At 36.7% G+C, this 72,089-nt stretch overlaps 2 protein-coding genes across 4 annotated transcripts in view; both read left to right on the top strand.

Annotated features, from left to right (window-relative positions):
• The first annotated feature begins 9,810 nt into the window (after nt 1-9,810).
• Nucleotides 9,811-33,757, top strand: LOC114281432 (sucrose transport protein SUC9). The gene is made up of 4 exons (XM_028223882.2): nt 9,811-11,113; nt 25,970-26,033; nt 26,156-26,199; nt 33,365-33,757. Exons 1-4 carry the CDS (start codon nt 9,863-9,865, stop codon nt 33,560-33,562), a joined length of 1,557 nt encoding a protein of 518 aa, XP_028079683.1. The 5' UTR covers nt 9,811-9,862; the 3' UTR covers nt 33,563-33,757.
• A 37,992-nt stretch (nt 33,758-71,749) lies between these two features.
• The window catches only part of LOC114281433 (sucrose transport protein SUC9), a 10,178-nt gene continuing 9,838 nt past the window's right edge, over nt 71,750-72,089 (top strand). For all 3 annotated transcript variants that reach the window (XR_003635900.2, XM_028223883.2, XM_028223885.2), the window contains exon 1: nt 71,750-72,089. This exon is cut by the window's right edge. Coding sequence is in view for 2 of the 3 variants with exons in the window: in XM_028223883.2 (XP_028079684.1) it covers nt 71,824-72,089 (266 nt within the window). In the remaining variant the exon portion in view is untranslated.

The raw sequence follows: 72,089 nt of genomic DNA on the forward strand, positions 1-72,089 counted from the left end.
CTCAATATCTTTTAACTGATTCATAATCAAAATTTTAATGGAGTAAATTTGATAATCATAAAAATATCTCCCTTTGTTGCCTTCAATTCAATATAATATCAATCAATTATATATGGACAATAATAATCTCATCATCGCAATTAATATTATAAAATATTTAAAATGTATCACTTTTAGACTAAATGTATAGATTGTATTTTAACATCTCCAATTTTTAATTATACATAAAGCAATTACTATAATCTCACAAGAGTATGTTGTGAATGAACTTTAGCAGTATTCTAAGATGTATTATAATGTATCACTATATAAACATCTTTGGGCTAAATATATAGGACACAATCAACATCTTTAAACTTCAATATAATCTTAATTAATTATACATGAACAATAATTATAATCTCACGATAACAGGCACTAAATAAATTTTAACAATATTCTTAGATGTTGTAGAATGTCACTATAGAAACACCTTTGAGTGTGTTTTCAGTATCTTCTGCTTACAAATGTATTGAAAGCTCTTTTGGTCCAACTCTTTTAATCAGTAAGCTTGTGTGGATTAATTATCTTCCTCTGAAAGTCCAATTCTTCTGTTGGTTATCCTGGAAAAAATAAAGTCAAGACTTCTGTCTTTCTCCAAAGGATTGGTGTCCTACTTGGTAATTTATCAACTTTGTATTTTCTGTTAAGTATGAGAATGAATTAGTGAACCATTTATTGTTGTTTTGCCCTTTTGCTTGGAGATTGTGGTCTGCTATGTTGAGTTGGTGGGACTTTCAAGAGGCTTTTCTAAGTTAAATTGATGGATTACTTCTTTGGTGAGATGGTGCTTGGCTCAACATTAGGGAGAGGAAGATTTAGAGAGCTATTCCACTTGTTGTTCTATGGTCCTTATGGAAACATAAAAATGATTTTGTGTTCAATACTTATTCACTTTATTTTCCTGAGCTGTGCCAGCGGTCAAGATTAGAATCAGAGCCAGCCCTTTCCTTTTATAGTGCCTCTTATTATGTCCTTCTCGTCTCTTCAGGGTCTACTTTTCCATATTTGGACAACCCTGCTTTCATTGGTCCTCGCCGCTTACTATGATTTATTCGACATCTGTTAGGATTGTCTAGATGTAATCAGCAATGATCTAGGGCCCAATAGGCTTTTGTAACATTGGGCCATTAAGCACCGTTCATGTTTCATAAAATTATTCAGCCCCACAACCATCATCACATATGCACCGTCCATATAAAAAATAATAAAATAAAAATCATCATCAAAAAATCACAAAACACATAACATCACCCATTTACATTCCAAATTTGGAGACAAAACGTAATAATTAGTTTATTGTCTCACGTGAACATAAGATAACAATGCCTTGACATTATATGCCTAGCCGCACGAACCATCTAAATCCCTGTTTATAAGCAACATTACAAACATAAAATTCGCACAATAAACCATACCTAATGTGATTATTTCAAGCTTAGAAAAACATAAGTCCTTCTGTCAAGCATCAAAATAATATTAATATATATATATATATATATCACAATAAATTATATAAGACTCATGAATTAAAATACAATTAGTATGGCTTTAATCTTTATATCTTTTAATCCTAATATAATTAGCTCTGATACCACATGTAAGATTTTCAAGATCTATATATCAGGATTTAAAACTTCATCATAATCTGATTAAACTAAACTTTAATAAATTTAAATATGTACCGTTTAGAGCATCTCCAACGGTAGTAGGCATTTTACCTATCTAAATATTACTATAAAGTATATATTTTATTTTGTCTATCAACTGTTTTATGTTTTTACTCCAACCATGCTCTTTATTTTAGTTATTTATCCAAATACTATTAATTTTATAGAATGTCATGTCAACAACAAAGATGGAGGGAAATGATCCTAATGATTGAATACATTTTGCCTAGCGTTGAAGGCTAGCTACATGTAGCTAGTGAATATGAGTTGAGCCAAAATGCCTAATCATATGCCTAGTGCATTGGAATTGAAAAAAGTGAATCATACTAGGCATTTTAACTAACAAGTATTATATGCCTAGTGCATTGGAGATGCTCATTATCTTGAGATATTGAGTAATAGTCTTCATAATTGAAAAACCCTAGCACCGGCTTTTTTCTCATTCTCCTAATCTTTGCGTTGTTTTTCAATAGGATTAACAACTCTTTAATCCATATATGTGTGTGTGTGTAAACCCTGATATGATAGGTGAGGGAACCGAATCTAAATAAAACAATTATTGAACCCTCCCATTAAGGAACTCAAATAACTTAAAACAGACTTTACACATTCGTACACCATATCCACATATAAAATAATAAATACACTAAAATGAACCATGACACAAAACTTTATGAGTCACAATAATAATTTTAGACTCATACTAGTCAATCTGTTTGAATCACTTTCAACTTGTTTTTCATAAACCAAACAAAATATAATCAATAAAAGCGTAATTACCAAAATTTCGTACAGTTGCTACTTTCTGCTCTCCAGCTCTAGCTATTTTTCCATCTATTCAACAACATTCCTACGATTAAGAAGCAATGAAGTGTGATGGTGTTCACTGCCTTGCTATAAAACCTCTTGGGGGCCTTAAAAGTTTTGCTGCAATTTACTTCGGAGGATGACAAAAAGCTATGCTCACTGCTCAGTGATGGCAACGGTCAGGTGTTGTGATTGATAAAAAAAGTTTGATTTACAATTTGGGTTGTGTAATTGAAAAATAATAAAGAACATAGTGATCTGTGATTAGTGAAAAACCTAAACTATGGAATAATTTTTCAGTAAAATGGGTTACAATCAGTCACGTTTTGATTTTTGAGTTGTCTCAACAAGTAAAGGCGGCTTGTTCCTCTTTCAAGTCACTTCGTCACCGGAAGTTACTGTTTCGGTATGATTTATTTTTAATTTTTATATTTATTAGGAAAAGATATATAAAAAATATGGAGATGGTGTGACTCAAATAAGTTAATAATCTAATAAATTGTTTATTTTTTATGTATGAAAAAAATATATATATTGGGTTGTTGGACTTTGCTTATTTGGTGTGTATTTTTTTGGCTTGTTTTGGTTTCAACAATGGTAGGTGACCCGAATTTTCTTTGTTCGAATGGATCAAATATCTCAAAACGACAAAACGACATCATTTTGACACATTTGAGCTATTCAGGCTACACAAATTTGGGCCACCATACATTTTCGTTTTGGTTTTATTGATTTTTTTTATAAAAAAAAAAAAAATACAGATACAACTTGATGAGATGAATCAAAAAAATTTAAAAATTCTAAAGAAATTTTAAAAAGGAAAAAATAAATAAAATACAATAGAACTTTTGGCCTATTTTGGATTTCTTATTGGAATTTTTCAAATTTTTTTACTTTTTAGATTCGACTACATAAGACAAATCAGAAAAGCAAAAAATTTTAGCATAATTTTGAAAAAAATTCACCAAAAAAAAAAGGTTGAAAAAAAAGATTTGACTTTTTTATGACATCCCAAACACCCTATCAATTTATCGCATTTGTTAAAAAAAATTGAATAGATTCTTTTTAAAAATAAAAAGACAAGACCTTAATCATAAGTGTTCTAGCCTTGTTTGATTGGCCAGATATAAGATGAAGAATATAATGTATTTTGGGATTTATTCAGCATATGCAATGAATAAGATATATGAATTGGATAACATATCTATGTTCATGTTTGTTAAGTTCTGGATATAGTACTGGATATTTCTTATTCATGGTTGTTAGACAAAAAGAATTATGAGATATAAGCAAGTAACATACATTAATGTCTACTTTGTCCTTATACCCATCAATGGGCAATATATATGCATGCCCATTATATCCAATCATTTGCCAATATAGATATGTATATTAAATAAAAATAATCAATTAAGTATAACATAATAAAAAAATTAAATAATAATATAAATTTGTTTAAAATATTGAAGAAACATAAATTAGAATCAATTAAGTTTTAACATTTTGAAAATTATTTTTCTAAATTTAATTGTGTATTCTAAATTCTTACAAATAAAAAAAACATATAATAGTTTAAATGACAAATTTAAAAAAATAAAATAAAATACATATCATAGTTTATTTGGCCCACTTATTTATTTAATTCTTAAATTGATAAATATTTTTTGAATTAGAACTTTTAAAATTCAAAACCTTTTAAATTAGTATAGTTATAAATATATTTTTTATATTTAAAATTTAAAAAATTAAATTGAAACTCCGAATCTCGAAAAAGAAATAACGTTTTTGTTTCTATATATATATATATATATATATTGCTTATGTAAAAAATTCAGCTATAAAAATTTAAAAATAAAATTCATGAATATAATTTTTTTGGTAATATACAATCGGATTTCTCATATACATAATCAAATTTCTCATTGTAAAGTTCATATATACACATAATCAGATTTTCCATTGTAAAAGGGTAAAATTGTATTTTTAATTCTTATCCCATTGGATGGGATATGATATAATAGGGGGAGAGTGGGTATTGTATATCTACCCATTTTGGAGATATATAATCCAGTTATATATTATATCCTTCTTTAAATTTTTTTTTACAAACACAGGATATATGGGACTTACAGTAAAAAATCTCCAATCCAACCTTCTATATCCAAGACATAAAGTCAGATAGATCCTTTAGGATTAGGGATCCTCTGTGACTAAAGTCACAATAGCCTGTTATGCCATAGTGTGGGCTTTTTCTGAGTGTTTTTTTTTTTTTTCTCGTTAATTCGAATTATTTGTATTGTATAGTTTGTCAAGTATATCATCTATACAAAAAATTAAGTTAATTAAAATTTTGTAATCCTATAATCATATTTTAATTATTTTAAATAAATTATTAAGATCGTGTTAATTTTTTATTTCTTAAAAAATAAATATATTTTGTTATAGAATTATAAATGTTTGATCAATTTAATTTTTTTCATAAGTTACTCAATAAACTTTAAAATATAAACATTCAAATTATGGAAAAAGATTGGAAAAATTACTTGTAGTGGGTATTGAAAAAAAAATTACAGATACATGAAAGATAAGATACAATTCAATAATTAGAGACACAACTCTCACCGACACTCTTCCATATATTGATAATTTTTTTTTCTTAAATCCCTCAAAAAGATTCCAAAAAAGCACTTATTGAGACACGACAACAACAACATCCATCGACTTAGCGACATGAGGATTCTTCGGTCCAATAAAGAAAAAATAAGAAATAAAAAATAATAATAATCCAAAACGTGGTTTTGGAGGAGGGCAGGGAGGCGCTACAGCCGAGGATCCGAACTTGGTGTTATGAGTCTGGATCCTCTACTGTGTTTCCCTACGGTAGTTCCCTGAGGTGCCCCAAAACGATATCATTTTGGGACAAAATTTCCAAAAAAAACAAAAACAAAAACACAGAATCAGAATCAAAGAAGAGAAAGAGAGGAAGAAGAAAGAAGCAGCGAGGAAGAAAGAGAGGAGAAGACCCAGAACAAGACAAACACTTGAACATCAATAACCAGATTTTTGAACAACAATACAAACACTACATACAAACAAAAATACAAACACTTCAATACATAAATATCAAAAATATATACAAACACTTCAAACACCCAGATATATACATACATCTCAGATTTTTGAACAACAATACAAACACTTCAAACACCCAGAACACCAATAACCATTCAAACAAAAAATACAAAATATGAGGTTCAAAAATCGAAGATGTATGTGTATATATATACAGAATAACACTTGAACATCCTAGATGATAAATCGAAATTAATAAAAATTAGATCAATAAAAACAGTCAAACATTAGATCCAGCAAAGTGTATGAGAATAGTTCATATCTTACATATAGATTCAGTAAAAAAAACCCAAAAAACTACTTCGAATTAAGAATTCAATCAGTATCAACAGATCTGACTCAACAGTTCGGTGAACGGCGAATGATCGGGGGGAAACGACAACGAGGATAACCGACGAACTTCCTCCGATACACCAGCAGCAAAGAAAAGAGGAGAAAAGATCGAGATGGTTGCTGAGTTGGTAATTTTAGTGAGAGAAATGAGGAGGAAGAAGAAGAAGAACAAGAAAGGAAGGTGGGTTGTGGCGATGGTGAGGAGATGGTGGCGCCGTGGGTGAAAGGAGGCCAAAGGTTGGCGCCTACGGTGGTGCTTTCTTTCTTCTTCTCCTCTCTTTCTTCTTCCCCCTTCTTTCTTCTTCTCCCTCTGTTGCTCATGTTCTGTTTTTTTTTTTATAATTGAAATCTTGCCCCAAAACGACGTCATTTTGGGGCGCCGCAGGAATGGGCCGCCGAGGATCCGGACTCCGGTGTTGTGTGCTACAATGATTGGTGACCAAAAAATTTGCATTTCAAATGCATCTACGTAGTGTTCAAAAAAAAAAATAATAACAGAAATGATACATCTTTTTAATTTGAGAGTTTTAAAAGAGCACTAATAATATGAAAAATAAAATAAAAAAAATTAAGGGCAAAACATCATATCACATGAAATCCACACACTAATTAGAGCTATTAGAACTCTTAATTTAGAGTTCTCAATTTTTTTTTCAATAAATAAATACAACAATGATATAGACCACTAAAGCATCTCTACTGAGCTGGCATGCCCCTTCTCCAAAAAAGAAAAGAGAGGAAAAAGACAAAACAGAGAGAAAAAAGACAATTAACATTGATCTATACTTTACCATCGCCGATCTATACTTCACCAACTCCGATTCACCACCACTATTTACCAACCACTTTCGTCATTGCCAATCTACACTATGGCATTGCCAATCTATACTTCGTCCTAGATCTACATTGATCTAGTTGTTTCTACTATGAAATCAACTTCAAACGACTATAATTAACATTGATTCTCCAAATCTTGCCTCTCCCTTCCTCCCTCTCTCTTTATTTCTCTCAAACCAAATCTGTTGCAAACAAGGGTTTAATATATCAGTGATTAATTTATTACTAAAATATGTCTTTGAATCTTGTGTTGATTTGTTATGATGACGATATGATTTTCTTTTTGTAATTTTTTAACAAACAGTTAGTGAGAAATATATCAATGATTGTGTCTATCAGTAATAAATTTATCATTGAATATGTCTTCGAATCTTTGTGTTGATTTGTGACGATGATGACAAGACTTTATTTTATTTTATTTTTTTATAATTTTTTAACAAATAGTCAGTAATAAATTTATGCAAATGAGCCTATCAGTGATAAATATATCATTGAATATGTCTTTGAATCTTTGTGTTGATTTGTGACGATGATGATGAGATTTTCTTTTTATAATTTTTTAATAAACAGTCAGTGAGAAATTTGTTAGTGACTATGTCTATCAGTGATAAATTTAACATTGAATATGTCTTTAAATCTTGTGTTCATTTGTGACAATAATGATGAGATTTTCTTTCTGTAATTTTTTAATAAACAATTAATGATAAATTTATCACTGAATATGTCTTTGAATCTTGTGTTGATTTGTGATGATAATGATGAGATTTTGTAATTTTTAACAAGCAGACAGTGGTTAAATTTATCACTGAATGTGTCAATCATAATTTTTTTTACAAGATTTGCCTTTAATTCCTTGTGTTAATCTACAAATGTAAGGATTCCTCATTTCTCTCTTTCATTTTCTTCATCCTTATTCTTATTTTTTTCTCTTGTTGCCACCTTTGTTTGAGAAGGTATTGGTGGTATTGACATGGTAGAGATAAAAAATGGCTACACAAAAAAATATTGTCAAAGTTCAGAGGTAGTTGCTAGAGGTTAGTAATGGTTGCCGGTAATCAAAGATAAAGGCCAAAGGAGTCATCAGAGGTCGATGATCGATGATCGTCATCGGCAGTCAGAAGTGGTCTTCGATGGCCGGTTAAGAGAGAAAGATTCGAAGAGTTGTGACAGAGAGAAAGAGTAAAATGGTTGAGTGATTTCTTTGTTTGAACTAAATGTGAAGAGTAAAATGGAAAGATATGCTAAATCTTTTGGGTCACGACTTCATAGGAACTAAGTTCAGTCCAAATGACCGGCTTGTAACTCCCAATTTTTTTTGGTTAATTCGAACCATTTGTATTGTATGATTGTCAAGTATATCATCCATATAAAAAATTAAGTTAATTGAAAATTCGTAATCCCATAGTCATATTCTAATTATTTTAAATAAATTATTAAGATCATGTTAATTTTTATTTCTTAAAAAATAAATATGTTTTGTTATAGTGTTATAAATGTTTGGTCAATTTAATTTTTTTTTTTATAATTTACTTAATAAACTTTAAAATATAAACATTCAAATTATGAAAAAAGATTGGAAAAACCACATGTGTGTTAGAAAAAAAATTACAAACATATAAATAATAAGATACGAATGAAAAACTATCCTTGAATTTTTTTCCTAAATCTTGTGCAGACAGTTGTCTCAAAAAGATTCGAAAAAAGCACCGACTGACACACGATGACAACATCCATTGATTTGGCGATTCTTCGGTCCTGTTTGATACAGTTTAATTTTAATTTATTTTAATTTTTAGTTTAATTTAACCTATTTTGATGAAAAATGCCTCATACACCCACTGGGGGTCGACCCCCAGTGAGGTGGCACTCCATTATTGGCCAAAAAAAAAAACTGTTTTCTTTTTTTTTTTTTTTTTTTAAGTTTCAACCAGTGGGGGCGCGACACCTCACTGGGGTGCGACCCCCACTGGGGGTATGCAGCACTGCTGCTATTTTGATATGTTTAGTTTAGTTTAACAATACAATTTATAATTTTTTGTAAGTTAGAAATCAACTTATTCTTTAAATGTGATAGGAGAAGTTTAATTTATAAGTCAGAAATCAACTTATGTTCATAATTATAAGTTATAAACTGTTAGGCCATGTTTGATTCACAATACTAATAGTGAGGTATTAATAATCCTATCAAATTAGTGTGGTATTAACTATCCCACCCCTACCCCATTACTAATAATCTTACAAATTTGTTAGATTAATTATCCATTAAATTAATAGTCCTAAACCAAAATGTCAAAACAAACATAGGATGATTGGGTCCACGGATTAATAATTCTAATCCCATGCTTTAATCCTTCCAATCAAACATGCCCTTAACATATAAGATATAAGTATTTTTCCACAACTCTACCAAACGGGATTATAGTTAATTGGTATGTGAACTTGGCGTTGTGTGCTACAATCAATAATTGCTGACCCAGTAATTTGTTTTTTCAAAAAAAAAAAAAAACCATCTACGTCAAGTCCTCGTCGTTAGACCAACATTGGTTCCATTGTCATACTTTAACAGCAATGTTACGTGTTATAAAAAAATTTATAAAATTATTGTGATATTTAATTACATTTAAAATAAAATATTATGTACTAATCAAGATAATTCAAAAATTATAACTCTTTTATGATCATTTTTATAAAAAAAATTCATAATTCCTAATTACTTCTTCTTCTTCTTTTTTTTTTTTTTTTTTTTTCAAAATCTTTTATAAGAGCCCGTCCAAAAGCACGGAGACATATCATCAGCTCTCTATAGTTTAGAGCACTAAGGATCCTCTAGAGTGAAATTTCCCTAAAGTTTCCTAAAGTGCTACAGTGTATGGTTGAGATTTATTGACAAGTCACATCAGAAAAATTGATGTGACTTGCCAGTAAATCTCAACCATACACTGTAGCACTTTAGAAAACTTTAAAAAAAAATCACTCTAGAGGATCCTTGCTCAGTTTAGAGACTTGAGCTGAGAGTGTTTTGTTGTATACAAAGAGTAACAAATATGGAAAATGGTAAACACCCTTCGCCTCTCCAACTCCGACTCCAACAACAACAACTACCCCAACCACCACCACTACCACCGCATCAAACGCCGCTGTGGAAGGTGGTGGTGGTGGCCTCAATAGGCGCCGGGGTTCAGTTCGGTTGGGCTTTACAATTCTCTCTCCTCACACCATACGTCCAGCTTCTAGGCATCCCACACAAATGGGCATCCTACATATGGCTCTGCGGCCCCATCTCCGGCCTTGTGGTGCAACCTCTCGCCGGCTTCTACAGCGACCGCTGCACCTCCAAATTCGGCCGCCGCCGCCCCTTCATCGCAGCCGCCACCGCCCTCGTCGCGGTCTCCGTCATCCTCATCGGCTTCGCCGCCGACCTCGGCCACCTCTCCGGCGACAGCCTTGATGCCGGCGCCGCCAAGCCCCGCGCCATCACCATCTTCGTAGTCGGATTCTGGATCCTGGACGTTGGCAACAACCTCCTCATGGACCCCTGCCGCGCCTTCCTCGCCGACCTCTCCGACGGCAACCAGCGCAAAACTCGAAAAGCCGGCTCCTTCTTCGCCTTCTTCACCGCCGTCGGCCAGGTCCTCGGTTACGCCGCCGGATCGTACTCAAAGCTCCACCGCCTCCTCCCCTTCACCTCAACACAGGCCTGTAATGTTTACTGTGCGAATCTCAAAACCTGTTTCTTAATCTCAATCACTCTATTACTCATTCTAACCATAATCGCACTCAGCACTGTGAGTGAAGATCCAATCTCGAGGTTCTCGGAGGAGAAGAAGGATAAAGCGGTGCCGTTTTGGGGAGAATTATTGAGTGCGTTGAAGGAGTTTCCGAGGTCCATGTGGTTTCTATTGCTGGCGATGAGCCTGAACTCGACTGCATGGTTTGGGTTCAAGATGTATGACACTGATTGGGTGGGGAGGGAGGTGTACGGTGGGGTGGTAGGGGGGAAGTTGTACAGTAGTGGAGTGAGCGCAGGGTCGTTGGGGCTGATGCTGATGGCGGCAGTGGCGGGGGTGACGGCCCTGGCGGTGATGCTGGTGGTGCGCGGAGTCAAGGGCGGGAACAGGGTGTGGGGTTGTGCTAACCTTTTGTTGGCGGTTTGCTTGGCGATGACGGTGTGTATCACTAAAGTTGCAGAGACGACTCGGCAGCACACGGTGGCGAGTGGTGGTGCGACTGCCCCCGCAGCTGGTCTCAAGGCGGCAACTCTCTCTCTCTTCGCGGTTATGGGGATTGCTCAAGCGGTATGTTTTATTGTTTCATATATATTTACGGTTGGTTATTCAGTACTCTCGGAATATTGACACGTGTTATTTTATAAGATTTTAATTAGTATTTCAGTACTCTCGGAATATTGACACGTGTTATTTTATAAGATTTTAATTAGTGAAAAAATACGGGAGTCTACGATTTATGTTGGAGATAAGATAACAATATAAGACTAATTAATTAGTGATTGATTTAAAATATAAACATGTGGTACTCCGAAGTATTGAATAATTTCTCTATATTTACATGAATTGCTGAAAGTGATTTCAAAAAGCAGTTAAACATCACAGTTCGACTCATTTGGAACAGTTAATCATATATATATATATATATATATTTTTGTCATTTTTCATCATGCAACAGTTAATCACTATGGTTAAGACATTACAATCATGCCATATAAATAAACAAATGGTCTCCAAATTTTATAAATTTAAATTAAAAAATATTATTTGTACTCCATTTATTTATGAACACACTTCAAATTTTATATTCTAATATACATCAGACATCGTCTCATTTGTAATTTTAAAAACTAAAAACAAATTTCAAAGTGTAATTATAAGAAGAGTAACAATCATTTAAATATTACACATTCATATATTTGCCAATAGATGAGTTCACACTGGATGTATGAATCCGTCTCTTAATAAAAATGTTTTGGACACATTTTAGTGTTTTATGAGAGGGAGGAAATAGAAAGACTTTTTGAATAATTATTGGTGATAAAAAAAAAATTATAGGGTACTTTAATTTATCCTGTACACAATCAAAAGATTGAAGATAGATTATCACTTTTATTATGAAATGTTTTGAGAAATTGGTAAAAAGTTGACTTTTTAACTTTTTTAGTGATTTTTTACACAAAAAATTGATTTTTTCACTAAAAAAGATAAAAAATTAAAAAATTAGCTTCTTTAGCTTGTTGCCAAAATGCTCCTATGTCCATGTTGAAAATAGTGGAATAGTCGTTACACCGTTTGTACAGGGCACTGTATATATGTGCAAAATTCATTTTATTTTTTTGTGGTTTGAAGTTAAAATATTTCATTCTCCTATGATTTAAATATAGATAGAAAGTTTTATGTGATTTTGAACTAAAGTGCATCCCTTAATACCATTAACTATATATGTGAAATGATTATAATGCTCTCAAATCGTATAAATTTTTTGTTATTTTCTTTTTATTTCATATCTCATACACGTAAATTATACTGTCTATATTAATTCAATTAAATTATAAATTAATTATAAATTCTTAGTTATATAGTGTAATTCTTTATTTAATTATATTTTAAATCAACTCTTAATTATCTTTTATAGTATTTTAGATCAGTCCTTAATTGTTTTAATTAACATATTAATATAATTTTAGGTTTGAAAAAAATGAGGGTAAACTTGCTTTTTTGTTGTGTTAATTTCACTTCTTTTTTTTCAAAAAATTAAATCCACTCTCAAAAGTGGATTGCGTGATACACCTTTCAGTAGTTTAGATGGAAAAAGTAACTGTACGGGGAGGAAATAATTCTCCTCGTATAATCCTGTTGACCAAGTCCACGCTCCTCCGTACGACGTCGCTTTATCACCTGAAAACACAAACGTGAGCTAGCCGGCGGGTGTGTGCCGGAAACCTCTCCGATGCCTAAGTCAGTAAGCTTGACAAATAGACAAAGTTTTATGTTCTCAAAAAGGTTGTGTTCAATTACCTCCTCCAAGGTGATGCTTGTGGGTTTTTATAAGTTTTCCGTGGCACAATCCTAGTAGGACTTGTATTTCTCCATGCAGAGTCCTCCTAGGATTCATTCTCCTAAGGATAATGCTTATCCTTTTACACCCTCCCCCACTGCTTAAACCAAGTGGGATGGTTTTCTTTATGGCCGAACTCCCATTCGACCGAAGTAAGAATGGCTATGCCGAGCCACAAAGTAGGCCATACTAACAGTAGTTCGGTTCTTCTTCATGTTACACCATATCTCGGTTCTCATACATGAACCGTGGTGTGTTTGGACCGATCCACTGAGTAACAACATTACAACCGACCTATCCCGAATTCAATCATGACCTGACTATCTTTTGAGACCGGACTAACTCAAGTTGTCAAAACCGAAGCAGCTTTACATTCCTTTAGCCGAAGTAAGTCGATCATCTCCGCAGAGCCAGAGTAAATCTATCGTTCTTGAGCCGGAGTCACTTCAACAGCTCGGGCCGGAGTGACTTTTATCTCTTTTGGGCCGCAGTAACATTTCGGCCTTTTACCCAGTCCTTGGCATTTTGGGCCACCAAGTCCATCTCACAGCTCGGCCCAATTTTTACCAAAAATTACCCTCTCAATTGCCCCTTAATTCCATCTGCACGGCATGATTGGGATTATCAGTCTATCAACCGAGCTGGCGTCGTTTTAAGCTTTTCCAGCCGAGCTAAGAATACCTTAGCCTCTCCAGCCGAGCTAAAAACTCTCGAATTTTTAAGCCGAGCTAATTTCACTCCGGGATCCGTTCTGCCCGGTCAAAAACGTCTCTTCAATCATAGCGTCTGTAACGCTTCCCATTCCAGTGACACGTGGCAAGCTCTAATTGGCTGGGAGCAGCTGTCACGCCGCCCTCGTAGTACGAAATTTTTGAACAGTTCCCGCCCATTCTCTCTCCTTCCACAAAAACGATCATTCTACCTTTGAACCATTCACCTTCTTCTCTCTCTGTGCCTCTGCTTCTCCAGCCTCTGAGCCTCCTGAGTCTGTGTTCTTCGTTGGTTCCGTTGCTCCTACCCTCTGCTTCATCTTTTCCTGGTAAGCGATCCTTTTTCCTTTCATTTGTTTTGTTTTCATATTCTGTTTTCCATGCTCTGCTTGCTTTTGCAAAACATTTTTCTTCCAGCTCTATTTTACTTTAGTACTTTCATGGAAAAAAATCAGTAAAGCCCATGACTATATGTCATATACCCCAGAGAAAACTCGATTTTGATCCAGAATCACGTCCCAACCGAACTAGGATACTGTTTGTGTTATGTATGTAGATAGATTCAGAAAATAACCGAACTAGAACTTGTAGGAATATCAGTAGTTTCTTCTGAACCACTCTAGCCAAGATAAGATCACCGAATAAACGTGCACATACCGAACTAGGTACTTCGGTCCATAACAAAGCTAAGCTTTGGGGGCCAAGCCGGCTTTCTTAGTTCTTAAACCGAACTCAGAAAGCCACCCCCAAAGGCTTAACTGAAGTAACTCTATTCACATTGCAGCCGATCTAGGCCTTGGGGCTAAACCAGCTCTCTTAGTCTTTTAGACCGAACTTGGAAAGCTGCCCCTAGACGTTAAACCGGTCTACCGAGCAAACTGCTCAAACCGAGCTGCCAAACCTTTTGATGAACCGAGATAGAACCAGTTAATTTGAGGCCGAAGTAGGGCACTTATACCTTGCTTTTAAATTGTAGCACGGTCCATTGATCAGTGCTTTAACCCCCTCTTTTTTTACTTTGCAGACTTAGGTTACCCAGGTACTCCTGCGTGCGCTCAACCGAGCTACTGAGCACGATTTTTGCACCGAAATAACTTACTCGTTAAATTATACAACAAATGGGCAAGTATAGGTATTTAGTTGAGACCCCTGGTGGGATGGCCGAATTCAGGAAGGACTATGATATACCGGATGACGTTCATTTGACTTTAGCGAAAAAGGACGTCATTCCATGGGACAACGAAGGTTTCGTTCCTTTTATTCTTCAATCCATAATAGAGACCGGACTACGGTTTCCTGTACAACCGTTGATCTGTGAGTTCCTTAGGCAAACTAGGTTATGCCCCACCCAACTGTCCACCAATACATACCGTATTATTATGGGAATAGCCGCACTAAACCACCAAACCGGTTTAAACCTTGGCCTTGCCGAAATATTCCATCAATATTCCATCGGCTCGAAAGATGCAGGATGGGTCTATTACCTTAGGATCCGCCGCCGCCGAGAGAAGATTGTTAAGCACACACCGGACAAAGACCTTAATGATGATGACTTCTTCTGGGTCTCTGGGAATTTTGAGGATTTTCAAGCCCAAATTCCTGGCCGACCTATAAATTGGAAAATGGGAGAGCCTGGTAATTTAACTTCGGTCTTGTTCCTTGTAAGTTATCTCGGTTTTTTAATCTATTGACCGAACTAACACTTCTTCTTTTTTGTAGATTTCGCCCACCTCCATTCCCTGTATAGCTATCCCAACCTTGCGGTTTTGCGAGCCGCACTACGGATTAAAGAACGAGGTTGGGCCAAACTTCTAAATTTTGAACCGACCTACCGGTATAGTGGTCGCCGAAAAGCAAGAGTGACCGATTTCCTACTTGAGGAAGCACCAGAACCGGACCCAACTTTGCCCGAAATAAGACTTGTTCCATTAACTGCTGAGGAAGAAATGGCAAAGAAGAGCAGAGTCAGGGCCCTTCTAACTGCATCTACCAGAGCCGAAGTACAGCCATCCATCGAGGTGCAGCCTGCCGTTGTGGCCCTCCCTTCTCAGCAGCCTTCTTCATCTCGCCCTTCCAAACGCGCCCGAAATACATCGACCGAACAGCAACTGGTCGATGAGCTTGAATCCATCCCCCAGAGTCCTCAACCTTCCCCCCAACCGGAGCAAACTGACCGAGCTGAATCTCCAAAGTGGGCTCCGCCGCTGACCTTCAACGACCGAGACATCAAAGCTACTGACTCGGTCGTGGCTGAAAAAGACCATCAATTGGCCTTTAACCTGGCCAAAAGTGTGTGCCTCCCCAAGGACATGGAGCACCACTTGAAGCAGCTGAACACCGAAATGAAATCAATTCGGTCTGCTTCCAAGTCCATGATCCTGGTAAGTAGCTTTGTCTGCTTTTTCTGCCTAAATTTTTCGACTTTTACTTCGGCTTAAGAGAAGTCTTCCTTTTGTCAGGCCTTGCAGAAGAACAACATCACTTATAAGAAAGTCCAAGAACTCCGCAAAACCACAAGGCAGGCGATGGCGGAAGCCGAAGCAAAGGCGGCCGAACTAGTCGAAGCCGAAAAGAGAATGGCCGAGCTAGAAGCGGAGAACGGCCGTCTTGCCGACCTAGTTAGTTCGGCGGAAGCGGAGAAGCAGAAAGCAGCCATCGTTATGAAGGACAAGTATCTGCGGGAGTTGTTGAAGCTTGAGAAGAGAAAGGACGCCGAAATAAGCGAACTAAAAAAGAACATGGAGGCGGCCGAAAAGGAGGGGTACAAGCGGGGTTACAAGGAGGCAGAGGAGGCCTATGTCAAACAATGCGACGCCGCCAAGGAGCTTTTCTTCAAGTGTGGCTGGAGGGCGGCTGTGGAGAAGTTCGGTCATGATCAGCAGACCGAGGTCTTCGACCCTCCAGCTTATTTTATACCGAAGTCCCTTGCGGCGTATGCAGACGCTCTGCAACAAGAGTTTCTGGAGGACTCAGACACTGATGACTCCTCTGCTCCTGAAGACATTCCGGTTGTTGGTGCCGACCCATCACTTCGGTTGGAACCCATGGTAGAGGACCCTCCTATTGAACAACCAAGTGACACCGTGGTTCCAACCGAAACTAACCTGACGACCGAGCGTGATCTTCCCCTTGAAACCGGTTTTCAAGTTGATGGTGATGCGGCCTTTGATGCTGAAATTGATGAACTTTTCTCTTAATTTTTTCTTCTCTTTGTAACCGAAGTATGCCCCTTTGTAATGACTTTTCTTTTGAATGAAAATTTTACGCTACTCTTTTTCCGGTTGTTGTGTGTATGCTTGCATTTGTAATGTCTTCTCTTACTTCAATTGTTATTTCGGTTTTGGCTTTTTAATCTATGCTTACCAGCCAACCACTCCTTAGCCGATATACTTACTTCGGCTAAGGAGTACAAAGTGTTGGTTAATTCCAGCCAACCACTCTTCAGCCTTGCACTTACTTCAGCTGAAGAGTAACAGGAGTTGGTTAATTCCAACCAACCACTCTTCAGCCATGTACTTACTTCGGCTGAAGAGTAACAAGAGTTGGTTTATTCCAGCCAACCACTCTTCAGCCTTGCACTTACTTCGGCTGAAGAGTAACAAGAGTTGGTTTATTCCGGCCAACCACTCTTCAGCCATGCACTTACTTCGGCTGAAGAGTAACAAGAGTTGGTTTATTCCAGCCAACCACTCTTCAGCCTTGCACTTACTTCGGCTGAAGAGTAACAAGAGTTGGTTTATTCCAGCCAACCACTCTTCAGCCTTGCACTTACTTCGGCTGAAGAGTAACAAGAGTTGGTTTATTCCAGCCAACCACTCTTCAGCCTTGCACTTACTTCGGCTGAAGAGTAACAGGAGTTGGTTTATTCCAGCCAACCATCGAAGTTAGTTTTTCCAGCTAACTTATAGTATTTGGTTATTCCGACCAAATGTCCTGCAGCCTGGATCCTTATCCTGGGCTTAGGAAGGGTGTTGGTTTATTCCAGCCAACCTCTGAGTTAGTTTTTCCAGCTAACTTAGAATGAAAAAATGCTTGCAATGCGCCTAATCTTTACTAAAGCTAATTTTTACAAGGAACAACTTGTGCTAAAAAGAATCTCATTTTATTGAAGGGAGAGAAAATTACATATGTTTGAAAAAAGAAAAGCTAAAAGTAAAATAACTTGAGATTGGCCGTATTCCATGGCCTAGGGATTGCCTTGCCATCCTTGTCTTCTAGGTGGTATGCCCCTTTGCCTGCTAACCCAACCACCTTATAAGGACCTACCCAATTTGGGCCTAACTTGCCGTCTCCTGGGATCAAGGTGTTTCCCATTACTTTGCGTAGTACCCAATCCCCAATCTTGAATTGTCTTGGATGCACCTTTTTGCTGTATTTTCTGATTAACTCTCGTTGGTATGAGGCGATGTGGACCAGCGCTCTTTCTCTTCTTTCTTCTGCAAGGTTGAGTTCTAAGGCTATGGCTTCTCCATTTAAGTCTGGATCAAAATTTTCGCTTCGAATTGTGGGGAGGCCAACTTCTAGTGGGATCACCGCTTCCATTCCATATGCTAAGGAGAATGGTGTTTCTCCAGTTGATCGCCGGGGCGTGGTGCGATAAGCCCATAAGACGTGAGGGAGTTCATCTGCCCACTTGCCTTTTGCTTTCTCTAGCCTTTTCTTTAGTCCATCCAAGACGACTTTATTTGAAGCTTCAGCCTGTCCATTAGCTTGAGGATATGCCGGTGTGGAATTGTAGAACTCTATCTTGTATTCTTCACAAAAGCTTCTAAAGATTCTGCCGTCGAACTGAGTTCCATTGTCTGAGATTAGTGCTTTTGGTATACCGAACCGAGTGATGATATTCTGCCAAACAAACTTCTTTACGTCTTTTTCTTTGATTGACGCCAATGCTTCTGCTTCCACCCACTTTGTGAAGTAGTCTGTTGCTGCGAGAAAGAATTTTCTGCCGCCAGGTGCTGTTGGAAGTGGTCCTACTATGTCCAAGCCCCACATTGCGAAAGGCCATGGGCTAGTTAAGGGTAGGAGTTCTCTTGCTGGTTGATGTATTTGGTGCGCGAATTTTTGGCATTTCTCACACTTCTTCACATATTTTTCTGAGTCTGCTTGCATATATGGCCACCAATATCCTTGCGAAATAGCCCTGTAAGCGAGCGACCTTCCCCCTTGATGACTTCCACACACCCCTTCGTGTATTTCGAATAGGAATGCTTCTACTTTGCTGGGATGAACGCACTTGAGGTAAGGCCCAGAGAACGACTTCTTGTATAATGCCAAAGATGGAGATAGCCAAAATCGCTGCGACTTTGCCCTTATTCTGTTGGCTTCTTTTTTCTCTTCTGGTAGGACGCCGTCTTTCAGGAACAGGATGATGGGATCCATCCAAGAAGGGCCTAATTCTGCGCAACATACTTCTTCTGCTTCGGGGTCGTCTATGCTTGGTCTTGGTAAGAAGTCGACGAGTAATGGATGAGGGATTGATGTATCTGCCATTGAGGCAAGGCCTGCTAGTTCGTCCGCTCGGCTGTTTTCCTCCCTGCCAATTTGTTCTATCCTTACCACATCAAACTTCTTGATCTCTGTTCTGACTAACTCTTGGTACTTGGCCATTCTGTCGTCCTTTGCTTCGTATTCGCCAGAAATTTGGTTTACCACCAGCAGAGAGTCACTGTATACCATTAGTTCGGTTGCTTTCATGAAGTGTACTGACTTGAGTCCTGCGAGAAGCGCCTCATACTCCGCTTCATTGTTGGATGCTGGGAAGCCAAGGTTGATTGCTTGCTCTATAACCAGGCCGTCTGGGGAGATGAGGACTATGCCAAGCCCTGCACCATGTCGGTTGGATGCTCCATCCACAAAGAGCTTCCACATCTCTCCAACGAATAGTTTCCAGCAAGTGGAAGGATCAGATGATGTTGTGAGGTCAAGAATGGTGTTTTCTTCGAGGTTCATGTTGGCTGTCTGTCCTTCGTCCTCTGTTTGAACTGTTGGTGAGCCTTTGTTTGTCTCTTCCTTGTTGTCCTTAGTGTGGTTTGCCTCGGTGCTTGATTGACTACCTTCTACTAGGGGTTGCGCTATTCCGGCGTCAACTTCCGTCCCTAGTTCGGTTGTGTCAGTTAGGTCGACTGGGCAAATATGATGACTTCCAGGAGTAAATTCTGCGACGAAGTCTGCCAAGGATTGGGCTTTTATTGCGGTTTTAGGTTGGAATTTGATGTCGAATTGTCCCAACTCTACTGCCCACTTCAAAATTCGCCCACTAAAGTTCGCCCTTTCAAACAGAGCTTTTAGTGGAAAGGCTGTGAGGACGACTATGGTGTGGGCGTGAAAGTAGTGTGCTAATTTTCTGGATGCCATCATTAATGCTAATGCTAATTTCTCCAACGGCAAGTACCTTGTTTCGGCTCCCAACAATGTCTTGCTGACATAAAAGATGGGTAAGTGTTGTATTCCTTCTGCACGAACCAACACTGCGCTGACTGCGTGTTGAGAGACTGCCAGGTACAAAAAGAGTTCTTCACCAGGTACTGGAGTAACAAGTAGTGGTGGGGAAGACATGTATTCCTTCAAGCTTTCCAGAGCTCGGTCGCATTCTTCATCCCACTCAAATTTGGCCTTTAAAGCTTGGAAGAATGGTCGTAGTCTGTCTGATGACCTGCTTATGAACCGGTTGAGTGCAGCCGCCATACCAGTGAGATGCTGCACTTCTTTGACTGAGTTTGGTCTCTCCAACTCCTGGATTGCTTTGATCTGAGTGGGGTCTGCTTCTATACCTCGGTTGGTCACCAGGAAGCCCAAGAATTTGCCAGATCCAACTCCGAATGCACATTTGGACGCATTGAGGCGCAGCTTGTGTTTCTTCAGGATCTGGAACATCTCGCCTAGATCTTTAAGATGGTCATTCTCATCCTTGCTTTTGACCACCATGTCGTCGATGTAAGCCTCCATTGTTCTGCCTAACAATGGTTCGAACATCTTGGTGACCATCATTTGGAATGTCGCCCCTGCGTTCTTTAGGCCAAAGGGCATGACCTTGTAGCAATATAACCCCCTTGGTGTTGTGAAGGATGTGACCTCCTGGTCTGGTTCATGCATGGCGATCTGGTGGTAGCCTCTGTATGCATCCAGAAAGCTAAGTCGGTTATGCCCTGCCGTTAGGTCCACCAGTTGATCTATCCTTGGTAGAGGAAAGCTATCTTTTGGGCACGCCTTGTTGACTGTTTTGTAGTCGACGCAGACACGCCATTTACCATTCTTTTTTGGCACTACGACTGTGTTGGAGATCCATCTTGGGTAGTGCACTTCCCTTATTGCTCCTGCCTCCAGCAGGTTGCCTACCTCTTCTGCCACTATTTCGGCGTGGTGGAGTGCCGATCTGCGTATGCGTTGAATGACAGGTCTGGCGGATGGGTGGACATTGAGTTGGTGACTGATGAAGTTTGGATCAATGCCTGGCATGTCGTAAGGTGTCCAGGCAAACACTTCGATATTAGAGGTCAAGAATTCCAAGACCTCTAATCTCTCAGTGCTAGACAACGATGAGCCAAGCAAGAAGAACTTATCCGGGTTCTTCTCATCTATTTTTACCTCCACCAAGTCCTCCACCGCTTTCTGATCAGCCTCTTTGCCGACGTCCGCGAATAGTTCATTACTCTCTGGTTCTTCCACCGAATGAACGTATCCTTTGGCAGCTCGGCTTCCATTCGCTGTGGCGAAGCATTGTTTTGACATGATCTGATCGCCATAGACTTCTTCAATTTTACCGGTGTCATTGGGGAACCGCATTACCTGATGGTATGATGACGCTACCGAACGCATGGCATGCAGCCATGTTCTGCCCAGGATGATGTTGTAGGTGGAAGGGACCTTCAATACCCAGAATTCCACCTGTTTTGTTACACTTCCTGCTCTGACCGGAAGGATTATTTTGCCGACAGGCCACTCTGGCATGGAGTTGAATCCAATCAGGGGAGAAACTGCAGGCGCCAAGTCTTTGTCTTGTAGCTTTAGTTGTTTGAATGTGTCGTAATACATGATCTCACATGAACTACCCTGGTCAATCAGAATCCGCTTGACGTCAAAATCCTTGACTCGGAGAGTGACAACCAGGGCATCATTATGGGGGCAGTAAATTCGTTCTAAGTCCTTATCCGAAAAGGACATGACGTTTGTTGCCTCTGTCCTCCCCTTCTTGATGGCAGGTTGGGCACTTAATATTTCCCTAAAGTGCTCAGCCTTCTTGATTGAACCTCTGAGCTCGCATACGCGCTCAGGTTCGAAAACTCCATGAATTACATTGATAATGCCTTGAGGTGGTGCATCGATTGGCATTCTATTGGGATGGTCATTATGATCTTGGGGGGCCGGTTGCGCTCCTCCTTCAATGTATTTGTCCAAGTGGCCTGCTGCCACCAATTCTTCCAAGTGCTGTCTCAGTGGCGTGCAATTCTCAATTCGGTGCCCCTTTTCTTTGTGGAAGGTGCACCGTGGTCTGTCGTCGTAATTCTTCTGAGCTTCCCCTAGCTTGGCTGGCCACTTCACAAATGGCTCGTCTTTTATTTCGCTCAGAATCCGATATATTGGTTTTTTGAACACCGTTGTTATGGCAGTGCGGATTCTCAACCATCTTTTGTCTGGGTCTTCTCCGTTATCTCGTCTGCCACGCCCGTTTTTATTCTGCCGATCTACTGTATTGACCTTTGCTGAGGTCTTCTTTTCTGGTACTACGGCTGCACTAGATTTTGCTTTTGCACGTGCGCCATCCTCTTCTACCCTGATGTGCTGATGCACTCTCTCCATCAGGGCCTCCATGGTGAGGGGTGGCGTCATGGTAATTGAATCCCTTAGTCGGTTCCCTACTGGTAGGCCTCTTTTATATTGCGCAATGGCTAGATTGGTGGGGCAGTCTCCAATCTGGTTGAATGTCTCCCAGTAGCGACTGTTGTAAGATCTGAGGGTCTCTTTTCCACCCATGTCGATGGAGAGTAACTGGTCTATCTCCACCGGTGTTTTAGTATTTGTCCGAAACCTCGTTACGAACGCTTCCGCCAGTTGAGCCCAGGAGGCTATGCTGCCTTCTGGGAGTTTCTCGAACCAAGTCAAGCCCAGGTCGCCAAGACTTGATGGGAAGAGTATGCACATTAAGGCCTCGTTTCGCCTGTACACAGCCATGACTTGGCGAAAGTGGCTCAAGTGTGAATACGGGTCCGTCTTCCCTTCATATGTATTGAATTTCGGCTGAAGGAAGCCTGATGGTAGGGGTGCGTTTTCGATCGCTGGGACAAACGGCGAAGTCTGTAGTCTTGCCAATGCCTTGTCCGTTGGTTCGTAGGCCGGTCGCAGTATTGGCATTCCAACCTCGACGCTTCCATGCGTCCGAGGAGCCAACCGTTGTAAGGCCGAAACTCAGTGTGGATCCCTTGCCCTGGCATCCTCCTTGCATTGTGCTTTTTCTTCGAGCACGGTTCGTAAGTCGGATGACCTGGGCAGCTTTGTTTGTCTAGATCTGGTTTGGTGTGAATGTGAAGGCCAATACGTGCTTCCTTCAGTGTATGATCTTTCGGATCTCGTCCTCTCAGATCTGGAGTGACGAGTTCTGGAAGATAAGGAATGAGTGTCGCCTGTCCTGAGGCTTCTGCTCCTTCCTTGGAAGGGTGTAGTATTCCTACTATGATTCTCTGAGTGGCGAGGGGGCATCTTGTGTTTGCGCCCCTCTCCTGTCGCCACATCTTTAGTCTTCATCTGGCGTTTCAAAGCCTCCATGTCCGCCGCCATCTTTTGAATTAGTTCATCTTGTTCCTTCACGCGATCTTCCAGGGCTTGAGGATCAATCCTCCTCCTTTGCCTGTCGGGACTTTGAGAATGACGAGGGCTGCTATTCCGCCTTCCCCTGCCACTCCTCCTGGAGTTATGTTGTTGGGGCTCCAAATCTGCCATAGGAGGGACAGAGGGTAATCCTTCACGTCTTGCGCCCCCGTCTGGAGTTAGCCCGTCGACGGCGGACTGCGGCAAGTCTTCAATGTGTGCCATTGAATGAGAAAATGAGAAGCTTAGTCAAGAGGTTTTTGTTCTTGTCTGTTCTTCCCACAGACGGCGCCAATTGTACGGGGAGGAAATAATTCTCCTCGTATAATCCTGTTGACCAAGTCCACGCTCCTCCGTACGACGTCGCTTTATCACCTGAAAACACAAACGTGAGCTAGCCGGCGGGTGTGTGCCGGAAACCTCTCCGATGCCTAAGTCAGTAAGCTTGACAAATAGACAAAGTTTTATGTTCTCAAAAAGGTTGTGTTCAATTACCTCCTCCAAGGTGATGCTTGTGGGTTTTTATAAGTTTTCCGTGGCACAATCCTAGTAGGACTTGTATTTCTCCATGCAGAGTCCTCCTAGGATTCATTCTCCTAAGGATAATACTTATCCTTTTACACCCTCCCCCACTGCTTAAACCAAGTGGGATGGTTTTCTTTATGGCCGAACTCCCATTCGACCGAAGTAAGAATGGCTATGCCGAGCCACAAAGTAGGCCATACTAACAGTAGTTCGGTTCTTCTTCATGTTACACCATATCTCGATTCTCATACATGAACCGTGGTGTGTTTGGACCGATCCACTGAGTAACAACATTACAACCGACCTATCCCGAATTCAATCATGACCGGACTATCTTTTGAGACCGGACTAACTCAAGTTGTCAAAACCGAAGCAGCTTTACATTCCTTTAGCCGAAGTAAGTCGATCATCTCCGCAGAGCCAGAGTAAATCTATCGTTCTTGAGCCGGAGTCACTTCAACAGCTCGGGCCGGAGTGACTTTTATCTCTTTTGGGCCGCAGTAACATTTCGGCCTTTTACCTAGTCCTTGGCATTTTGGGCCACCAAGTCCATCTCACAGCTCGGCCAAATTTTTACCAAAAATTACCCTCTCAGTAACGGTAACACTTTAGTTCAAAACAACATGAGAATTTTCTGATTATATTTAAACCATAAGGAGTAAAGTGCTATAGTTTCAAATTAGAGGGGGTAAAATTAATTTAACCTTTATAATAAATAATATTGCTACCGTAAAATAATTAAAATTTTTATGCTTTTGGGCAAGGAAAAGAGCATTTTTAACACATAGTCAAGTGGTAGCCCCTATCATTTCACAATTAAGGTTGAAATTTCATATTTTCCACTAAGTTGAGCTCGTCTTTTGGATGGCCTAGCAACCAAGGGTGTACAAATGACTATCGCAAACATGGTCTTTTGGAGTCACACAGAACTGCACAATAATTCATTCCCTTTGCTAAATCTAGAATGGATGGATTTGATGGACTATATGAGTACCAATCTCTTCTTTCAAAGGCAAATCACTCAAAGATAGTCCAAAATAATATCACAACCCTAAATAGCACACCTATATATGAAACCATATGTGATTTTATTTGCTTTAATATTATTAATTGAATTACAACATGTATTTGTTACATAATACTTATAATAAAAATATCAACGACAACATGAAAACATCATGTTAGTGTAGTTGGGATGAAAATAACTAAAATTTACTTGATCTTGTCATTTTGTAATTTTTTAAAGTTATTTTCATTTAATTTCAAAATAAAATTTTAAATAATCATTTCAAATCATGCATAAAACGAGTTTTATGACTCACGTGCCCTCCTTGGATTTTGGGATTTTTTTTTTTTCAAACATAAAAAAAAAATTAAATAAAAAATTATAAAAATATTATTAGAGTAAAATGTCAATGACATTTTAAAAATTATGAAAATAATAATGGTTGTTTTGATTGAAAATGAAGAGACTATTATAAATAAACCATATTAGCTATGAAATTTTTGAATGTAACGACGATGTCATTATTAGTGATATGCAAGTATAAATAATCTCACTATAAATATATGAAATTTATTAGATTGTTAGTTACATTTGACATGTGAGGTTCACTCTTTATGCATTTATTTACCATTAGTGGGTGATGTTACATACCAATAATGACGTGGTATTACCATTATATTGAATTTTTAATCAAATTTTGTATAAAAAAATAATTTATCATTATATAATTTATTTTAAGGCTTGTATCTATATTTTTTTTGTATTGTCCATGATACACTAGTTACAAATAATATATATATATATATATATATTTTTATGTTTTCTGAAATCAATCATAAAAAATTTACGTGAAATATTTTTATAAAAATATTATAATTAGTAAGTGCCCCCTCTAAATTAATTTTCTGACTCCGCCACTGTTTATGACCGTACCTTTTAAAAGGTATAATGAGAATGGTGGGGTGTGATTGATCAGACTCTAATTTATAAAATAAAAATATTTTTTATCTAAATAAAATAATTACTTTGTGGTTGTGCAGATAACTTACATCATTCCTATTTCATTGGCATCCATTTTTTGTAGCAGCTTTGGTGGAGGACAAGGTGAAGTTTTTGAACCCTTTTCGAACTTCTTCCTCTTCTTTTTTCAGTCCATCTTTTTTTTGTTTTTTTTTGGAATGTCATAGATTTCTTCTGAGACATTTGTAATGTTTCAACCCCTATAGGTCTTTCTCTGGGAGTTTTGAATATTGCTGGGGTCATACCACAGGTAAGATTTTTATTATCATATTGTTTCAAGGAGGAGGATACCCTCAAGTCCAATTAGAGGTTTCTGTTTGGCCCGTAGGGCTCACCATGAATCCCGTTTCGATAATTCGAATCGTTCATTTTGTCGAACATTTTGTATATTTTATCCACACAAAAAATTAAGTCGATCTAATAACTAATTCAATTTATTACATCTTTAACCAAAAAAAACTTATATTTTTAAAAATAAACCATACATTTTTACAAACCCCCAATTATATCCTCCTCCTTGTTTCAAACCCCCAATTGTATCTTGGTAATACGTAATGTTTTTACAAAATAACATATGTATGTAAGATAATGGTTGTGTGTGGCATCACTATTTGTCTTACATCTTTATTTATTATGTAAAAATCATCTATGTATTTAGATTTACTCTTCATGTATACCTTTGCTTATGTAAAAATCATCTGTGTGTTTAGATTTACTCTTCATATATACCTTTGCTTCTTAAACTCGTGACATAAAATTAAACCTAAGATAATGCTCGATTCACTAAAGTCTAAAATGAAAGTGGAATGAAATGTTCATTTCAGTAATATATTCATTGTCACGTTTAATTTACTAAAAAATAATAAAAAATACATTACAAATGAAATTATTATTCATTATGAAACACATATTTGAGCATAGTATAGCCACCCAAATGTTTTTGGGAGAGTTATCGATAAATCCTATATGTTGGAATTATGTTTCAGTTAGTTTCATAATTTATTTTTTTAAAATCTATTGTCTTTTTGGATGTGTAATAACTTATTTGTCATTATAATCTCCTTAATTGTTACCATTTGTTGGAGTGTTATGTTTGGAAAAAGTATACTAAGAAATTTTTTAGTGTGTTACATTGGATTGTTACGTTTGGAAAAAGTACACTAAGGAGTTTTTTTGTGTGTTATATTGGAGTGTTGCGTTTGGAAAAATACACTAAGAAATTTTTTTTATATTTTTTTTAGTGTTATGTTTAGAAAAAGTATATTAAGAAATTTTTTTGTGTGTTATAATGAAATGTTACATTTTTTGAGTGTTATGTTTAGGTGTTACATTGGAGTGATAGAAACGTGATCCAAAACTTAGATCAAACTTTCCTAAGATGGTGTTCCCGAATGAGAAAGAGTAGAAACGTTCACCAAATCATCTAAAATTAGGATTTCACGGTAAAGTTGTCAAAACAAACAAGATCTATCAGTGTATTAAAAAATCCATAGGACTTATTAAAATAACTGATTCCCACATGAAACTTTCTAATAATTTTTTCAATTTTTTTTATTAATTTGCATAAGATTTAAAAATAAATCAAACAAAGTTATATTACCTCGTAAAAGGACATTTGATTATGATTTAACTTCATGTACCACATGGGAGTTAGGTTCCTTCCTCCTGCTATGCCCTCTGTGGGCTTCTGTGAGTTTTTTTTTTTTTTTTTTTTAATAATTCAAATTATTGTTGAGCATATTATTTATGAGATTATAAATATTTAATTTTTTAATTTTTTTTATTAATGATATATTTAATAAATTTTATAATATAAACGAATCGTATTTTTAAAATAGATAATAAAAAAAAAACTTGTAAATTACCAAGAATAATACTAAGAATATCAAATTTCTACCAAACAAATGATCAAATGTTTCACATGAGTGTAGGGTTTGCAATTTTATAAATCTTACATCTATATAAGACATTTAATTATTTATTTAATAAAAAATTTAGAATCTATAACACTTTCCATTTCCTCACAGCACGGCTGCAGCATCCCTCTGTCCACATTTTTACATGGGTTTTCAAAACTGCTAGGGGCACATGTTACAGAGTGCATAGAGAAAAGACCACTTACATCACAGTAGGACTGGGAAAAAAAATTAAAAAAATATATAAGATGTAATTAATTTTGTGATGGGGGTACAAATAAAATGTTATGGGGGAGCAGGTGCAAAGGTGACTTGCAACCTTTCATGTTTATGTAATTTTTTTTTTTTTTTTTTTTCTGTTCCGCAATTTTAAAGAACAATATTAGAGATTATAAAAAAAATATCATGAAATGCATTATAAAAATTTTTTATTTTTTAATTAGTGTGTGATGTTTTATTATATAACTAATTCAAAGATAAATAATATTTCATTATCATTGTCATGATATTGATATTTTTTTTTTTTTTTTTATGATTGCTAACTTTATTCGTTTTAAAACAGTGGTAAACCACTTGAGTTGGGAGTATGTTGTAATTATTGGAAAAGACCAAACAGTTTTATCTACAAGGCTCATCTCAAGTGTGACCAATGGTAGTTATTCCAAAAAAATATATTTCTTAAAAAAAGGAGAATTACCTTCAAGCAAATATTACAAAGACATTAAAAAGTAAAAAAAATTCATTATTAATATTGATAAAAATGATCACTTATTTGTAATTTATTTTTAGAATTTTCCTACTTAAAAAAATATGGTTATCATTTTAAATATAGCTCACACTTTTTAATTTTAAATATATATTTTATACTTCATTTTTAGAGTAATTTTAAAGATACCAATTTAGGAAAAATTATTTATAAGTTCTATTAGGGAGACTTATACTATATATGGTTATACTAAAAAACTTATGTTCCCATAAGTCCTGTGAGAAATTTATTGACACGTTTACCCTCAATATTAGTTGTTAATATCATAAATAATAGTAAAATCATATATAGGAAATTGAATGTTACCATAGATCATATCTATATAAATGAAACGTAACGTGATACCTACATAAACGTAACATGACAACTATACGAAACGCGACACCTACATAAACGTAACGTGACACCTATGATCTATGACAACATTCAATTTCCTATATATAGGAAATTGAATGTTAGGAATTGAATGTTGCCATAGATCATATCTACATAAACGTAATGTAACGTGACATCTACATAAACGTAACGTGACACCTATGATCCGTGGCAACTTCAATTTCCTATATAAGAAATTGAATATTACCATAGATCATATTTATATGAAACGTAAAGTGACACCAACATAAACCAACAACATTTTCACATTCAATTTAAAAAAATAAAAACTCATTAAGTTTGCGAAACGTAACGTGACACGTTACGTTACGTTTATGTAGGTGTCACGTTACGTTACGTTTACGTAAGTGTTACGTCACGTTACGTTTATGTAGGATCTTGTGGAATATATTCCTATCTAAATAGGACGTGAGACTCTATAAGAAATTATACAGGACTTAGCCTACTATAAATGTCTGAAAAAGGACTTATAAATAAGTCTCTCAAAAATTTATGATAAATTATATTTTTTATTTGTAATTTGAACAATTTCTTACCCATAAACATCTTCCAAGGGAGGAAGATACATGTAACCAATCATCTTCTTCTGATGTAAGCGCAACTTTGCTATAATGTTAATGTCCAATAAGGGTGTGTTTGATTGGACGGGCCGGATAAGGGGGGATTATAGTTTATCAGACTTGAGTCTTGGGACTGTGAATCCTCCGGACTATTTGGTTGGATTGGATATATATCCTGTGTTTGTTTTTCATGGGATTAGATGTCTGGAAATGACTATTTTTAGTGAATCCAACGTTTGGTTGGACGGACTGGATAGGATAAATGAACAAAATACTATTTTACCCTTTTTCAATTGTTTACTAAGCAATAGCAATATTAAACATATCTTTAATATTTTAATTATTTTTAGCTAGATTAAATAAAAATTTATTTTATTTTATTTTTTACACAATTAAATAAATTCATTTTTTAAAAATTAAATAAAAATAAAATAAAATATCAATAAAAATATATATTATTTTTTTAATTAAAATTTTAAATAAATTTATTTTTAAAAATAATAATAATTAAACAATGAAATTAAATAAAACATCTATTAAATTTAAATAATGAAATTAAATAAAATATAAACAAAATTTTAAAATAAAACATCAATAAAATATTTATAAAAAATTATTTTAAAAAATTAAATAAATAAAACATCAATAAAAAGTTAAATAAAATTATTTTATATTTAAATTGAGACATTTAAATTTTATTGAATTTTATTAAATATAATACATAATTAAATAGTAGAGGGTCAAAACAGTCATTTTACCACCTAATCCCAACAGTGGATAGTCCCCCAAAATTTATCCCATACCCCCCTAGGACACAATAGTCTTCCATATGGGGGATAAGGAGTCCGACGGGATTTCATATCCGACAGACTAAAAAAAAAATAAACGGCGGATTGGATGTTTTCCCCGGATTACAATTCACACAGTAAATAGTCCTCCCCTTATCCCTCAATCAAACACAACCTAATAGTATTCAATAATAAATATTTTTTGCGGCTTTTAAAAAAAATAATATTATGAAATTTGTATCAAATTTCATATAAAATTTAACTGATAATTGTGATGCACAATCCCTTAAAAATGAGATATAATATGTACCCTCTCACAATATACATGACATAATCAAAACATTTTTGTAATGATTTATTACATTTTCTTCTCACAAAAAATTCACAACACTTCCCATCAAAATAATTTGTAATATTTATGACATCACTCATAATAATATCATAATATTTATAGCATAACATTAATAATTTATAATTTTGAGTTATCTCACTACTGACATCTCAGTCATCAGAGAATGAGATTATTTTTATAATGTAGGAGTAAAACTTTCCAAATTTGTTATAAAATTTTATTTTTCACAACCTGGCATTGGAAGCAAAATGACAGTTGCACCAATAAACAATATTGTCAAAATATATAGGAGTGAATCTCGTAGCACGTCAAATTATAACTTTGATATTAAGAAAACACTATGGTATTTGTTTTTTTTTTGAAGATTACATATCATATATATCTTATAATTAAAGAAAAAAATAATATAATTTCATATTTTTTGAGTCATAATTAAAAAAAAATTCATAACTAAATACAACATGAGACATAATTAAAAATCTCAGAAATCATAATTAAAATAATGTCATAACTAAAATTATATATAATACATCATTTTAAAAGTTTGTATATTAAAATTCCTGACAGTGCTAAGGGCCTTGAATTTTCAAGGCGCGAATGCCTCAACAATTTCTCTCTTTTCCTCATATTTATTTATTTATTTATTTATTGTTGGGTTGTGTTTTTATTTTTTTATTTTTTTTATTTTTTTGTTAGGCTGTTTTGGTTTGGTTGCTTTTTTTTTTTTTGGGAAGGTTGGACATCTTGCTCCAACTCAGCCTGGGTTAGATTGGTTGGGTGATAAAATTGATTGATCAGTTAAGCTGTCGGTTAAAATTTGTTAGTTTCATATAATTTTGTACGAGTCTCTGCTATATTTTTATTCCTAACTGATTAGTCAATTTTATCATTCAATTAGTCCAATCCAACTCACTTACCTTATCAAACTACACAGGTTGAGTGAGTGCAAGATGTCTAATTTTTTAACGCACCCTTACACATAATCACCTTTAAAAAAAATAAAAATAAAAAAGCAACAACCAAACCAATACAGTCCAACAAATAATAATAATAAAAAAAATTCAAAGCGTTCGATCTCAACCATTCGAGGCCCAAACATTCCCTAAAAATCCCCTTGACAGTATCACTGTGAAAATGATTATCGGAGTTGCTTTAACTCCACGCTTTCTGTAATCATTTCGGGTAAAAAATCAATTTTATTTTTTATTTAAAAAATGAAGAAAAATGGTATATTTAAGCATTTTGAGATTTGTAATGGAAATCCTAGGTAGAGGCTCTTTAGGACTAAAACTAACTTGAAAAAAAAAAAAATCATATATTTTATGAATACATTTATGCTGTGTTTGGATACAACTTTAAAAGAAAATTTTTGGAGAAAAGGAAAAATTAAAAAAAATTAACTTTTATTTATTCATTTTTCTTTCTTTTTCCTTTCCCTCCCTCAAAATACCTTCTCAAATCATTGATTCAAATACCACATTATATTCATGCTTTCCTTCTTTTTTATTTTTTCTATTTTTCCTTCCAGCCAAAACAGGAAGCGTTATCCTCTCTCTTTTTTTAATATTTATTTTATTTTATTTTGATGATGTCAATGCTTGGTTATTTTGTTTTCAGTGGAATTTCTGGTCAAGTCCTCATAAAATAAATGTCATATTGTTTTTTAAAAATTTTCCACCACTTACTAATATTATTGCATGGATATGATATATATGACTTGTAGCTGAGGTAACTTGTTCAATGGGCACTAAACTAATCTTAGTAACTCAATGAGTGCATGAGTTGGTAAGGTAACAGTTTGCGTGATCAAAGGTCTCAGATTTGAAACTTATACCAACCTCCTTATAGTTCTTGACTGAAATTGGGGAGTGAGGGGTGAATTCCTCAACATCCTTCCCGAGTTGACTTGTAGGATCAGATCATAAATAGACCCAATCTTAGGGCTCTCGACAGGCCCGGTCCTTAGATTTCTGAGGCCCAAAACCAATAATTAATTGATAAATTTTTGGGGTTCTTTACATTTTGTTTTCATTGAATAAAAAAAAAAATTGAAGGTAAATGACAAAAGATTTGTGTAAAAATCACAAAAAATACTTAGCATTACATTATAACAACTAATAAGTATAATTTGATTCTCACTCTTCTTACATTTTTAGAAGTAAATAAATCAATCATACTTGCATAATCTAGTTTTTTTGCAAAATCATTTTCAATGGATAACAATGCTAATTATTTTAAATGGGCCTTTTAATATTTTTAATGAGTCAAATTATTTTAAATTAGTTTGGCCTTCTTTAATTTTTTTTTTTACTTAAAACATACCAAATATATTATACTAAACTATAATAGGAGGGAAGCCCTTTTTTCGGTCTATAGTCAATAGATAACAATGCTAATTTTTTTGAATGAGCCTTTTAATTTTTGAATGGGTCAATTTATTTTAAGTTAGTGTGGGCATGCTTTAATTTTTTTTGATTTAAAACCTACCTAATATATTACACTAAATTATAATAGAAAAGGATCTCTTTTTTAGATCTATTTTGAGGGCCCTAGGCCATGGCTTGATAGGCCTATGCACAGGGCTGGCCCGGCCCCCTGTCAACAAAAACTAATCTTAGCTACCTAATGCTGAAACAGTTGGTGGTTTCACTTACAAGCGGACCATGGGATCAGCTCTTCGGCGGCGGTAACTTGCCAGCATTTGTGGTCGGAGCTATCGCAGCGGCGGCGAACGGTGTGTTCCTGCTTGCCTTGTTCCCATCGCCACTGCGAACTGATCACGATTCATCATCATCCTCTGTTTTAAAGATAACTATTTCTGCACCTTCTCATTGAAATATTTTTCGATTAATTTTGAGTTTGAAAAATGACTTACAAATGGAATTTTAATATATATATATATATATATAGTATAGGGTCATATTAATCTGCATAAAATTTTAGTAGTTAAATTCTGTTTACAATTTAAACTCGTGCTTGTGTAATTTGCTCCTCATGTTAATTAAGTTATTGTAGTTTTAATTATATCAATTTTGTGTTTTATTTTTTTAATATTATGTTAATTTAATCACAATAAAAAAATTATTAGCAAAAAGAACATTTATTGATGAAAAACCATATATTTCATATGAAATTATATCAATAATGTAAATCTAAGGTAAAACGCAGCGAATGAAAAATTATGGTCATACCTTTTTCTACAGAGTCTGAATTGAAGGATCTCGAGGGTAAATCACGTGCTTCCTGAAGCTGATCAATCAACCCAGCAATAGAGTGATATTACAGAATGAATATCACCCACACAAGTCACAGTGCAAAATGGCTCTTGATCGTTGTATTTTGGGAGAGAGTCAGTATGTGGGAAAAATATACGACATACGTTGTTTTTCTCTTAATCACCCATATCCCATATCATATTAGATATATAGGATAATATCTCATCTATCCATATCAGTTGATATGATAAATGTGGATATCCTGAGTGGTTATCCAAGTAAGTTTTGAATTCAAATTCAAACTTACATGGATAAGGTTCAAAAGGTTCAAAGGGTCATGCCACATGAGCACCCAATTTCTAACATCTCCCACTCGGACATGAGTTGGCATGACACTGCCACATCTCTATCTCAATCTCCCCAAAAAATGAACAATCTCATACTAGCCACTGCACCGTGCGACTGCTGAGAACACCTGCATGCGGGAGCTCTATACTAGAAACTCAAAATGAGCCAGCATAGAGACATCAGCCCAAAAAGAACAGAAATAGTGTCTCATATACTCCAGACCCATCTAATTACACCGGTCCAAAAAACATCTCTAATCCCTCAAAAAAGAGCATGTTTGACCCTTTCAATTCTTGCAATATATTCACACTCAATCCGCCTCTCATACAGAGCGATGTGAGTTGCCGGCAGTGAATATACAACAGTGGTGTAATACTAGATGATCTTCCCTTTGCCCTCATGCCATTTAGTTTATAATTGACCGTTTTCCCAGTGATGTCCTTTAAGGCCGAATCATACATGACCGCAGGCAACATACCAAAGTAGCAGAACATCAACCCCTTACCTTATGACATAGTCAAAAGTCACAAAATGGTACATAAATGTAAGACTCACACGGTGAGGAAACAGGGATCCATTCTCTCACCTCATTACTCGATCGCCAAGCACATATAGTATGAATACATGTTACGGTGGAGTAACTCTTCCAAAAGAGTGACGTCATACTCGACACACCGTACAGATCTTAGTCTAGTCGCTTTCTAGCGCCTAACTCGAATTCTCTATTTGCTCGCCTTCTAAGCGCCAAATGAGATCTTGCATTTGGCTAATCATAACAGGCACAACATGGAAAGTGGGTACTAACATCCATGTTTGGTCCTTAACATGACATCATCTTGGTTGTAACCAAGGTGACATACATAGTGGATAATTTTAAGCCTCTCTTGGCTCCAAATAAAAATAAACCACTAGTCTCATCCTTGCTCGCTCCCAAGCGCCAAGGGCGATTGCTCGTATGAGGGAGCCAATCTTGCCTGCTGACATCATCATCTGCTAATCATTATGACATAAACCATAATAGTGTCAACATCCCATTATCTCAAAATAAGTGATCGGTTTTAAAAAAAAATTGACCACAGCTTGCGCAATTCTAGAATCCAAACGTAAGCCTTATCAGCACCTCTTGCGATAAGTATATACAACGGAATCCACCATGTGCGCCTCACATGAAGCGATTTAAGATCACTACTTCTTACGCAATAACCTCTCTAAAGATATTTTGGTGACCAATTTGCGTTCATTCTTGATGCGCCCAACTAGCGCATTGAATCTTACAAGGAGCAAATTAATATGCTACTAGTAAAGCATTTTATCAGCAATCTAATGAGCATGGTCAATGTCTAAACAACTTAGTTGACCATTTACCAAAGATAACACTTATCATGCCGAATACGCCCATATAGCATACTTTAGACTCCCACAACAAAGAAAAGATCAAGGAATATAGGTCATCTGTTTCTCCCAAAGACAATCCGAGGATTCACTCAATAGTTAAGGCTCTGGCTTTTACCGATAGGTAAGTCAATGGGTTTGCAATTTTGCATCTAGAATAGTTCTAGGATATTCCTTATGTAAGTTATCGAAGACAAAACATGAATTCTCCCAAAACAATCCCTAAAGATCGTACATCCGAGCATATAAATTACATCACCCATGTCCATCATTTCTAAAACAGAGGACCGTCCACCCTAGGTGGCGACAACCTTATAAATTCTTGGCTCATAATGACTAAGTAAGGAAAAACTTCTTTTGGACCATTGATCATGCCTCAGTGGTCTTCATCGATCATCGTTGGCCTATCATGGCTTGACGAAATCTAAGAACCACTATATGGATAACTATTTTAGGCTGTAAAAGATTTATTGGAACTAGCAACCTTTTTGCACTCCTAATTTTTTACCATAAAAGCAGAAGGTAAATCCCTATGGATCTACTTATCTAATTCTCTAACGAGAAAGTTGGGTCACAATGTCCACAAATCAATGTTCCGAACTTATGTCAATCATAGCCCAAGTCAAAATAACCTCACTCCCCAGGAGGAAGTCTTCTCATGGTCTACACTTTCCTTAATGGTGCGACTTTTCGGTATCTAGCGAGCCTTATGCCTCAACAACGACTATTCAAATTACGCATAACTTAAGAATAGTTTTGCGTCATAATGGAAAGTCAACCAAATTATAGAAATGGTTAATCCTCAAAGACTTTGTCTTAAACTGCGCAACATTAATCCACTTTCTAAAAACAGGGGACTAGAGCCTTTGGTATTATCCTAGGCTCTTTATCATCTTGCGGAGCAATCATGAATGTTTCCTTCTCAATCACCCAGTGATGACGTGGAAAATTTTCACATTTGCTACCACGCAACTAAGAATGTAGAGTATTCTTCTCTAATGGAGTAATCCATTAGTAGGCACATCGCTCCCACTGTCCCTAGGATATTGGAAATTTCTTTTCATTCTCAACTAGGCTACATAGAGCGCTATGCTTAAAATTCTCTATCTTATAGAGTTCCAAAAACTCTATTCACGTCACCTTTACTAATAAAACTTTATGTGACTTAGTTACACTTCCACAAAGCTGCTTACCTATATGCACATGACTCGGAGGGTTTACATGACAGCATACAATAATGCGTCTCGTGACCCTATGTGTTTACAAGACAACATACAATAATGCGCCATAGAACTCTAGGTTTTAACTTCGTAACCTTATGAGAAGTAAAAATAAAGATAAGTTGCTTAATGGTTACAGATCGCCCATAGATGGCTCTCCACTAACCCATTACATAAATGGAGTGTAAAATTTGATATGAAGGGCACTTAGTTATGGATATAGGCAACAAACTAAAGTGCAATTCCCAATTATGAAACATTTTTGCGCCATCATCCATCTAACATTAACAATACTTAATTCATTATCTCTACTACGCCATTGTGTTGTTGAGTACTAGGAATAATCAATTTTCCAAGCATCCATTTCTCTTCACAGAATTTTCTAAAAAAAACTCAAATAGATACTCGCCGCCTTGATCAAAACTAAAAGCACAAAAAATCTTATCTAATTGATCTCGACCTCATATGTGCAACGTCAAAAATCATCTCAAAACTTTTGACTAATGGGAGATCAAATAGTCTTGACTCAGATGCGTATCGTAATCCATAAATGTGTCGAGATTGAGGCTTAGCTATCATACCCTTACACATATCTAGTCACAAAAATCATAGTGGACTAAATGCGCCAATACAAATGACTTTCTATGGCTTTCCTACTTACTTGTGCGCAACCATTGCGAACAAAGTTACACATTCACATGAGAGCAGGATGTCATAAGTGAGTGGGCCCGAGAAGGCCTACTCTGTCACGACCCAAACCCGTCCCTATGGGTTTAGCACCGTAACCGGCCAGTAATCCAAGATTACCGAAGGCTTGCTTAACAGTAATGACAATAATACAGAGTACAGGGGCTGGCGGAAGCCAAAACAGTAATTAAAGATGTCCAATGAGCAGTGACAGTCTGTATGCAAAAAGACTTTTTAAAACATATTCACATAAACAGCGCATGTACATTCATATACAATCATTTGGGTTAGGGACCAAGTCACTACCAAAACAGTACAGTAACAGTCTATACATAACAAAGACAGAAAGGGAAAAATCTAAAACACCCCGAAGCAGCCTTAGCTTGGCAGCACTTGGAACCTCAAGGTGAGGCACGATGGTTGGCTTGACAAAACAAGAGCTAATCCGACGCTCCTAACTCCGGTTCGGTGGCTGAACACCAACATATATATATAAACAGTAAGCTAAAGCCTATTGAATAACATATGCGTAAAAAGGTTAGGAATGAATATCCTTTCAGTATTGAAAACAGTCATTTATCAGTATATCAGTCATTCAGTTTGTGGCGTATAATTCATGCCATAACAGTCATTCAGAAATTATAATAGTCATATGTGGTACATCTAATAGCAAAACAGTACAGTAGGTCTTAACAGACCGAGCAGTCAATGATGGCCATCATATCAGTAAACAGTAGTGGTTCCAAACATGGAAACCTACAGAGATCTCTGTAACAGTAGCAGTAACAGTTCAGTAACAGTAAGTTGCTATGGATGCCACGAATACAGTTCACAAATAGGACAAACATTCATTCAGTAAACAATGTCATTTCATAAAACAGTACGGTCATTTGTTCAGAAAATAATCTCAATTGAACATATCTTTACAACATTGTTACTCACAGAGCACTGGGCTATAACCAGCTAGAGCGTCCTCGGATGCCAACCCTACAGTTACAGAATGAACACACACTAAGCTAGACAGTTGGAAAATAATAACTTAATCCCTAATTTGCCTCGGTGTGGTTCTACATCAATACCCTTATTAAGATGCCTTAAACTAGGCCTAAGAATGCCTAGGATGGAATGAGGATGCAAAGATGCACTTTTAAACACTTTTCAAAATTTTCAGAAAACAGAGGTCTCACTCGAGCGTGGCTTTCTATGCTCGAGCGGACATGCAGACAAATGAGCTCCGCTCGATCGTGACTTTCGTCGCTCGAGCAGACTGTAAGCTACAGTAAAAGTATTGGATGCACAAAAATCACGCTCGACGGGCGCTCGATCCACGCTCGAGCATGAGACACAAGTCCTCGCTCGAGTGTGAACTCTCTCGCTCAAGTGGACTGTAAACACATGCAAAGTACTGGATACACGCATTTCACGCTCGAGTGCCACTTTCTTCGCTCGAGTGGACTGCATGAACACAAGGCGCACGCTTGAGCGTGGAGTTCCTCGCTCGAGCGTGAGTCCAAAATCTAGAATTTCCATATTTCAACCTCAAGTTCAAAATTCAACTTTAATGCATCAAAACTCAATCTCCTGGGCCCATTTTCTGGAAAAACACTTTAAACCCATAATATAACATGTATTGAAGATCAATTTGTAAAATCAAAGCCCAGGGGTGAGTCAATTAAACACATTTTCTAAATAAACTTCAAGAACATGATCAAACATAACATGCATGTGTTCTAATGAGTTCAAAGCTCCTAATACATGCTCCAATAAGCCAATTCCCTCAAAAAACAAGATGATTTCATGATCTAAAATCAAGATATGGACATGCATGTAACAAATTCCATGAAAATAACTTCAAAACCTCAATATAAGAGCATGCATGCATGATCTAGCTCTCAATTCAACATTGTAAACCAATTCTAGACTCAACTCACTAAACTTCCAAGAATCATGCAAGATATAACTTCAATTCACAAATGAGAGGATGAAATTTCTACCTTATGTCTTGAATTCAAGGTATACAAGCTCAAGTATACAATTCTCTTCCAAATTCTTCAAGTCTCCAAGCTAAATTTGTTGAAATCAAGTTTTTTTTCTCTCTCTCTCTCTCTTTCTCTCTAGTCGGCTATGGTTCAAGGAATGGGCTGATGGAATGATATAATGCTAGCATATAGAAATCAAATAAAAGGTCATGAAAGTCCACTAAGTGGCACTCTTGTAAATAAGTCCAACTTTGATAATTTCGCTTATTTGATCCAATTTAATCATACCAAATCACATTTCAATTAAACATGCCATAAAATCACATAAATTCTAATTAGCACAAAACACTAATCAATTCCAGATTTGGCCGCCGATAAGGCCTTCAATTTGCAGTTTAAAACATAACATATGAACAGATCATTTAACAGTCAAACAGATAGACATGTATTTAAACTAACACACTCAATCAATTCGCTCATAATTTCAATCAATTCAATTACTTATCATGATCAGTCTCAGTTTAGCAGAAATCAGTAAACAGTGGTGAGGGTTGTCACAGTCTCCCCTCCTTATAAAGAGTTTGGTCCTCCAAACTCGAATTACCTTCATTTTGGAAGAAAACAGGATTCAGTGGGAACAATTCAGGATATCTCTTCATCATATCATCTTCCCTCTCCCAAGTGGCATACACGCCACCATGGTTTTGCTAGTCAACTTTCACTAACAGAATCTTTTTATTCCTTAACTTCTTGATCCATCTGTTCACAATTTGAATAGGCCATTCTTCGTAAGTATAGTCATCACTTAGCACTACACGGGTAGGCTCAATTACATAGAAGGGATCCCGAAAGGTATTCCCTCAACATTGAAATATGAAAGACGTTATGCATATGCTCCATTTCAGGAGGAAGCGCTACTTGATACGCCATCGGATTAATCTTCTCAATAATCTCATACGGTCCGACATATCTCGGCGCTAGCTTACCCTTGACTCCAAAACGAGTCTGGCCTTTCATCGGTGTCACTTTTACAAAAACATGATCGCCTATTTCATACTCTCTGTCTCGCCTTCGAACATCCACATAACTTTTTTGTCGGCTTTGTGCGGTTTTTAATCTCTGTTGAATTAGTTTCACATTTTTCGTTAGTTTCTTGTACAATCTCGGGCCCAAGCAAAGGCCCATCTCCAACTTCTGCCCAGCAAATCGGAGATCGGCATTTTCTGCCATACAAAGCCTCGAAAGGCGCCATACCAATACTTGAATGAAAACTGTTGTTGTAGGCGAATTCAGCCAACGGTAGATGACTTTCCCAATTTCTCTGGAAATCAAGAACACACATTTGCAGTAAATCCTCTAGAGTCTGGATGGTTCTTTCTGACTAACCATCTGTCTAAAAATGGTATGCACTGCTTAGTCTCAGTTTAGTACCCAATGATGTCTGCAAACTTTGCCAAAATCTCGATGTAAACTTCGAGTCCCTATCAGAAACAATGGACACAAGCACTCCATGCAATCTAAAAATTTCCTCAATGTAGAGTATAGCCAATTTGTCCGCATTATAAATTATTTTGACAGGTAAGAAATGAGCAGACTTAGTCAATCTATCAACAATAACCCAAATTAAATCCATACCTTTACTGGAGCAAGGTAAACCAACAATGCAATCCATAGTGATATGTTCTCATTTCCACTCCGGTATCGGTAAGGGTTGCAGTAAACCTGCGGGTCGTTGATGTTCGAGTTTAACTTGTTGGCAATGAAGGCATTTCGATACAAAATCAACAATTTCTTTCTTCATTCCCGCCACCAGAAATTCAATTTCAAGTCTTGGTACATTTTTGTGTTTCCTTGATGGATAGACAGTTTTGAATTGTGGCCTTCTTGCAGAATTCTTCTTTTCAGTTTAGAATCACTTGGTACACACAATCTTCCCTGAAATTTCAACACATTATTCTCAAATTTGAAATCCGGCCTCGGTTTAGATTCCCGTTCTTCGATGATTTTCCTCAAGAAGTCATCCTATTGTTGTTTCTCTTTAATCTCTTCAATCAGTGCCGGTTGAGCAGAAATAGCGGCTATTGTTCCACCTTGTTCACGCAAAACAATCTCAATTTCAAGTCTTTCAAGGTCACATAGCAATGCTTTCTGCCCGGTCAGTAAACAGGCCAAATTTCCAATCGATTTTCGACTCAATGCATCGGCAACGGTGTTAGCTTTTCCCGAATGGTACAAAATTTGCAAATCATAATCTTTTATCAGTTCTAACCATCTCCGCTGCCTCATGTTCAGTTCTTTCTGTGTGAAGAAGTATTTTAAACTCTTGTGGTCTGTGTATACCTCACATGTAGCCCCTAAAGGTAGTGACGCCAAATTTTCAGTGCAAACACCATTGCAGCAAGTTCCAAGTCATGGGTCAGGTAGTTCTTTTCATGCGGTCTCAGTTGTCGGGAAGCATATGCAATAACTTTCCCATTCTGCATTAAAACACATCCCAAACCCTTATAAGAAGCATCACTATATACAGTATAACCATCCGTACCTGAGGGTAAGATGAGAATCGGTGCAGTCACTAGTCGAGTTTTCAACTATTGAAAAACTAATTCCCTCTGATCGGTCCAGTCAAATGATATCCCCATCTGAGTCAATTGTGTCAGTGGTAGGGCAATCTTGGAGAAATCTTTGACAAACCTTCTGTAATATCCGGCCAAGCCTAGAAAACTTCGGACTTCGGTAACATTTGTCGGTCTAGGCCAGTTCACTACTGCTTCAATTTTCTGTGGATCAATTGAAATTCCATCCTTACTGATTACATGCCCCAAAAACATAACATTGTCAAGCCAAAATTCACATTTAGTCAGTTTAGCATACAGTTTCTGTTCTCTTAAGGTCTGTAGGGAAATTCTCAAATGATGCTCATGTTCTTCCGTGCTTTTGGAATAAATGAAAATGCCATCTATGAATACAACAATAAAGTCATCGAGGAACGGTTTAAAAATTCTGTTCATAAGGTCCATAAATGCAGCAGGTGCATTGGTAACTCTGAAAGGCATGACTAAGAATTCATAATGTTCATACCCCGTTCGAAAGGCAGTCTTTTCAATGTCCCCTGTCTTGACTTTCAACTGGTGGTATCCAGATCTAAGGTCAATTTTGGAGAACACTTGGGCACCCTATAACTGGTCAAATAAATCATCAATGCGAGGTATGGATATTTATTTTTCACTGTTACCATGGTCAATTCACGGTAGTCAATGTAGAATCTCAATGAGCCGTCTTTCTTTTTCACAAATAAGACGGGCACACCCATGGTGAAGTACTGGGCCTGATGAACTTTTTATCTAGCAGTTCTTGTAGCTGAACTTTCAGCTCTTTCAATTCAGTTGGTGCCATCCTGTAAGGAGCTTTAGATATTGACTGTGTACCCGGAATCACATCAATGGTGAACTCAATCTCCTTGTCAATGAAATCCTCTGGCAGATCATCTGGAAAAACATCTGGGAATTCTCTGACTATAGGAATACTGTTCACATCAGTTTTATCATCAGTAGGTACAGTCAATACAGAAAATAGATACCCTTTACACCCCTTTCTAATCAATTTAAAAGCTTTCATGGATGAAATCAGATACGGGGGAGGTACTACTCCAACTCCGTTAAACACAAATTCAGGCAGTCCGGGTAGACGGAAAACAACTTGTTTTGTTACACAATCTATGGTAGCATGGTATTTTGTTAACCAATCCATTCCTAATATCACATCAAAATGATTTATATTCAATGGCAGTAAATCAATATACAGATGAACATCCCCAACAATAATTTCACATGCAGGGTACGTATAAGCACAAGTCATGGATCCCCCAACAGGTGAAGATACAGCTAACAGATAGTTCATGGGTTCTAATGGTCTATTCAATTTTTGTGAAAAAGCATGCGATACGTATAACGATCCCGGTTGTCCCTTTACTGTTTTGTTGTATTCCGGACTCGGTTCCGTGAAGTTGGTACTGGTATCTATCTTGTTATCGTCCTTTAATTCCACTTGATTGAGTTTTAGGATGTTTTGAGCAGGGTTGTTACAGGTTGGTTAGGCCTTGGTTTCAATTCCTTGTTCTTCAGTTTTTAGGCGATCCGCTCGAGCGGGTCTCCTTGCGCTCGAGCGGAGATTGCACACCTCCAGTATTTCGTGATCCTACAAAACTTCTGCAGATGTGATTTTTACACTCGAGCGGGTTTGTTTACGCTCGAACGGTGGCGCTCGAGCGGGTTTGGTGGCGCTCGAGCGGATTGTACCTTTTGGGTATAAGTTTTGGGAGGAGGAAATCTACGCTCGAGCGGGCCTTCTTGCGCTCGAGCGTGCCCAGATTTTTGTTATCGGCGCTCGAGCGTTGTGTTCTCCGCTCGAGCGGGTCATGCGTATACGAGTTATCCGCTGGGTGATTTTAAATCACTTTTTGCTTTTCTTTCTCTCTCCTACTTTTTCTAAAACCCATTTTGAGAGCTCTTCTCTCTAAAACCTTGACTTCTCTCTAGGTATTGATCTAGTAGAAGTGAGTTCCTTACCTTCGGCCTTTGTAAAAGTTGTGTTGATCGTCGAGGGCGTCGTTTTGATCCTAGAATCTTGGTCTTTGGAGCACTTTGGTTTTGGTCTCTTCTCCATCTGAGCTCTAACTTCGAGGTAGGGATACCCTACTCCTCTTTATGAGCTTTGTCTTGAAATTTTTGCATTTTGATATGTTGGGGGTTGTTGGGTAATTTTGAGAGAGTTTGGGCCTTTGTGTAATTTTACAAAAGTTGGGTTTTTTTATTTATATAAAACTTAAATGCATGTTTGGCATGGAAAAGTGAAATTGATGTTGAAACATTAAAGAAAATGGAACCGAAGGGTTGTAATGTTAATTATGGAAAATGCCCTAATTACATTGATTGATTAATTTGTATAATGAATTGTTGAAAATGAAGGATTGATTTGAAAATGTGGAAATTGGAAAGGGAAGGGGTTAAAGGGTGTAGTTGGATCATTTATCACTCACCTGGTTGAAATGTTGATTATATATCCATTGTTGCATTTATTTTCTGTATAGAAATAACTACTTTGGGCTATCGGTGGAGGATAGTCTTGATTGTTGTAGACAATGCATGATGATTAGGCAAACTGGAACTAATCACTGGAATGTGTCATTGAGTATGACGGTTAAAAGAATACATTAAATTTATGTGTTGTGTGATGATGTGTATAATTATTGTTTATATGCATTGTGTTGTGTTGGAGGAGATAGGGGATGTACTCCACGGTTTAGGGAAAGATAGGGGATGGACCTCTAAACCGGATGTTGTTGGGAGGAGATAGGGGATGGACTCCATAGATAGAGCTCATATGCTTATCTAGTAATGTGTTGACAGAGCTCTTATGTTTGTCATTGGAAGTGTGATAGTGCTCTTATGCATATCTGTGGAAGTGATGATATGGCTTGTATGCTTATCTGTTGGTGTGTGATATAGCTAGTATGCTTATCTGTTGTGAAATGGGGAAGTACTTGATATGAGTTACTGTCTCATATGAGTTGTTTGGCCAGGTTCTGAGCCATGGTTATAAATTGAGAATTGAACAGAATTAGAAAATGGATTGTAACATGGACTGTATGTCATGAAACTGTAAAGTGTGATAAGGGAAAATATTAGTGTCGGCCATCTATCAACTACTAATCTTTTAGTCATTGTTCATATTTGGTTTAGTGTACTTCTACTGGGCTGTGGCTCACCCTATATGAGAATATCATTTTTAGGTACAGGTAACATGCCACCTCCAAGGACATAACTTGGGAGGCTTGAGGCGGGCATACTTTTGTTGTCTTATTTCTTTTGATGTATTACATGTAAATTCAAGCCAAAGGGCTTAATATGTAATTGAGTTAGTACTTTTTTTTTTGTAACCAAGTGTTAACTTGGGAAGCTGACTTTTGTTGTTAACATGTAATACCTTTTGGTAATGGAACTCTGATGAATAGTAAAATGTGAAGCTTTTATATATCAATGCATGTCTATGTTGATGGGTTTAATGTTATTATTTTGAGGGCGTTATAATACATATGAATGCGTAGACCCCGAATCAATCAAAACATATGCATTTTGAGCACGAATTGAGAGTATACCTGACACAACGGCCTCAGTATTCTGTACATCTCCCGGTACGAGTGCGAACACTCGGCCTTGCTTCATAGGCTCTTTTCCAGTCGCCTTGGGGTTGGGTTTTGGTGGAGCAGTTGATGCTGCTGCGCTTGGTGCAGCTTTACTATTGCCCTGAGGCGCAGAAGGGCAATCCTTGACCATGTGGCCCACCTTGCCACACCTGTAACAAGCACCTAAAAGTTTATAACAAACCCCCTTATGTTTCTTACCACATTTAGAATAGGGCGGTATGGAACTAGTTCCCTGGCTGGAACTGGTTGTTGACCCTGTATTCTGCTTTTTGTTCGATGAATTATTTCTGTCTTTCTTAAACTTAAAACCCCGTTTCTTACCACGCCATTCAGTTCCCGGTGTTTCAGTCTGTTTCAGTGCCTCGATGTTCGACTCAGCCATGATTGCTTGGTCAAGAACATCCACATACTTCAGGAATTTCAGAACATTGATCCTGTCAAGAATTTCCACATTAAGGCCGCCTTCAAACTTTCTGGCCTTTTTATAATCGGTATCAACTATGTGCGGTGCATAACGGGCAAGTTCGGTAAACTTTGATTCATACTCTGTCACCGACATAGTACCTTGCTTCAATTGCTCAAATTCGGTTACCTTGCGGTCCCCGACACACTGTGGGAAGTATTTCTCAAAGAAGGCTCCCTTAAACTGAGCCCAATCCATAGCAGTATTTGTGTTGCGGACCAGCATCCACCACCTTCTGGCCTCTTCTTGTAAGGTGAAGGTAGCCAGTAGCACTTTGTGTGCTTCAGAACACGGAAACACTTACAATAACTTTTCTATTTCAAGCACCCACGCTTCGGCCTTTAAGGGTTCAAGGCCTCCCTGAAATGATGGCGGTTTCATCTTACTGAACTTCTGTGTTAGAGCAATGATGTCATCATTCACATTCTGTTCCGGCTGTACCGGAGAAGGTGGGGGCTATTGGTTTTGCTGTTGCGGCCTTAGGGCCTCAGTCAACATTTCAACTGTTCTCTCTAGCCTTGCCATTCTGGACTTAGATGATTCAGTTTCATCAGCAGTTCTTGCGTTATCCATTTCACTATAGGCAATTATGGCAATTATAAACATAGACAGTTGCATACTTAACAATTTAACACATTAGCACGTATATTCATGTCATGGCCACACACACTTATTAATGCTCATGCAATGCCCTATTCACTTTCTAGGACATCCTATAGCTCATTCGGACACGTGTGTGCGGTATAACTCGTGGTTTAGTATCTTTCTGATACCACTCTGTCACGACCCAAACCCGCCCCTATGGGTTAAGCACCGTAACTGGCCAGTAATCCAAGATTACCGAAGGTCTGCTTAATAGCAATGACAATAATACAGAGTATAGGGGCTGGCGGAAGCCAAAACAGTACTTAAAGATGTCCAATGAGTTGTGACAGTCTGTATGCAAAAAAAATTTTTAAAACATATTCACATAAACAGTACATGTACATTCATATACAATCATTCGGGTTACGGACCATGTCCCTACCAAAACAGTACGGTAACAGTCTATACAGTCTATACATAACAGAGACAGAAAGGGGAAAATCTAAAACACCCCGAAGCAGCCTTAGTTTGGCAGCACTTGGAACCTCAAGGTGAGGCATGATGGTTGGCTTGACAAAACAAGAGCTAATCCGACGCTCCTAACTCCGGTCCAGTGCCTGAACACCAACATATATATATAAACAGTAAGCTAAAACCTAGTGAATAACATATGCGTAAAGAGATTAGGAATGAATGTCCTTTCAGTATTGAAAACAGTCATTCAGTTTGTGGCGTATAATTCATGCCATAACAGTCATTTAGAAACTATAATAGTCATATGTGGTACATCCAATAGCAAAACAGTACAGTAGGTCTTAACAGACCGAGCAGTCAATGATGGCCATCATATCAGTAAACAGTAGTGGTTCCAAACATGGGAACTGACAGAGATCTCTGTAGCAGTAGCAATAATAGTTCAGTAACAGTAAGTTGCTATGCATGCCACGAATACAGTTCACAAATAGGACAAACATTCATTCAGTAAACAATGTCATTTCATAAAACAGTACGGTCATTTGTTCAGAAAATAATCTCAATTGAACATATCTTTACAACATTGTTACTCACAGAGCACTGGGCTATAACCAGCTAGGGCGTCCGCGGATGCCAACCCTACAGTTACAGAATGAACACACACTAACCTACACAGTTGGAAAATAATAACTTAATCCCGAATTTGCCTCGGTGTGGTTCTACATCAATACCCTCATTAAGATGCCTTAAACTAGGCCTAAGAATGCCTAGGATGGAATGAGGATGCAAAGATGCACTTTTAAACACTTTTCAAAATTTTCAGAAAACAGGGGTCTCGCTTGAGCGTGGCTTTCTACGCTCGAGCGGACATGCAGACAAATGAGCTCCGCTCGAGTATGACTCCCTGAGCGGACTGTAAGCTACAGTAAAAGTACTGGATGCATAAAAATCACGCTCGACGGGCGCTCGATCCACGCTCGAGCGTGAGACACAAGTCCTCGCTCGAGCGTGAACTCTCTCACTCAAACGGACTGTAAACACATGCAAAGTACTGGATACACGCATTTCACGCTCGAGCGCCACTTTCTTCGCTCGAGTGGACTGCATGAACACAAGGCGTACGCTCGAGCGTGGAGTTCCTCACTCGAGCGTGAGTCCAAAATCTGGAATTTCCAGATTTGAACCTCAAGTTCAAAATTCAACTTTAATGTATCAAAACTCAACCTCTTGGGCCCATTTTCTGGAAAAACACTTTAAACCCATAATATAACATGTATTGAAGATCAATTTGTAAAATCAAAGCCCAAGGGTGAGTCAATTAAACACATTTTCCAAATAAACTTCAAGAACATGATCAAACATAACATGCATGTGTTCTAATGAGTTCAAAGCTCCTAATACATGCTCCAATGAGCCAATTCCCTCAAAAAACAAGATGATTTCATGATCTAAAATCAAGATATGGACATGCATGTAACAAATTCCATGAAAACAACTTCAAAACCTCAATATAAGAGCATGCATGCATGATCTAGCTCTCAATTCAACATTGTAAACCAATTCTAGACTCAACTCACTAAACTTCCAAGAATCATGCAAGATATAACTTCAATTCACCAATGAGAGGATGAAATTTCTACCTTATGTCTTGAATTCAAGGTACACAAGCTCAAGTATACAATTTTCTTCCAAATTCTTCAAGTCTCCAAGCTAAATTTATTGAAATCAAGTTTTTCCTCTCTCTCTCTCTCTCTCTCTCTAGTCGGCTATGGTTCAAGGAATGGGCTGATGGAATGATATAATGCTAGCATATAGAAATCAAATAAAAGGTCATGAAAGTCCACTAAGTGGCACTCTTGTAAATAAGTCCAACTTTGATAATTTCGCTTATTTGATCCAATTTAATCTTACCAAATCACATTTCAATTAAACATGCCATAAAATCACATAAATTTTTATTAGCACAAAACACTAATCAATTCCATATTTGGCCGCCGATAAGGCCTTCAATTTCCAGTTTAAAACATAACATATGAACAGATCATTTAACAGTCAAACAGATAGACATGCATTTAAACTAACACACTCAATCAATTCGCTCATAAGTTCAATCAATTCAATTACTTATCATGATCAGTCTCAGTTTAGTAGAAATCAGTAAACAGTGGTGAGGGTTGTCATAGTCTCCCCTCCTTATAAAGAGTTTGGTCCTCCAAACTCGAATTACCTTCATTTTAAAAGAAAACAGGATTTAGTGGGAACAATTCAGGATATCTCCTCATCATATCATCTTCCCTCTCCCAAGTGGCATACACGCCACCATGGTTTTGCCAGTCAACTTTCACTAACGGAAGCTCTTTATTCCTTAACTTCTTGATCCGTCTGTTCACAATCTGAACAGGCCGTTCTTCGTAAGTGTAGTCATCACTTAGCACTACAGGGGTAGGCTCAATTAAATGGAAGGGATCCCGAAGGTATTCCCTCAACATTGAAATATGAAACACGTTATGAATATGCTCCATTTCAGGAGGAAACGCTACTTGATATGCCACCGGATTAATCTTCTCAATAATCTCATACGGTCCGACATATCTCGGCGCTAGCTTACCCTTGACTCCAAAACGAGTCTGGCCCTTCATCGGTGTCACTTTTACAAAAACATGATCGCCTACTTCATACTCTCTGTCTCGCCTTCGAACATCCGCATAATTTTTCTGTCGACTTTTTGCGGTTTTCAATCTCTGTTGAATCAGTTTCACCTTTTTCGGTAGTTTCTTGTACAATCTCGGGCCCAAGCAAAGGCCCATCTCCAACTTCTGCCCAGCAAATCGGAGATCGGCATTTTTTGCCATACAAAGCCTCGAAAGGCGCCATACCAATACTTGAATGAAAACTATTGTTGTAGGCGAATTCAGCCAACGGTAGATGACTTTCCCAATTTTTCTGGAAATCAAGAACACACATCCGCAGTAAATCCTCTAGAGTCTGGATGGTTCTTTCTAACTAACCATCTGTCTAAGGATGGTATGCACTACTCAGTCTCAGTTCAGTACCCAATGCTGTCTGCAAACTTTGCCAACATCTCGATGTAAACTTCGAGTCCCTATCAGAAACAATGGACACAAGCACTCCATGCAATCTAACAATTTCGTCAATATAGAGTATAGTCAATTTGTCCGCATTATAAATTATTTTGACAGGTAAGAAATGAGCAGACTTAGTCAATCTATCAACAATAACCCAAATTGAATCCATACCTTTACTAGAGCGAGGTAAACCAACAATGCAATCCATAGTGATATGTTCTCATTTCCACTCCAGTATCGGTAAGGGTTGCAGTAAACCTGCGGGTCGTTAATGTTCGATTTCAACTTGTTGGCAATGAAGACATTTCGATACAAAATCAGCAAATTCTTTCTTTATTCCCAGCCACCAGAAATTCAATTTCAAGTCTTGGTACATTTTTGTGTTTCCTGGATGGATAAACAGTTTTGAATTATGGCCTTCTTGCAGAATTCTTCTTTTCAGTTCAGAATCACTTGGTACACATAATCTTCCCTGAAATTTCAACACGTTATTCTCAAATTTGAAATTCGGCCTCGGTTTAGATTTCCGTTCTTCGATGATCTTCCTCAAGAAGTCATCCTGTTGCTGTTTCTCTTTAATCTCTTCAATCAGTGCCGATTAAGCAGACATAGCGGCTATTGTTCCACCTTGTTCATGCAAAACAATCTCAATTTCAAGTCTTTCAAGGTCACATAGCAATTCTTTCTGCCCGGTCAGTAAACAGGCCAAATTTCCAATCGATTTCCGACTCAATGCATCGGCAACGGTGTTAGCTTTTCCCGAAATCATAATCTTTTATCAGTTCTAACCATCTTCGCTGCCTCATGTTCAGTTCTTTCTGTGTGAAGAAGTATTTCAAACTCTTGTGGTCTGTGTATACCTCACATGTAACCCCATAAAGGTAGTGACGCCAAATTTTCAGTGCAAACACCACTACAGCAAGTTCCAAATCATGGGTCGAGTAGTTCTTTTCATGCGGTCTCAGTTGTCAGGAAGCATATGCAATAACTTTCCCATTCTGCATTAAAACACATCCCAAACCCTCATAAGAAGCATCACTATATACAAAATAACCATCCGTACCTGAGGGTAAGGTGAGAATCGGTGCAGCCACTAGTCGAGTTTTCAACTATTGAAAAGTTGATTCCTTCTGATCGGTCCAGTCAAATGATATCCCCTTCTGAGTCAGCTGTGTCAGTGGTAGGGCAATCTTCGAGAAATCTTTGACAAACCTTCTGTAATACTCGGCCAAGCCTAGAATACTTCGGACTTCGGTAACATTTGTCGGTCTAGGCCAGTTCACTACTGCTTCAATTTTCTGTGGATCAACTGAAATTCCATCCTTACTGATTACATGCCCCAAAAACATAATATTGTCAAGCCAAAATTCATATTGAGTAAGTTTAGCATACAGTTTCTGTTCTCTTAGGGTCTGTAGGACAATTCTTAAACGATGTTCATGTTCCTCCGTGCTTTTGGAATAAATTAAAATGTCATCTATGAATACAACAATAAAGTCATCGAGGAACGGTTTAAAAATTCTGTTCATAAGGTCCATAAATGCAGCAGGTGCATTGGTAACTCCGAAAGGCATAACTAAGAATTCACAATGTCTATACCTCGTTCGAAAGGCAGTCTTTTCAATGTCCCCTATCTTGACTTTTAACTGGTGGTATCCAGATCTAAGGTCAATTTTGGATAACACTTGGGCACCCTGTAACTGGTCAAATAAATCATCAATGCGAGGCAATGGATATTTATTTTTCACTTTTACCTTGTTCAATTCACGGTACTCAATGCAGAGTCTCAATGAGCTATCTTTCTTTTTCACAAATAAGACTGGCGCACCCCACGGTGAAGTACTGGGCCTGATGAACTTCTTATCTAGCAGTTATTGTAGCTGAACTTTCAACTCTTTCAATTCAATCGGTGCCATCCTGTAAGGAGCTTTAGATATTGGCTGTGTACCCGGAATCACATCAATGGTGAACTCAATCTCCCTGTCAATGAAATCCTCTGGCAGATCATCTGGAAAAACATCTGGGAATTCTCTGACTATAGAAATACTGTTCACATCAGTTTTATCATCAGTAGGTACAGTCAATACAGAACATAGATACCCTTCACACCCCTTTCTAATCAATTTAAAAGCTTTCATGGATGAAATCATATACGGGGGAGGTACTACTCCAACTCTGTTAAACACAAATTTAGGCAGCCGGAGTGGACGGAAAGCAACTTGTTTTGTTACACAATCTATGGTAGCATGGTATTTTGTTCACCAATCCATTCCTAATATCACATCAAAATGATCTATATTCAATGGCAGTAAATCAATATACAGATGAACATCCCCAACAATAATTTCACATGCAGGGTACATATAAGCACAAGTCATGGATTCCCCAACAGGTGAAGATATAACTAACAGATAGTTCATGGGTTCCAATGGTTTATTCAATTTTCGCGAAAAAGCATGCGATACGTATGAATGCGTAGACCCCGAATCAATCAAAACATATGCATTTTGAGCACGAATTGAGAGTATACCTGACACAACGGTCTCGGTATTCTGTACATCTCCCGGTACGAGTGCGATCACTCGGCCTTGCTTCATAGGCTCTTTTCCAGTCGCCTTGGGGTTGGGTTTTGGTGGAGCTGTTAATGCTGCTGCGCTTGGTGCAGCTTTACTATTGCCCTGAGGAGCAGAAGCGAAATCGTTGACCCTGGGGCCCACCTTGCCACACCTGTAGCAAGCACCTGAAAGTTTATAACAAACCCCCTTATGTTTCTTACCACATTCAAAACAGGGCGGTATGGAACCACTTCCCTGGCTGGAACTGGTTGTTGATCCTTTATTCTGCTTTTTGTTCGATGAATTATTTCCGTCTTTCTTAAACTTAAAAGCCCGTCTCTTACCACGCCATTCAGCTGCCGATGTTTCAGTCTGTTTCAGTGCCTCGATGTTTGACTCAGCCATGATTGCTCGGTCAAGAACATCCACATACTTCAGCAATTTCAGAACATTGATCCTGTCAAGAATTTCCACATTAAGGCCGCCTTTAAACTTCCTGACCTTTTTGTAATCGGTATCAACCATGTACGGTGCATAACGGGCAAGTTCGGTAAACTTTGATTCATACTCTACCACCGACATAGTACCTTGCTTTAATTGCTCAAATTCGGTTACCTTGCGGTCGCTGACACACTGTGGGAAGAATTTCTCAAAGAAGGCTCCCTTAAACTGAGCCCAATCCATAGCAGTATTTGTGTCGCGGACCAGCATCCACCACCTTCTGGCCTCTTCTTGTAAAGTGAAGGTAGCCAGTAGCACTTTGTGTGGTTCAGAACACGGAAACACTTCAAATAACTTTTCTGTTTCAAGCACCCACGCTTCGGCCTTTAAGGGTTCAAGGCCTCATTGAAATGATTGCGGTTTCATCTTACTGAACTTCTGTGTTAGAGCAATGATGTCATCATTCACATTCTGTTCCGGCTGTACCGGAGGAGGTAGGGGCTGTTGGTTCTATTGTTGAAGCCTTAAGGCCTCAGTCAACATTTCAACTGTTCTCTCTAGCCTTGCTATTCTGGCCTCAGATGATTCAGTTTCTTCAGCAGTACTTGCATTATCCATTTCACTATAAGCAATTATGGCAATTATAAACATAGACAGTTACATACTTAACATATTCATACATTAGCACGTATATTCATGTCATGGCCACACACACTTATTAATTAATGCTCATGCAATGCCCTATTCATTTTCCAGGACATCCTATAGCTCATTCGGACACGTGTGTGCGGTATAACTCGTGGTTTAGTATCTCTCTGATATCACTCTGTCACGACCCAAACCCGCCCCTATGGGTCCAGTAATCTAAGATTACCGAAGGCTTATTTAACAGTAATGACAATAATACAGAGTACAGGGGCTGGCGGAAGCCAAAACAGTAATTAAAGATGTCCAATGAGCTGTGACAGTCTGTATGCAAAAAGACTTTTTAAAACATATTCACATAAACAGTACATGTACATTTATATACAATCATTCGGGTTAGGGACCAAGTCCCTACCAAAATAGTACGGTAACAGTCTATACATAACAGAGATAGAAAGGGAAAAATCTAAAACACCCCGAAGCAGCCTTAGCTTGGCAGCACTTGGAACCTCAAGGTGAGGCACGATGGTTGGCTTGACAAAACAAGAGCTAATCCGACGCTCCTAACTGCAGTCCGGTGCCTGAACACCTACATATATATATAAACAGTAAGCTAAATCCTAGTGAATAACATATGCATAAAGAGGTTAGGAATGAATGTCCTTTCAGTATTGAAAACAGTCATTTATCAGTATATCAGTCATTCAGTTTGTGGCTTATAATTCATGCCATAATAGTCATTTAGAAACTATAATAGTCATATGTGGTACATCCAATAGCAAAACAGTACAGTAGGTCCTAACAGACCGAACAGTCAATGATGGCCATCATATCAGTAAACAGTAGTGGTTCCAAACATGGGAACCGACAGAGATCTCTGTAACAGTAGCAGTAACAGTAACAGTTCAGTAACAGTAAGTTGCTATGGATGCCACGGATACAGTTCCCAAATAGGACAAACATTCATTCAGTAAACAATGTCATTTCATAAAATAGTATGGTCATTTGTTCAGAAAATAATCTCAATTGAACATATCTTTACAACATTGTTACTCACAGAGCACTGGACTATAACCAGCTAGGGCGTCCTCGGATGCCAACCCTACAATTACAGAATGAACACACACTAAGCTACACAGTTGGAAAATAATAACTTAATCCCTAATTTGCCTTGGTGTGGTTCTACATCAATACCCTCAGTAAGATGCCTTAAACTAGGCCTAAGAATGCCTAGGATGGAATGAGGATGCAAAGATGTACTTTTAAACACTTTCCAAAATTTTCAGAAAACAGGGGTCTCGCTCGAGCGTGGCTTTCTACGCTCGAGCGGACATGCAGACAAATGAGCTCCGCTCGAGCGTGACTTTCGTCGCTCGAGCGGACTGTAAGCTACAGTAAAAGTACTGGATGCACAAAAATCACGCTCGACGGGCGCTCAATCCACGCTCGAGCGTGAGACACAAGTCCTCGCTCGAGCGTGAACTCTCTCGCTCGAGCGGACTGTAAACACATGCAAAGTACTGGATACATGCATTTCACGCTCGAGCGCCACTTTCTTCACTCGAGTGGACTGCATGAACACAAGGCGTACGCTCGAGCGTGAGTCCAAAATCTGGAATTTCCAGATTTGAACCTTAAGTTCAAAATTCAACTTTAATGCATCAAAACTCAACCTCTTGGGCCCATTTTCTGGAAAAACACTTTAAACCCATAATATAACATGTATTGAAGATCAATTTGTAAAATCAAAGCCCAATGGTGAGTCAATTAAACACATTTTCCAAATAAACTTCAAAAACATGATCAAACATAACATGCATATGTTCTAATGAGTTCAAAGCTCCTAATACATGCTCCAATGAGCCAATTCCCTAAAAAACAAGATGATTTCATGATCTAAAATCAAGATATGGACATGCATGTAACAAATTCCATGAAAACAACTTCAAAACCTCAATATAAGAGCATGCATGCATGATCTAGCTCTCAATTCAACATTGTAAACCAATTCTAGACTCAACTCACTAAACTTCCAAGAATCATGCAAGATATAACTTCAATTCACCAATGAGAGGATGAAATTTCTACCTTATGTCATGAATTCAAGGTATACAAGCTTAAGTATACAATTCTTTTCCAAATTCTTTAAGTCTCCAAGCTAAATTTGTTGAAATCAAGTTTTTCCTCTCTCTTTCTCTCTCTAGTCGGCTATGGTTCAAGGAATGGCTGATGGAATGATATAATGCTAGCATATAGAAATCAAATAAAAGGTCATGAAAGTCCACAAAGTGGCACTCTTGTAAATAAGTCCAACTTTGATAATTTTGTTTATTTGATCCAATTTAATCATACCAAATCACATTTCAATTAAACATGCCATAAAATCAAGTAAATTCTAATTAGCACAAAATACTAATCAATTCCAGATTCGGCCGCCGATAAGGCCTTCAATTTGCAGTTTAAAACATAACATATGAACAGATCATTTAACAGTCAAACAGATAGACATGCATTTAAACTAACACACTCAATCAATTCGCTCATAATTTCAATGAATTCAATTACTTATCATGATCAGTCTCAGTTTAGCAGAAATCAGTAAACAGTGGTGAGGGTTGTCACAGTCTCTCCTCCTTATAAAGAGTTTGGTTCTCCAAACTCGAATTACCTTCATTTTGAAAGAAAACAGGATTCAGTGGGAGCAATTCAAGATATCTCCTCATCATATCATCTTCTCTCTCCCATGTGGCATACACGCCACCATGGTTTTGCCAGTCAACTTTCACTAACGGAATCTCTTTATTCCTTAACTTCTTGATCCGTCTGTTCACAATCTGAATAGGCTGTTCTTCGTAAGTGTATTCATCACTTAGCACTACATGGGTAGGCTTAATAACATGGAAGGGATCCCGAAGGTATTCCCTCAACATTGAAATATGAAACATGTTATGCATATGCTCCATTTCAGGAGAAAGCGCTACTTGATACGCTACCGGATTAATCTTCTCAATAATCTCATACGGTCCGACATATCTTAGCGCTAGCTTATCCTTGACTCCAAAACGAGTCTGGCCCTTCATCGGTGTCACTTTTACAAAAACATGATCGCCTACTTCATACTCTCTGTCTTGCCTTCGAACATCCGCATAACTTTTCTGTCGGCTTTGTGCGGTTTTCAATCTCTGTTGAATCAGTTTCACCTTTTTCGGTAGTTTCTTGTACAATCTCGGGCCCAAGCAAAGGCCCATCTCCAACTTCTGTGCAGCAAATCAGAGATCGGCATTTTCTGCCATACAAAGCCTCAAAAGGCACCATACCAATACTTGAATGAAAACTGTTGTTGTAGGCGAATTCAGTCAACGGTAGATGACTTTCCCAATTTTCTTGGAAATCAAGAACACACATCCGCAGTAAATCCTCTAGAGTCTGTATGGTTCTTTCTGACTGACCATCTGTCTGAGGATGGTATGCACTACTCAGTCTCAGTTCAGTGCCCAATGCTGTCTGCAAACTTTGCCAAAATCTTGATGTAAACTTCGAGTCCCTATCAGAAACAATGGACACAAGCACTCCATGCAATCTAACAATTTCATCAATGTAGATTATAGCCAATTTGTCCGCATTATAAATTGCTTTGATAGGTAAGAAATAAGCAGACTTAGTCAATCTATCAACAATAACCCAAATTGAATCCATACCTTTACTGGAGCGAGGTAAACCAACAATGCAATCCATAGTGATATGTTCCCATTTCCACTCCGGTATCGATAAGGGTTGCAGTAAACCTGCGGGTCGTTGATGTTCGACTTTAACTTGTTGGCAATGAAGGCATTTCGATACAAAATCAGCAATTTCTTTCTTCATTCCCGGCCACCAGAAATTCAATTTCAAGTCTTGGTACATTTTTGTGTTTTCTGGATGGATAGACAGTTTTGAATTGTGGCCTTCTTGCAGAATTCTTCTTTTCAGTTCAGAATCACTTGGTACGCACAATCTTCCCTGAAATTTCAACACATTATTCTCAAATTTGAAATTCGACCTCGGTTTAGATTCTCGTTCTTCAATGATCTTCCTCAAGAAGTCATCCTGTTGTTGTTTCTCTTTAATCTCTTCAATCAGTGTCGGTTGAGCAGAAATAGCAGCTATTGTTCCACCTTGTTCACGCAAAACAATCTTAATTTCAAGTCTTTCGAGGTCACACAGCAATTCTTTCTACCCGGTCAGTAAACAGGCCAAATTTCCAATCGATTTCCGACTCAATGCATCGGCAACGGTGTTAGCTTTTCCCGAATGGTACAAAATTTGCAAATCATAATCTTTTATCAGTTCTAACCATCTCCGCTGCCTCATGTTCAGTTCTTTCTGTGTGAAGAAGTATTTCAAACTCTTGTGGTCTGTGTATACCTCACATGTAACCCCATAAAGGTAGTGACGCCAAATTTTCAGTGCAAACACCACTGCAGCAAGTTCCAAATCATGGGTCGAGTAGTTCTTTTCATGCGGTCTCAGTTGTCGGGAAGCATATGCAATAACTTTCCCATTCTGCATTAAAACACATCCCAAACCCTTATTAGAAGCATCACTATATACAAAATAACCATCCGTACCTGAGGGTAAGGTGAGAATCGGTGCAGTTACTAGTCGAGTTTTCAACTATTGAAAAGCTGATTCCCTCTAATCGGTCCAGTCAAATGATATCCCCTTCTGAGTCAGATGTGTCAGTGGTAGGGCAGTCTTGAAGAAATCTTTGACAAACATTCTGTAATACCCGGCCAAACCTAGAAAACTTCGGACTTCGGTAACATTTGTCGGTCTAGGCCAGTTCACTACTGCTTCAATTTTCTGTGGATCAACTGAAATTCTATCCTTACTGATTACATGCCCCAAAAACATAACATTGTCAAGCCAAAATTCACATTGAGTAAGTTTAGCATATAGTTTCTGTTCTCTTAGGGTCTGTAGGGCAATTCTCAAATGATGTTCATGTTCCTCCATGCTTTTGGAATAAATAAAAATGTCATCTATGAATACAACAATAAAGTCATCGAGGAACGGTTTAAAAATTCTGTTCATAAGGTCCATAAATGCAGCAGGTGCATTGGTAACTCCAAAAGGCATAACTAAGAATTCATAATGTCCATACCTCGTTTGAAAGGCAGTCTTTTCAATGTTCCCTGTCTTGACTTTCAACTGGTGGTATCCAGATCTAAGGTCAATTTTGGATAACACTTGGGCACCCTGTAACTGGTCAAATAAATCATCAATGCGAGGCAATGGATATTTATTTTTCACTGTTACCTTGTTCAATTCACGGTAGTCAATGCAGAGTCTCAATGAGCCGTCTTTCTTTTTCACAAATAAGACTGGCGCACCCTACGGTGAAGTACTGGGCCTGATGAACTTCTTATCTAGCAGTTCTTGTAGCTGAACTTTCAACTCTTTCAATTCAGTCGGTGCCATCCTGTAAGGAGCTTTAGATACTGGCTGTGTACCCGGAATCACATCAATGGTGAACTCAATCTCCCTTTCAATCAAATCCTCTGGCAGATCATTGGAAAAACATCTGGGAATTCTCTGACTATAGGAATACTGTTCATATCAGTTTTATCATCAGTAGGTATAGTCAATACAGAACATAGATACCCTTTACACCCCTTTCTAATCAATTTAAAAGCTTTCATGGATGAAATCATATACGGGGGAGGTACTACTTCAACTCCGTTAAACACAAATTCAGGCAGTACGGGTGGACAGAAAACAACTTATTTTGTTACATAATCTATGGTAGCATGGTATTTTGTTAACCAACCCATTCCTAATATCACATTAAAATGATCTATATTCAATGGCAGTAAATCAATATACAGATGAATATCCCCAACAATAATTTCACATGCAGGGTACATATAAGCACAAGTCATGGATCCCCCAACAGGTGAATATACAACTAACAGATAGTTCATGGGTTCCAATGGTCTATTCAATTTTCGCGAAAAAGCATGCGATACGTATGAATGCGTAGACCCCGAATCAATCAAAACATATGCATTTTGAGCACGAATTGAGAGTATACCTGACACAACGGTCTCGGTATTCTGTACATCTCCCGGTACGAGTGCGAACACTCAGCCTTGCTTCATAGGCTCTTTTCCAGTCGCCTTGGGGTTGGGTTTTGGTGGAGCAGTTGATGCTGCTGCGCTTGGTGCAGCTTTACTATTGCCCTGAGGAGCAGAAGGACAATCCTTGACCATGTGGCCCACCTTGCCACACTTGTAACAAGCACCTGAAAGTTTATAACAAACCCCCTTTTGTTTCTTACCACATTCAGAACAGGGTGGTATGGAACCACTTCCCTGGCTGGAACTAGTTGTTGACCCTGTATTCTGCTTTTTGTTCAATGAATTATTTCTGTCTTTCTTAAACTTAAAACCTTGTCTCTTACCATGCCATTCAGTTCTCGGTGTTTCGGTCTGTTTCAGTGCCTCGATGTTTGACTCAGCCATGATTGCTCGGTCAAGAACATCCACATACTTCAGTAATTTCAGAACATTGATCCTGTCAAAAATTTCCACATTAAGGCCGCCTTTAAACTTCCTGACCTTTTTGTAATCGGTATCAACCATGTGCGGTACATAACAGGCAAGTTCGGTAAACTTTGATTCATACTCTGCCACCGACATAGTACCTTGCTTCAATTGCTCAAATTCGGTTACCTTGCGGTCCTTGACACACTATGGGAAGTATTTCTCAAAGAAGGCTCCCTTAAACTAAGCCCAATCCATAGCAGTATTTGTGTCGCGGACCAGTATCCACCATCTTCTGGCCTCTTCTTGTAAGGTGAAGGTAGCCAGTAGCACTTTGTGTGCTTCAGAACACGAAAACACTTCAAATAACTTTTTTGTTTCAAGCACCCACGCTTCGGCCTTTAAGGGTTCAAGGCCTCCCTGAAATGATGGCGGTTTCATCTTAAAACTGAAAACTTAAAACGGAAACACATTTTTTATATTTTCATTTTTTGGCCAAATTTATAAACTGAGACCACTGATTTATAAATCAAAAATTTTACCAAACAAGTTTTTATTTGAATTTTTTAAATTTTTATAAATATAAACAGAAAACAGAAAACGTAAGTGTTACCAAACGCCACCTAATCAATTCCAGATTCGGCCGCCGATAAGGCCTTCAATTTACAGTTTAAAACATAACATATGAACAGATCATTTAACAGTCAAACAGATAAACATGCATTTAAACTAACACACTCAATAAATTCGCTCATAATTTTAATTAATTCAATTACTTATCATAATCAGTCTCGGTTTAGCAGAAATCAGTAAACAGTGGTGAGGCTTGTCACATACTCAAACCATCGTGTCATCATCTCATTAATGTGATTAAGTATAATAAGCCACTGGTTCATGACTAATGTCATAAACTAATTCCAATCATCTTAATGTATGAGTTCTCGAAGACAAGTTTTAAAGGTTTAGGCCCAACTAGGTAATGACTCACGACTAATTCATATTCACTAGATCATAAAGGATGTCATGGATATATCAAGTGCGCCTAAGTCGCAAATTTAACTAGTAAGTGCTAATCTCCTGCACCTTCAAGTCAATTTTATTCTCCATACACTTCACTGCATCTTGTTGAAAGATGACGATACTCCTCTTGCCATCTCTGTTTCTCGCTTCATAGTTACTTGCAATTAATTCTACTCTCCACAAGAAGGAGATAATAAGCTATCAATCAATGACAGCTCCTGAAGTAACTTAAGCGCGAATTAGGCTAAAAAATCTAATTCAACACAATGCTCTCACAAGCGATGCGTCAAATTCTTAGAGTCATAACAACCTTGTCAGCCTTGACCTTTTCATTATTATGTTGCAACGTTTGCGCTTAGTGGTAAACGTTATTCAAAAACGTTTGCCTAGCTAAGGAATCATACAAAGAAGCCCCTCCTCATGTCTCACACTCAAGTGTGGAAACAGTAAGTATCCAGACTTAGACAAGTTAGCAATGCTAATAGATTTTGCAGCCACTAAGCGCTAATCTTTTCACTTAGTGTTAATAGATTTTGCAGCTTCTAAGCGCTAATCTTTTCACTTAGTGTTAATAGATTTTGCAGCTTCTAAGTGCTAATCTTTTCATTTAGTGTTAATAGATTTTGCAGCTTCTAAGCGCTAATCTTTTCACTTCACGTGATATTTCAACGCACACTATTATAGTGCATGAAATTTTTCTCCATCCACTCCCAATAATTGGGTAGAGAGCAAAACACTGCTCATACTGGCTACTCGTCTGACACTTAATAACTAATTTATTTAAGCTCGCATTTCTTAGATGACGTGACTCTTGAATGTTACTTCATCCAATGATGTAACATTATTTACAAGTCAAATTATAAAGTCAATCTGTGCAACTCAATAGTCAAGATCATATACAAATCTATTAAGGGCTTACTAATTTCATAACTTCAAAACTCGCCAACCAAAACTATGTAGCGTGCCGCTAACCATAGCGCACACATTAGTTTTTATTATGCCAAACAAGGCAACAAAACCACAGCGACTTTGAATCATGTTTCCTTACTTTGGCTCAATTAAAGTTTGACCTAAAGTTTTCAAGACTTTAGGTCATCTAAAGAATGGGATTACATTGTTCACATTTGAACATCTTTACTAAGTCTAGGTCAACCAATTAACTTCTATAAGCTAAGTCAATTTAGAGAGAAATTTGCATTGGGATTAATTTGATTAGCATAATATAATTTTACCACAAAAATCTAAATTAAATAGTGACAATATTACACAAATCGCAAGATCGAAAATCCGCTATGCTCGTAATCATCTCTTGCGCCACAGGTGATATTATCCAAAATTTAATTTAATTTATGCGCAAAATATTGGTTTTTGGGAGTTAATCTATAAAGATTTCTCTCAACCGAATAACCTCCCACTGACTATGGCATGTCTAAAAGCATGATAAAAAATTCTAATTCCATACAATAGTATCATAATGTAGATTCACAACCAACTCATGCTATGTCACAATTAATAATGGAATTTAAACAAATAACAATTAATCATGCTATTCTAATTACAACATATTAAAAACTCTAGGCAAAAAATAACAATATGCTGTATTTAATATTCAAATTATGCTATAAAAGAAACTATATCACTTCTAAAATTTTTTGGAATTTTCTGAAATTTTAAATAACTAATAAACACACATAAAATTAGAAATAAATATTCCAGAATCTGGTAAAATGCTATAACTATACCAGTAAATAGTAAACTACAACAGTAGTCTAAAATAAAAAATTCAGCCCCAGAAACTTAATCATGCAACACCAGATGCATTTTAAGCCATTATTTTAGGAAAAATATTTTTTATTTTTATAAAATTTTCAAAATTTTACAGAAGATAAAAAATTTAATTCTGAGTCTAACGGTACCAACCACGCTTAAAACAAAGCTATAACGAATTAATTATGACCATTAACGTAATTCTGAATTAAAAAAAAAAAACAAACAAACCCTTAACCACAGCCGTCAAACCAGCCAAGCCAGCGCGGAAAACAGAGCAACTCGGCTAGGAGAGCGGCTCAGCGCGTGTCTCAGCGCCCAGCGCGCGCGTGGGTAGCACGGACGGCGCGCGCGTGAAAGCGCGAAATAGTGCGCGCGTGGCAGCGTGGCGCGGAGGTCCGTGAGAGCGCGTGGCCGCCGCTGACGGCGTCATCTGGAGCGTGAGGCACACCCGCCGCCTTCCGGGGTGTTTTCTGGTCCGATTTCGGTACTCCTGAACTCCATTTTTCACAACAAAAACATTTATGGCATCGAAAATCACATTTAATAAACATAAAAATGAGGTGTACCACACTCTCAATCTAATAGGAGTTGAAATTTTCCTCCTTTATAAACATTCATGTATATAATGTGTACACATATATATAAAAAATATACACATGATTAGAGAAAACATGAAAATACCCATTTACGCTCTGATGCTAATGTAAATCTAAGGTAAAACGCAGCGGATGAAAAATTATGGTCATACCTTTTTCTACAGAGTCTGAATTGAAGGATCTCGTGGGTAAATCACGTGCTTCTTGAAGCTGATCAGTCAACTCAGCAATGGAGTGATATTACAAAATGAATATCACCCACACAAGTCACAGTGCAAAATGGCTCTTGATTGTTGTATTTTGGGAGATAGTCAGTATACGTTGTTTTTCTCTTAATCACCTATATCCCATATCACATTATATATATAGGATAATATCTCATTTATTCATATCAGTTGATATGATAGATATGGATATCCTAAGGGGTTATCCAAGTAAGTTTTGAATTCAAATTCAAACTTACATGGATAAGGTTCAAAAGGTTCAAAGGGTCATACCACATAGGCGCCTAATTTCTAACGAATAATTTAATTAATTTAATCAAATTAATTACATCTATTATCCATCGGATTAAAAGATCATTACTGCTGCAGCTTCCCACTGAAATGGAGCCTAAAATATGCTTTCTGTTAATTGTAATTACAGCTGTGATTAGGACCCCCTCATATTCCCACTCCCATCACCCCCACACACACGTGGGGGTTGGTGAGTGGGAGAGAAGAAAAAAAAAAAAAAAAACAATTTTGACCAATCAAAAGGCAAAAGGGGTTGTGGGGGTACCTTTGAAAGGGGGTCTCGGTCTTTTTTGTTGTAATTATTTGCATTTGTGGTAGCTTTATGAATATTTTTTCAACATTGGTGGCTAGTGATTGTTGGTGTACCATGAGAGTTCAGAATAGTGTTTCATTTCTCATATATTTTAATTTAAATTTGAGAAAACTTAAGATTTTCATTGTATTGTATATTATTAATATAAAAAATTAAGTTAATTTGATAATCGTCATGTTTGTCTAAAAAAAAATGGATGACAAAGTTGTTTGGAGAGTGACTTTTAAAATAATCAAAAATCAAATCAAACTATTACAATACTCTATTTATTTTTTATACAATTTTTCATAAAAAATTAAAAAATAAATTAAAATGAATTAAGTAATCACACAAGGAAAGGTTGTTTCTACTTTCTGCTTTCTTGCTCTACCTATTTTTCCATCGATTCAATAACATTCCTATGATTGAAAAAGCAATGAAGTGTGATGGTGTCCACTACATTGCTATAAAACCTCTTGGAGGCCTGCAATTTACTTCAGAGGATGAAAAAAAGCTATGCTTAGAGATGGCAATGGTGACGTGGTGTTTGAAGTGTGTTGCGATTTAGAAAGTATAATTTAAAATTTACGTTGAGTGATTGAAAAATAATAAAAAATATAATGATTTGTGATTAACTAAAAATATAATCATCTCCAATCATGAAATAATTTTTTAAGAAAATCGGTTCCCATCAGTCACATTTTGATTTGTGAGTTGTCTCAACAAGTCAGGGGCGGCTTGCTCCTCTTTCAAGTCTCTTTGTCACTGGAAGTTATTATTTTGAGTGTGACTTACTTTTTAAATTTTTTACTTATCATAAGATGATATGTAAAAAAATAAAAAAGTGGTGTGATTTAAATAAATTAATAAGTCAATAAATTGCTTTTTTTTTTTTTTATGTATTCAAGACAAGACTAATGGGTTGTTGGAGTTTGCTTATTTGGTGTGTAATTTTTTTTTTTTTTGGGCTTATTTTGGTTTTAACGATTTTTTTTAAAAAATTCTCTAAAAAACAAATTCGACTCGATGAGACAAATTAAAAAATTTAAAAAATTATAATGAAATTCAAAAAAGACAAAAATAAGTAAAATATAATAGACCTTTTAGCTTATTTTGGATTTTCTCAAAATTTTTTACTTTTCAGATTTTCCTGTATGCAAGATAAATCGGAAAAGTAAAAATTTTTTAACATAATTTAAAAAAAAAATCCTAAAAATAAAAAATTGAAAACAAGATTTAACTTTTTTATGACATTGCAAACACCCTATCAATTTACCGTGTTTCTTAAAAAAAATGAATAGATTATTTTTAAAAATAAAGGTCAAGACTTTAATTATAAGTGTTTTAAGATGTAAAGTTAGATAGAGCATGTAGGATTTTGGATAAGGCCACGATAGCCTGCTATGCCACGGTGCGAGCTTTTTTTTTTTTTTTTTAAGTCCTTTACATTAATTCAAACTATTTATATTGTAAAGTTTATTGAATATATTATTTATATAAAAAAAAATTAAGTTAATCAAAAATTTGTAATTCATGATCATATTTTAATTACTTTAAATAAATTATCAAGATTATATTAACCTTTTATCGTTAAAAAAAATAAATATGATCTTGTTACGTAATTATAGATATTTAATCAATTTAATATTTTACATTAATGATCTACTTAATAAACTACAATTTAACCTGTTGAAATCATCGAAAAGGATTTGAGAAAAATCAAACTGGGGCAAAAAATTATTGATTGGTTCAAAAATATAACGTGAGCATATTTTTTATCAATCACAATTTATTATATTCTCTCTTATTTTTTTAATTATTCAATGTAAATTCATCAATCTCATCCTCTCTATTAATCATTGTCTCTATTAATTATAATAAGAGCACCACTTAGCGGTGAGCGAGACCAATCAGTAACCTGTCGGCTGGAACACCACAAACAACACCTCCATTGACTTGTAAGGTGGATCCTTCGGTCTGAAAGAGTTGATTGGGGTGTGGACTTGGTGTTGTGTACTACAATGATTGGTAACCCAGAAATTTGTGTTTCAAATGCATCTACCTTAAATTTTCACGGACCCAAAATTTTCACGGATCGAAAATATACATATTAACAAAAGTTTTAAATAAAATATATCAATTGTAATATCAATTTTTTATTAATATATAAAAAGAAAAAATAAGATAAAAACATAAATAAATAAGTATATATATATATATATTTATCTATATTGAGAAAGATAATAATTATACAAACAATCTATTTATCAAAGTGGGGTATCTTGAGTTATGTTTTACTATCTCTTATGTCAATAACAGCATCTATAATAGAATCAAATAATTAGCTAACGCTTTATTCTATTATCTAGAAATAGGCTTGTATTAATGGTAATTATAAAAAATTATTAATTTTATTATATTTTGTCTATTTTTTTTAGTTTTATAATTTAATCTAATGTTCTATAGATATAGAAAAACAGCCACTTAAATTTATATATATATATAAAAAAACAGACAGATGATGCCCATTTAAAATTTGTAAGAAAAATATTTAGAGGGGGCAAAATAATTTAGAAATGATTATAATAAATACTACTATAATAATGGAGATTTTTTTAAATCGGATGGGGGTGATCGCCTCCTCTTGTTCCCAGGGGTGGAACCAGAATTTTATTACCGGAGGAGTCAAAAGAAAAATAATTTTTTTTCACCATATATTCAAAACACACATGTATGTATAATATGATATATACGTTATATACATATATAAATAAATTAAATACCATAAAAGCAATTTTTAATATGATGAAGAAGTCTGTTTGGTGTAAAATAGCAAGAGAATTCAAGATGGAAGAATAATGACATATATATTTTATACTAGAGGACCATTTATGTATAAAATTATATATATATATATATAGCAGTGATTGGTACCACTAAATTTGCACCACTAAGCCAGCTCTAATGAACTGGAAAATCAAAAAAAAAAAGAAGAAGAAGAAGAAGAGAAACACAAGAGCAAAACATCCCATCACGTGGGACCCACACCATCATTAGAGCTATTAGTGCTCTTGGATTAGAGGTATGTAAGTTGAAAAAAGATGGTGGCCTTGGGATTCGAAGGGCCAGAGATCAGAATCTAGCCCTTCTAATCCAAGTTGGGTTGGAAAATGTTAAAAGAGAAAAAGTGCTTATGGGTGGAAGTACTTAAGAATAAATACTTGAGGCAACATTCCCTCCTTAATAGGAGAAAAGGAAAGAGTATATCTCATGTTTGGAAAGGCATTCTAAATACCAAGGATCTCCTGGTGAAATGAATGAGATGGAACCTTGGAAATGGATCCAAAGTGCGAGTTTGGAAAGATTGGTGGTGTGGTGAGGGGGTCCTCGATAAGGACTTGTGTTTAGCTACTATCCAAAGCCCTACCTCTGAATTTGTCACTGTGGATTCCCTTCTGGATGATTTTGGTGAATAGGATGTAAATCTGTTGCATACTCTCCTCCCCTTACCTTTGGTTACTGATATCTTGAAAATCCAACCTCCTCGCACAAGGAATGTAGAGGATTATCCCAGATGGGTTAAATCCCCAGATGGAGAATTCTCTACATCCAGTGCCTATGAACTGATTGTTGATCACCAAAGCCAGGAGGGGGATTGGAGTTGAGTATTAAAGCTTAGGGTTCCTCAGAAGCTTAAGAGCTTTGTGTGGCTTGTACTTTATGAGAAGATTCTCACAAATTACATGAAAAATCTAAGGGGCCTAACTAATGACCCGAGCTGCCCGTATTGTGATAGTATGGAGGATATTGACCATTTATTAAGGTTCTGTCCTAAAGCTGTGCAGGTTTGGTGTACAATTTTTGGCAAAGACTGGTCCTCCAATATGCTTCACTTGTCTTGAAAAGATTGGTTCACCCGGAATACAAAAAGGAAATACAAACTCCATTATTTGTTTCTAGCCACGACCTAGACTATTTGGAAAAATCGGAACAAATGGGTTTTTGAACATAAAAATACTCCTATTTTTGAGAGTGTGAATAGTATAACAAATTTTTCTAAGGCAATAGTCCAAGCTTTCAGGCCCCTCAAATTTAAGAGCCTAATAGTGTGGTCTTGTCCTAGTGCAGGAAAAATCAAGCTAAATACGGACGGTAACACTCGCCGGAGTGGAGGAGGTGGTGGATTCGATGGGCTATTTCGAGATGAAAGAGGAGCATGGATTAGCGGTTACTATGAAAGACTAGAGATATGTACCAGTTTGGAAGGGAAACTTTGGGCTGTATACAAGGGGCTCACAATTATTCTTCAACGGGGTTTCAATCAAGTAATCATTGAAACTGATGCGGAGCAAGTGGTCCATCTTTTGACTGAAGAACTGGGTGAAAGATGCCCCTTTAGGGGCATTGTGGAAGATGCTCGCATCATCTTGAGAGGTTGTGATTGCTCAATTCAACATATCAAGAGGGACGCCAACATATGTGCCGATGCAATGGCAAAGTTTGGTAAAAACCAACCAGTTGAGTTGCTAATAGTTTCTGAACCTCCACGGGAAATCCGTAGTATGCTAGTTGCGGATATTGTTCACCTCTCTGAGGAAAGAGCTAGGACCTAGTCCTTTTTGTTTATTTTTCTATTCCGATGTACCTAAAAATATATATATATATATTTAAAGTTCTATAACAAATAATCAGTGTGTTTGGTTTGAGTTTTTTAGATTAAGTTTTTTGAAAATTGACTTTTTTGATTTTTGTGTTTTTTTGTTTTTAGTGAATATTTTTTAAATTTTAAACATTTTTTTTTACTTTTTTTAGATGCACATTACTTAGATATATCTAAAAAGTAAAAAATTTGTAAAAAAATATTTTAAAAAATTAATAAATACATAAAAATATAAAAAAATGTACTGAATTCTTGTATTTTTATATTTTTGATATTTAGTGAATTTTTAAAAGATTTTTTTTACAATTTTTTTTTACTTTTTAGGTGTATTTATGTTAGGTGTGTCTAATAAGTAAAAAAATTCCTTAAAATATTAAAAAAATCAGTAAAAACAGAAAAATATGGAAAATAAGAAAGTAAATTTTTCTAAAAAGTATTTTTTGAAAAGTGGAAACAAGCAAGGTGAATTCCCCCCCCCCCCCAAAAAAAAAAAAAATCTTCTCCTAGTTCCGTCATTGCTTGCCTCCTCTAGGTCCATCTTTGGTTAAGTCTTCATCGCTTGATAAGGGTGTAATTTGGACGAGCTGAACTTGAGTGATTTGAATTTTTTTTAGGGTGTGGACAAGATATTTTTAAATTCGATACAGGCTAAGGAAAAAATTTAGAAACTCGAATTAAATTTGGACGGACTTAGATAAAGACAATAAACAATCCAAGCAACCCAAAACTTGAATTATATATATAAATATATGAAAAAACATTTAATATACATATAAATTATTAGCTATTAGATGATATTAAAGTAATTTAGATTATTAAATCATATTAAATATATATTATATACATAAGTAATACAATATAAAATTTTATCTTTTTTATTGTCACTCATAAATTATATAAACTACCATAACAACATCTATCTCACAATATATAAATTATTTATTTTCATGTTATTAATGATTAAAAAAAATACATAAATAAAATCTAATTTTACAAATTAATAATTTAGTTAGGGGAAGAAAACTAAATGAAATTGATATATAATTCGGACAATTCAAATTTAACTTTGATCGAACTTAAGCAGATCATATCGAGTTACAATTCCACTATAACATGGGAGTGAATAGATCTCGTCACAACAACTAAATTTAGACAATAACAAGGTATCATGAAAAACCTTTCATGAAAATAATCATGAAAGGTTTGTGACCATTAGATTACACTTAGAATAAAAAGAAAAGTTAGGAATCATGAAAAATTTTTCATGAAAATGATCATGAAAGATTTATGATATTTGAATTACTCTGATTAGTGTGTGGTGCTTTATTCTAAGTGTAATCTAAGGGTCACAAAATTTTCATGATTATTTTCATGAAAGATTTTTCATGATACCTAGCATTACTGTAGAATAAAGCACCACACACTAATCAAGGTAATCCAAGAATCATAAATCTTTCATGATCATTTTTATGAAATCTTTTTCATGATCCCTAACTTTTCTTTGTTGAATATATCATACCTAAAAAAAATCAAGTTAATCATATATTAGAAACTACGGGTATGTTTGGTTTGGATTTGTAGAGTGATTTTGAGAAAAAAATTTAAAAAAACTTGTTTGGTTGGTAATTTTTTCAAAATCACTTTCTCTCTCTAATACATTAATCAATCACTTTTTCTTTCTTCTCTCTCATTCTCAATCACTTTTTCTCTTAAATACATCTACTCAATTATAACAAAATATCAAATCATTCCAAACTCCCAAACTCCAAAACTACTTTCAAAATACACAACCAAACAAACCAAAAAAATTTCTAAACTCTCTTCCCAAAACAAATTTTATAAACTACTCTCTCAAAACCAAACCAAACATACCCTACCTGTTCGGATTATTGAAATACAAACTATTTTAAAAAAAAAATTAATAAACAGTTTTCCTAACATATACTTTTTGATATCCGATCAATTTAATTTTTTACAAGTATGATATATTCAACAAATCTTAAAATGTGAACGATTCAGATCATTATAAGTGGACTCAAAAGTAAGCTCAATAATCCTGCAAGTAGGAAGTTAAGGAGAAAGATCAAGGTAGGAGGATCCTAATTCCATCATTGCTCCCATTCCCATATTTCAAACAACAATACTAGGTATCATGAAAAACCTTTCATGAAAATAATCATGAAAACTTTATGATCTTTGCATTACACTTAAAATAAAGTATCACGTACTAATCAAAATAATTCAAATATCATAAATCTTTCATGATTATTTTTATGAAAATTTTTTTACCATCCCTAAATTTTTTTTTTTTCTTTCCATTTCAAAATCTTTTATAAGAGTCAATCGAAAAACACGGAGGCTTATCTGCTCTCTGTGGTTTACAGACTAGAGCTGAGAGTGTTTTGTTGTGCACAAAGAGTAACAAATATGGAAAATGGTAAACACCCTTCGCCTCTCCAACTCCAACTCCAACTCCACCAACTACCACCACCACCACCGCCACCGCATCAAACGCCGCTGTGGAAGGTGGTGGTGGTGGCCTCAATAGGCGTCGGGGTTCAGTTCGGTTGGGCTTTACAGTTCTCTCTCCTCACACCATACGTCCAGCTTCTAGGCATCCCACACAAATGGGCATCCTACATATGGCTCTGCGGCCCCATCTCCGGCCTCGTGGTGCAACCACTCACCGGCCT

Source organism: Camellia sinensis, chromosome 6 (assembly GCF_055761805.1).
Source record: "Camellia sinensis isolate YWXY chromosome 6, ASM5576180v1, whole genome shotgun sequence".
NCBI classification, from domain to species: domain Eukaryota; kingdom Viridiplantae; phylum Streptophyta; class Magnoliopsida; order Ericales; family Theaceae; genus Camellia; species Camellia sinensis.

Excerpts from the sequence above, each read along its gene's own strand:
- LOC114281432 (XM_028223882.2), top strand. The coding sequence starts at position 9,863 with ATGGAAAATGGTAAACACCCTTCGCCTCTCCAACTCCGACTCCAACAA. Across the intron at positions 11,114-25,969 it reads TTATGGGGATTGCTCAAGCG|ATAACTTACATCATTCCTAT; the intron begins GTATGTTTTATT and ends GTGGTTGTGCAG. Across the intron at positions 26,034-26,155 it reads CAGCTTTGGTGGAGGACAAG|GTCTTTCTCTGGGAGTTTTG; the intron begins GTGAAGTTTTTG and ends CAACCCCTATAG.